Source organism: Nicotiana tabacum, chromosome 20 (genome assembly GCF_000715075.1).
Source record: "Nicotiana tabacum cultivar K326 chromosome 20, ASM71507v2, whole genome shotgun sequence".
NCBI lineage: Eukaryota > Viridiplantae > Streptophyta > Magnoliopsida > Solanales > Solanaceae > Nicotiana > Nicotiana tabacum.
In genome coordinates, this window is record NC_134099.1 from 107,525,273 (window position 1) to 107,597,361 (window position 72,089).

At 35.1% G+C, this 72,089-nt stretch overlaps 2 protein-coding genes and 1 long non-coding RNA gene across 4 annotated transcripts; 1 reads left to right on the plus strand and 2 right to left on the minus strand.

The window, feature by feature from the left end:
* Positions 1 to 17,694: 17,694 nt before the first annotated feature.
* LOC107815624 (uncharacterized) lies at positions 17,695 to 24,904 on the plus strand. 2 transcript variants are annotated; one of them, XM_016641239.2, is made up of 7 exons: positions 17,695 to 17,804; positions 17,920 to 18,007; positions 18,105 to 18,303; positions 19,744 to 19,830; positions 19,989 to 20,375; positions 23,091 to 23,244; positions 23,786 to 24,904. In XM_016641239.2, exons 2-7 carry the CDS (start codon positions 17,940 to 17,942, stop codon positions 24,517 to 24,519), a joined length of 1,629 nt encoding a protein of 542 aa, XP_016496725.1. In that variant the 5' UTR covers positions 17,695 to 17,804; positions 17,920 to 17,939; the 3' UTR covers positions 24,520 to 24,904. The 2 variants fall into 2 exon arrangements, with proteins under 2 accessions (XP_016496725.1, XP_075096857.1); XM_075240756.1 differs by having other exon boundaries at positions 17,708 to 18,007.
* A 499-nt stretch (positions 24,905 to 25,403) lies between these two features.
* Positions 25,404 to 29,184, minus strand: LOC107815623 (uncharacterized). Its single transcript, XM_016641237.2, has 3 exons — positions 29,013 to 29,184; positions 27,460 to 28,047; positions 25,404 to 25,960 (listed from the first exon to the last, which is right to left on the minus strand). The coding sequence occupies exons 2-3, from the start codon at positions 27,908 to 27,910 to the stop codon at positions 25,911 to 25,913; spliced, it is 501 nt and encodes a 166-aa protein (XP_016496723.1). The 5' UTR covers positions 27,911 to 28,047; positions 29,013 to 29,184; the 3' UTR covers positions 25,404 to 25,910.
* Positions 29,185 to 32,551: 3,367 nt separating this feature from the next.
* On the minus strand, positions 32,552 to 33,119 carry LOC107815622 (uncharacterized). Its single transcript, XR_001654773.2, has 2 exons — positions 33,005 to 33,119; positions 32,552 to 32,908 (listed from the first exon to the last, which is right to left on the minus strand). It is a non-coding gene; the product is annotated as an uncharacterized LOC107815622 (long non-coding RNA).
* Between the last annotated feature and the right edge of the window lie 38,970 nt (positions 33,120 to 72,089).

Genomic DNA, 72,089 nt, shown 5'->3' on the forward strand with positions numbered 1-72,089 from the left:
TAATACTATACCATGCTCGGACCCCTTCACGTTGGAAGCTTCGTCCGTGAATAGGGTCCAAACTCTCGATTTTGATTTTAATACCATCACTACTTCTTTGCGGCCAAAAGTAACAGTCCTGGACTGAAATCGACCACAAAGTCGACAAAACTTCTGACTTAATTGTAGTCCTGGGTTTATATTCTATGTCAAATTCACTCATTTCGACAGTCCACTTGACTAGCCTACCGAAAGTTCGGGTTTATGATGGATATTCCACAGGGGAAAAGTGGTCACCACATCTATCGGGTGACATTTGAAATAAGACCTTAGCTTTCAGGCGGTGACTATGAGGGCGAAGACCATCTTTTTCAGATGTGAGTAGCGAGTTTCTTCTCCCGTTAAAATTTTACTAACGTAATAAATAGGCGATTGCGTACCTTCGTCCTCATGGAATAAAATTGCACTTACCGCTACCTTTGAGACTGCTAAGTAGATCAACAATTTTTCGCCTTCCTCCGGTTTTGATAAAAATAGAGGACTTGACAAATACCTTTTCAAATCCCTCAAAGTCTGCTGACATTCTGGGGTCTATACAAAGTTGTTCTTCTTTTTGAGCAGTGATAAGAAATGATGGAATTTCTCTAAAGACCGGGAGATGACTCTGCTCAAAGTGGCCAATCTCCCCAGTAGCCTTTGAACCTCTTTTACGTTTGATAGCTGGTCTGGGATGTCTTCGATGGATTTGATCTTATCGGGGTTAACCTTGATCCCTTTTGTGAGACCGGGAATCCCAGGAACTCACCGGAGCTGACTTTGAACGCGCACTTCTCGGGGTTAAACTTCATTTATACTTCCTTAAGATGTCAAAAGTTTCTTGCAAGTGTTTAAGATGATCATCTGCGTTCAAAGAGTTAACAAGCATATCATCTATGTAAACCTCCATGGTTTTCCCTATTTTCTTTTCAAACATTTTTTTCACGAGCCGTTGATAAGTGGCTTTGGCGTTCTTTAGCCCGAAGGGCATAACATCGTAACAATATGTGCCGAAATTCGTAATAAATAAAGTTTTTTGCTAATCCTCCGGGTTCATCTTGATTTGGTTGTAACCGGAATAAGCACCGAGGAAACTCATCAAATCGTGTACGGCCGTTGCATTAATCATTTGATCAATGTTTGGTAATGGGAACAAGTCTTTCTGGCATCCCTTATTTAAGTTCTTATAGTCTACGCACATGCAAAGTTTATTCTTCTTCTTTCGAACTACTACTACATTAGCTAGCCAGTCAGGATATTTTACCTCTCGGATTAAACCGATATCGAGCAAGCGCGCTACACCTTCTTTGACATATTTATTCCTGGCATCGGCAATAAGACATTTTTTCTGTCTTACACTAGGGATGCTGGTGTTACATCTGGTACTTTTGTACATTGGATTTTTCGTAAGTTAATTGACATAAGCTTAAGGATAAGACTATTTTTGAGGTTATAAGTATTTATGCTATTTATAACAAGTGATAAGTATGTGTTGTGAAGGTCATAAGGTAAATGAGTTGAAAAAAATAATTTTCGTCGAAATTTGACATTTTGGGATAAGATACGGTCCAAACTATAATACCCCTTATTTATGGATTAGTGCTATACAATATACTACATGACCATGATAGTAAAGTATATTCTAGTATGTTAAAGGTGATTAGTATTTAAGTGAAACGCGATCTAGAAAGGAATTATATGTAACTAAGTAAATTGGAGATTATGGTAGGAAGAGGAGAGATAAGTCAAGATTATTGAATAATTATTATATGGGCATGACCTACATATCCATTCAGACTTACAGGTTGAGTCTTTTACTCCACGTTTCTTTCATGTCCTTTATATACTGATTTACATGCCTAACATACTCGGTACATTATTCGTACTGACATCCTTTTTTGTGGACGCTGCATTCATGCTTATAGATAATTAGTTTGACGTACCTTCATAGTAGACGAGGTTAGCATTCAACAAAGGATTGGTAAAACTCCACCTCATATGGAGTGCAACCTAGTCTATAAGTCATCGTATCAGAGTTCTGCTACAGATTTATGGGTAGGCCGGGTCCATGTCCTGACCATGTTTTGATGTCAAGTACTCTTACACGCTTTGTAGACACAGGTTCATTATGTACAGTATGTCATAGGCCTTGTCGACCCATATGTATTCATGTTTTAAGTACGATTGGTCGGTGATACAGTGTTTGCGCACTTATAGTTGTACATTATGAGTTATGGCTATGTTGTCCCATGATAGCTACAAAAAGAATGAGTTTAGCCAACTCGACCTATGTATGTTTTAGTTTTGGTCAAACGATCATGAGTTATGGAGTGGTTCGCTCGGGCCAGCACAGCACTAGGTTCCAGCCATGCCTCCCCAGATTTGGGGCTTGACAAAGCGGTATCAGAGTAGGTCATGTCCGCAGGAGTCTACAAAGTCGTGCCTAGTAGAGTCTCACTTATGGGTGTGTTGCACGCCACACTTATAATTGAGAGGCTATAGGGAATTTAGGGAATGTTACCCTTCTTTTGTTTCCAGATCGTGCCATATAACTGAGTCGTCAGAAGTCAGTATGAAACTTTCGCCAGATTTTGTATGCACCAGAGGTGCATGTATATTAGTAGAGCTTTAAGGCATAATTTCCACCTATGTGGAAGGGAGGTTATGAATGCGACAGAATATACGATGTGGATTGAAAGGTAAGTAAGGTAAAGGTGAAGAAGATACGAGATACTCAAGTACCAAAAGGTTGTGAATAGTCCAGACTTCAGATAGAGGTTGAGTTTTACTTTAGTTTACAGAGGAGACCCTAACAAAATTTTTTCAAATCTCAAAGGGTTAACACTCGAGGACGAATGTTTCTAAAGGGGGGAAGGATGTTACATCCGGTACTTTTGTACATTGGATTTTTCGTAAGTTAATTGACATAAGTTTAAGGATAAGACTATTTTTGAGGTTATAAGTATTTATGTCATTCATAACAAATGATAAGTATGTGTTGTGAAGGTCATAGGGTAAACGAGTTGAAATAAATGAGTTTTGTCAAAGTTTGGCATTTTGGGATAAGATACGGTCCAAGCTATAATATTCCGTATTTATGAATTAATGCTATACAATATATCACATGACCATAATAATAAAGTATATTCTAATATGTTAAAGGTGATTAGTATTTAAGTGAAACACGATCTAGAAAGGAATTATGTGTAACTAATTAAATTGGAGATTATAGTAGGAAGAGGAGAGATAAGTCAAGATTATTTAATAATTATTATATGGGCATGATTCACATGGGTTAGGAATAGGTGGCAGCCAAGGGATGAAGACATGAAGGCATAAGGTAGAGAGGACACTTATTTTGTCTATAATAGTTACATGTGTATTTAAAAGGTGTGTTGGCATCTTATTAAAAAGGATGACTTATGATTGACGCATGTATAGATAAAGTTACTATTTAATAAATTTAGATGAATTTCTTAACTTTTTATTTAAGTAAGATACTGGCTCAAAACGTGAATGGAGATACAGACCTCATTAATGTAATATTTCAAGGGATCAAGGCTATTCATGAGGTTATAGAGGATTTGTGATTATGTTATTGTAAGATCCCGTAAGTTTAACAACCTTGATACCGTTAGATACATTTTGATATGGTAATTATTTTGAGTGGAACATTTTTTAAAATATAATTTTATATAGTTATTAATATTACTACTTTCGAATATGCTTTAAATTATACACATAATATGAGAATAATTATGAGATTTTTTATGGTAAATATAGAAGTTATTTTCTCACAAGAAAATAAGGTTATATTTTTTACCATTTTAAGAATTAAGCGTATGAAAAATTGTACTCTTTAGACTAGATTAGCCAAATTAGAAGTTGATAAAATATATGTATTTTTATATGGATGTTTTAATAAAATAATAGTGTATGTATTGATTTTATATGGTATCATGATTTATTAATATTTTAATAGTAGTACTTTAGGAAAAGAATATGTGAATAATTACAAGGTGACAAGGATGTCCATGTGGCTACATAGCAAGGAGCAACAAGTGACTAATACAAATTATCATATTGGTGGCATCTTTATAGCCAATTTCTTAGCATAAAGTCATGGCTTTAATTATGTGGGCCCATGGACATAAATAGAACAATTCTTCACTTAAAATCTGATTTTTTAGTGATATGGAATTGAACAAAATGGGGCTGCTCTCTATAGAGCTTAGACAAACAAAAAACAAACAGAGGGGTTAGTCACAACAAGTATACATTTGTTTGGTTATTTCGAACTCATGGTGCTATCGTTAAGCCGGAAGTAGTTCGAGATTGAGGCGCAAAGGAGATTGTTCACAAATACAAGTAGGAAGTTGATGTTAAAGGTATGTTAAGGCTATCCATTCTTTCCTTTTGGCATGATCCATATGGTACAAACGAAACAAGCAAACACGCAACTTTAATAAATGACTCTATTCATAGAAGTACTAGGGGTTTCAAAAAATACGTAAACCGATGATATATTAATCTTATTACTTTCTGAGAGATCTTATGAACTTACTTCAATATGCATTGCATTCATTTATACATGTATATTGATCCATGACCAGATGACATTATATATGCTTATATTATATATATATGGGGTATGGGAAAAGGTTACGGTGCTATATACGCACCACCACCTGATCAGTTGGTATACGTTAATGATTTTATCCATAGAGGATGTGATGATATGATGGAATGCCCTCAAAGTCTTGATGATGTTATGTACGCATAGACCTATGCATTATATGACATTTATACGCATATGCATGACATTATAAATATTTCATGATTTACATAACTATCCAGACTTACAGGTTGAGTCTTTTACTCCATGTTTCTTTCATGTCCTTTATATACTGATTTACATGCCTAACATACTCGGTACATTATTCGTACTGACGTTCTTTTATTGTGGACACTGCATTCATGTCTACAGGTACAAATAATCAGTTTGACGAACCCTCATAGTAGATGAGGTTAGTATTCACTGAAGGATCGGTAAAACTCTACCTTATTCGGAGTGCAATCGAGTCTATAAGTCTTCGTGTTAGAGTTTTGGTACATATTTATGGGTAGGCCAGGTCCATATCCCAACTATGTTTTGATGTCAAATACTCTTAGAGGCTTTATAGACACAAATTCATTATGTACCGTATGTCAGAGGATTTGACGGCCCATATATATTTATGTTTTAAGTACGATGGTTTGTTGATACAGTGTTTTCCCACTTACAGTTGTACATTATGAGTTGTGACCATGTTGGACCATGATAGTTACAAAAGGAATGAGTTCAGCCAACTTGACCGATGTATGTTCTAGTTTTGGTCGAACGATCATGAGTTACAGAGTAATTTGCTCAGGCCAGCACGACACCCGGTGCCAGCCATGTCTCTCCAGGTTTGGGGCATGATAGTTGGGATCCAAGCTTAGCTTATGTACGGCCACTTCTGGTGGGGTACTTGTCATATCCACAGGCGACCACGCAAAATAATCAACATTAAATTTAAGAAATTCAATAAATCCAGACCTGAGTTTGGGGTGAAGTCCTATCCCCAAGTGGAACGTCCTCTCCAAGAACTTTTCAAATAATGTGACTCGCTCAAGTACTTCCGTTGTGGACTTTATTACGTCCGTCTCTTCTGGTACCTGGAAGTACCTTGGCACCTTGGTAGGGTTCCGACGATTCTCTCCCCTGGTTGATATTGCTTGACTCGGGAGCAGGAGCCGGTTCCTATAATTGATATGTCGTATGCTCTTTCCCTTTGACACTAGAGACTAAGATTGCGTTCATATCCCTTGTTGTCGGTTGGTCACCTCTTATTTGTTTAATTCCCTTGGGAGTTGGGAATTTCAACAACTGGTGATATGTTACTGGCACAACCTTCATCTCGTGCAACCATGGCCTACCTAAGATAATGTTGTAGCCCATATCACCGTCCACCACTTCGAAAAGGGTTGTCTTCATCACCCATTCAGCATTCGTGGGCAGCATAATCTCTTATCGGGTCGTCACACTTGCTAGGTTGAACCTGGCAAGGAGTTTTGTGGTTGGAGCAATGCTTCCGGTGAGCTTGACTTGCTCCAATACACTCTATTGTATGATGTTGGCCGAACTTCCTAGATCCACCAGAATATATTTAATTTTAAAATCTAAGACATTTAAAAGATTACCAATGCATCGTTATACAGTAGTAGCAATCCATCTGCGTCTTCCTCCGTGAAAGTAATGTTGTCTTCGGTGGCTTCCCGGAGTTTCTTGTTGTGGGTTACTAACAACTTCGTTTTTTTGCCGTCGAGAATATAACCTCGTTAATCTCATTCCACCCCAAAAATAGTGTTGATTGGCAGGCGCAAAGGATCTTCACCTGCTTTTGAAGGCTCTGTATTATCACGGTTAGGATTGCAGTTGTTTTTAGCCCGGTCACTTAAAAATTCCCTAAGATGGCCATTTTTCATCAATGTTGCCGCCTCTTCACACAAATGCCGGCAGTTCCCAGTCCGATGATCGTTTGTCCCATGGTATTCATACCGCAAGTTAGGATCCCTTTGGCTAGGATTGGATCTCATTGGCTTTGGGAACCGAGCTTCTTTAATGTTCCTCATAGTCGACACCAACTCCACTATGCTGACGTTAAAGTTGTATTAGGAAATCTTGGGGTAGGAAGAATCTCGAGAATTTGACATTTCCTTGTCCTATATCGACCTATTATTTCGGCCATAATGAGTTCTTCTATCAATAGTGAATCTATCCGCCAATCGAAAACCTCTGTCGCACCTTTTGGCCCGTTAATAGGACAAAAATCGACTCCTTGAAGAACGTCGATCTCTGTCAAAATCATCTTTCGATTTTTCCTTGTTCTTCTTGTGGTCCCTACCCTTGATCGACGCTGGGAAACCGAGCTGGTCATCTTAAATTCTTATCTTTGATTCTTATAGGTTGTGAATGTCCGCCCAAGTTGTTGCCTTGAACTCGAGCAGAATTTCTTTCAACTTTCTGGACGCATTAGAGCTTCTCGAATTCAGACCTTTAGTAAATGCTTCATCTGCCCATTCATTTGGTACGACCGGTAGCAACATCCTTTCCTTCTGGAATCTGGTTACAAACTCCCACAGCAACTTAGACTCTTGTTGTGCAATCGTGAAGATATCGGCATTTTGGGCCTGTACCTTTTTGGCCCCGGCATGGGCCTAGATGAAAGAGTCCGCGAGCATCTCAAAGGAGTTTATGGAATGCTCGGTAAAAGCGAATACCATTCCAGGGCTCCCTTCATTAGAGTCTTCTTGAATTTCTTCAGCAAAACTGACTCAATCTCGTGGGAAGGTAAATCGTTCCCCTTTATCGTCGTTGTATAGGTGGTGATATGTTGTTGAGGATCTGAAATCCCATCATACTTCGGCATGTGTGGCATTTTCAACTGCTTCGGGATCAATTCTAGTGTCACGCTTGGTTTGTCCGGCAATTGTGTGTACTTCTTTGAGTCCGGCCCTTTAGGCACTGGTGGTGCACCCAGAATTTGATCCATTTAGGCATTTACTTCCCTCATAAACTGCATGACTTCAATTTTAAAGATATCACTCTCGTTGTTGTGGCCCGACCCGCTCCCCCGACTCCATCGAAGCCAACCTCGCCTTCCGGGGCATTGTTGTCAACACTTTATGTTATTGATTTGGGAGAGCACTGGGAAGAACTGGACCTCGTCCATTCGCGTTATTGGAAGCACCAGACAAAGCTTGCTTAAGCTTCATCATGACCTTATCCTATCATGTGAGATGGCCTATAATGGCCTCCTATTGCTCTTGTAAGACCTTTACTGCTTTGACGACATACTTTTTTTCAGCATCATTAGGAGTCGCCTCTCGTATGTCGCGGATATCGACCGGCGTGGATCGGCGTTGTCTCATTCCCCTCGTTGTGGGTATCGTTGATAGAATCTTTATGCTGAGGCTGATTTCCTTGGGCCTCAACGTTGTGTGTGTCGTTAACACCATTATTTGTCATTTTTAATGATTTTTTCTAAGGACAAAGAATCAAACAAGTTAGTAATAGATGTAGGGATCAATACAATTACACAACTGTATATGCCCCACGGTTGGCGCCAAACTGTTTACCCGTAAAACGGTACAGTTGAATTTATACGTGATTTATAGATAAGTGAATCAATTTGATCCTAAAATAATAGATGAATTAGACAAAAGTGTAAGACTTAACCTTGAAATTAAAATAAAATAACATATATCTTAATCCCGGGCGCAAAGCTACCAAGGCAGTAGGAACGGTATAAATAAACAAGAAAGTAAAATATTCTTGAGCTTTTGATAGAATATAGTATATGCTTGTCAGAAAATTGGTGTCCCTTACACTGATAAGAGAGCTCATTATTTATCGCTGCACCTAGGGAACAAGGTCCTAGGATCAAGCTCATCTTTAATGACAATTATGAAGGCTATTGAAGAATGTGTAACAGCAGGCAGTGAATACCATATTCTTTGTAAAGGGGCAAATACTTAATGTTATAGAATATTCTTCATCAAATGCTACCAGGTGGCAGACATTCATTTCACCTTTATGAGTATCATTCTCTCTGGGAACAGACGAGGTTGTTGCCTCCGGATCCGGCTGCCTTCTGTCTTCGGCTCACGTGTCACTTTCTCATGTGATCATTTAATATAAACATATTTTACCCTATGCATTTTACTTGTTAAAACTTAAAAGATAGAGGGCTAAATTAGATACCAAACTAAACTTTAAACACCAAATATGCCATTCCCGTTTTCATTTATGAAAAATGATTTAAGTAGCATTAGCTTTCACATGGAATATAGAATATAAATACATCTAAACTTTCTTATCCTTTTAATTATTGCATTAGTAAAGACAACTTATCATTTTTAAAATAAAAATAGAATTCTCTTTGGTTATTACTACTAATTTTTGGTCCAATGAGAAACTGAAAATGTTACACTAGTGATAGTCAATGGTTATGTCATATGTTTGTTGATTGAGGTTGTCCCCTTTTAAGCTACTTTAATTCTCAAAAGTGATAGTCCTCGTACCTATAATTGCAGTTTGCCGAGTAGGAAAGACTTTTTTGGTGCGATTTTGCTGTGTCCATAGACAACATTACAAAAAACGTGCAGCCAAACAGTATCCTAATGATAACTTTCAATCATAATGTTATATTCCCAATTGAGGTCCTACGAGTAAATAGAATAGTCTAAGAACATTCGAATAACCAAAATGAAAATATAACTGTAAATGGATGTATTTTAGATATTAAGGCTCTCTTTGTCATTTAAATTTTTTAAGCGCAGGACAAAAATGAAGATTTTGCTATAGGAGTTGTCCAAACATACAGATGAGCTAACTACGTAAAAAGAGACGGATCCAGGATTTTACACGATGAGAGAACCAGTATTTCACTCAAACAATGTCCTTAAAGATTTTTGTATTCGGGTGCCAAGTGATTTAAATTGACCATTTTCAAGGTATATGACCCACGTCCAATCCACACTCAATAGTGAGGAAACGATCGTTGGAAGAATAGTACCCAACAAGAGTCGGGGTTGATTTCCACAGGGAGTTTAATATGGGTGTTAGAGGTATTCACTTGATGAGAGCAAATGAAAGAACTAAATTGCGCTTCCAAACAAATAATTTTTGTTTTCTACTTCTAATTTATCACTGACAATTATAAACTAATGAGAAGAAACTAGAAAGTGAATGATTGTTTTTGTTTTTATTACCAAATTGTTAAAAAGCCTAGGGATGTGACCTTCACCTAGGAGTTTGCCTAATGGGTTAAGTACGTTAACACTTGTTTTATTGATCGGGGTGTATTATAGCTCTCAACTCTAAGTTACCTACTCAATACCTCTCGGTCATAGAGTGACTTTGCCCAATTTGTCTCTCAAGACCAAATGGGTATCAAGCTAAATAGCTGATATGAGCCCAAGTCGGGTTTTCCCTATCTCTAGTTTAAACCCTTTAATTAGGCTAATCAAATCCTTAAGTAGCCCAATTTCTTGTTAGCCATGTTTTCCTAGACTAGGTCCATCTTTCTCGAGTAAAGACCAAGTCCAAAAGTCATGAATCAATGTTTGTAACCATTAATTCTAAAATTAAAGGTTAAACAAGGCTAAATAATCAACACTCAATCATAAACAAGCATTAAATTAGATACTCATAAGGTTTACACACTAGTAACGAGTCACAACCCTAGTAAAAGTCTAACTACTCATAGTAAAAAATGAAGAAAACAAATAAGAAATACTAATTAAACTCATAATGCAAGATTAAAATAATAAACTATGATGTTTAAATCCCAAAATGAACACAAATTTTCTAAAATAGAAAATTACAACGGCTACAACTACTTAAACTTCAAAACTTGGTCTAAAAATGTGATTCCCGTCTATTTATAGTGGCCCAAAATTCACTGACAAAAATGCCACTTGGGAGGTTCTGCGGCCGTACAATTCCATGCGCGGTCCGCACATTGCTTGGTCTTATAGAAACTTGAATTCTGCAGCCGCACAATTTGGTCTATGACTGCAAATCAGCTTCTGCGGACACATAATTCTTGTGTGGTCCGCACTTCATGAAAGGCTTCAAGTCTTGGTCATTTGGATACTTCCATTAGTTTTGGGAACATGAATCAATACTTTCGGATAAAAACAGAAGCAAAAAGGTTCTAATAAATGGTTAAAATCCACACTTATCAATATACATATACAAGATCTTTGTTGAAATTTATGGGGTCATATGACCCCTCAAGGTTATATCTAGGTCCACTGGGCATCAAAATTATCATCTATATAAAAGTTATTAACCATCTTGTTTATTAACCACAAAAAAATTTATTTTGCATCTATATTGACATTAGTTTCATTGTACTGGGTTATTTGGATCGAAAATGATGATATTTTAACACCCAAATAGTTACTACTTCTTTTACTCCATTTTATGTGACACTCTTACTATTTTTACTAGCCAGTTTCAAGATGAATGTCAACTTTTCATATTTAAAATAATTTAACTTAGCCTTTTATTTTTATCATTAATAATATATTTTTATAGTCACAAAAATATCATAACATATTTAAAATTACAAGTTCTAATAGTTTTGCTTTCCTTCTTAAACTCACGGACAATTAAACTACAAATCACATTACCATAGTATCACTTAGCAAATTTTGAAAAACTTTACTATGTGACTCATACAACTGACATTAGTTATGTGAGGTTTTGTTTTGTCTCACAATAAAGTGAACCCAATTATTACATATTTCTGTGAGAAGTTTTATTGTGTGCCTCATACAACTGACATTAGTTATGTAAGACTCCTTTTTGTATCACAAATTTGTGGACTCAATCTTACACTTTTGGATCCACAAAATTATGAAACAAAAAGATGCTTTATACAAGTAGTGTCAGTTGTATAAGACACAAAATAAATTTTTTCCCTTGTATCTACAAAACCTTGGATCCATGAGACAAAATAAAATCTGACACAACTAGTATCAGTTGTGTGAGGCACAAAATAAAGATTAATGAAATTGATTGAAAGGGATATAAAGACAAATGTGTAATAAAACAATAAAAGAAGAAGAATAATATTACATAGAAATAGAGAGAAAAAATTCTTATTTAATTTTGAAATAATTTACAGTAAGGTAAAACGCCTTTATTTATAGGAAAAATGATTTAGTCGCAAGGTAAAACTCTGTATATAGAAATTTACTCTGACTAGAATTGTATTGATAACATAATGTAAAAAGTGTTATAAAATAAAGACTATAAAGTAAAGACAAGTATAGAGAGAAACTGATATATTATTCGAATTCAAACTGATGTACATAATGAACTGAAATCTCTTCTATTTATAGAAGAAAGGAAGCTGTTGTGTAAGCTGCTACTATACCAGATATGGATAATCTTCTACTGAGAGCAATGTTTATTCATAACGAAGTACTGAAAGGATAAACTTATTATACCCGATATGGATAATCTTCTACCGGGAGTAATGTTTATCCATAACTGGGTACCGAAAGGATAAGCTTATTATACCCGGTATGGATAATCTTCTACCGGGGATAATATTTATCCATAATTGGGTACTGAAAGGATAAGCTTATTATACCCGATATGGATAATCTTCTACCGGGGGTAATATTTATCCATAACTGGGTACTGAAAGAATAAGTTTATTATATTCGGTATGGATAATCTTCTACCGGGGATAATATTTATCCATAACTGGGTACTGAAAGGATAAGTTTATTATACCCGATATGGATAATCTTCTACCGGGGGTAATGTTTATCCATAACTGGGTACTGAAAGTGATAAGCTTCTTCAGGAAGCTTATTTCCAATAGAGTACTTAAATAGATAAACATATTTACGGTGGAGTCTCATATGGATAAGCTTCTTCAGGAAGCTTATTTACAACGGAGTACTAAATGAACATCCATAATATAATATATTTATAACACTCCCCATTGGATGTTCATTAAAAGATAATGTGCCTCATTAAAACCTTACTAGGAAAAAACACGTGGGAAAAAATCCTAGTGAAGGAAAAAGAGTACACATATTTAGTAATACGCATTGCTGGATGCCTCATTAAAAACCTTATAAGGAAAACCCTGTGGGAAAAACTTTAGTAAGGAAAAAAGAGTACAACGCGCATTTTACTCCCCTTGAAGAAAACCTTATTTCAAATATTTGAGTCTCCGCATTCCAATCTTGTATACCATATTCTCAAAAATTGATGTTGGTAAAGATAATCTGCTGGATTGTCACTTGAACTAACTTGATGCACATCAATGTCACAATTTTCCTGAAGATCATGTATGTAGAATAATTCTGGTGAAATGTTCTTCATTCTATCTCCTTTTATAAATCCTCCCTTTAATAGTGCTATGCATGAAACATTGTCTCCGTATAATATTGTGGGTCTTTTATCACATTCCAACTCACATGTTTCTCGAATGAATCACTGATCTCAATCATATTCACTCCCTGCTTACCGGTTTGAAATCGAGCTTTATGGGTATCGGATAAATAACCTGCATCTGCATGACCAATACGATCTGCGCCACTTTGTTAGCATTAGCAAGATAAATAAGTGCACCATCTACACCGAGATAGAGTATTTCAGGACCAAGGAGCTCCTCATCCTCTTCTAGAGGTTGGAACAGATCCTTATTCATTTCAATTGATTGAATATTCATTGGTGTACTTAATGGGTACACTTTGTCCATGTAAAAGTATTTTTAAGACCCTCTTGGAGCTCTTCCGGAGTTCCAATAAGATTTATGTCACCAACATAAACAGCAAGTGTAACAAATTTTGATGACATTTTTTTTATAAAAATACATGGACAAATAACATAATTTATGTAACTTTCTTTCAGCAAATATTTACTGAGGCGATTATACCACACGCGCACAGGTTGCTTTAAACCGTACAAAGATTTTTATAATTTGATCGAGTACATTTCTCAAGACTTTGAATTATATGCTTCGGGCATTTTCAATCCTTCAAGGATCTTCATATAGATTTAGCCAAATAAGTCATATAGGTTAAGACTTGTATCTAAATGGAATGACATCTTCAAGTGTCTGGACTTCTAGTCCGATCCTCACAATCTTTTACAATATTGTGCACTATATTGTATTAAATATATCGTCGACGATCATTTTGTGTCAGTTCCGAAGCGACATAACTTGTGGAGATCTCATCACTTTCTTTATTTTCAGGTACCTGAACTTTTTCGGGAGTTTCATGAAATGTTATGTCGTGGGCTCTTCTAGAGCTTATTTCCTCCTCATTTTGATCATTATCTCCTACTATTTTTCAAGGATTGTTACCTTTGGAACCGATTGGTCTACCACGCTTCATGCGTACAGTAAACTCTATCCTTCAGGGACTTTAATTTTAATAGGAGCATTTGTAGCTGAAATATGATATTTAATTTTGGATCAGCAAATGCTTCTGGCATTCGACTTAAATTATCTTCTAAGTGAGGATCATGATAATTCGATTCATATAGCATATTTTTAAAATATTTATTCCATCCCCCAAATGTTAGAAAAACTAACATATATCCACAATCATCTTTGGGAAGCATATCTTTGTGTATTATGGTTAGGAAATTAATCATATACCACGCAACAAAAGATAGTAAAAATATTTGGTTCCTGATCCTAAACCAATTGTGAAGGGAGGACTTATCATATATTGTTGATCTGATGCATACAAGTGCTGCTATATGCAATTTAGAAAATCTTAGACCAACACATGAAGCTTTGTTCTCATAAGAAATGGTTTAGCCATTAATAGGAGGTATTCAATGCTAAACCAGCTTGGATATAAACCAACATTATCAAGATGAACTGTCTTGATTTCATAATCTGAAAATTATGCTCTTAATCGAGAAAAGCAATTCCAAATGCCAAATTGCAGGTTGACAATAATTACACATGTAACCATCTCATATATGCACCTATAAGTGGTTCACATGATAGGTGAACAGGCCCATATTCACCTTTTATATATTTCAGAATCAGGGGTCTTAGTCCCAACTTTAGCTGGTATAATCAATTCATTATGAGAACAAGCAACACATGAGAATTCCTGAAGAATCTTCTAGTTCTTTAGTATATGCTTATCTGAATTCTCAAATAGCTCATTTAAAAATGGCAAATGAAAACTTCAAGTTTATCATGTCATGTGCTATCTCTTAGTAAACTTCTGGTTTACTATGGCATAAACTTTTGCTTTAGTAAACTTCTGGTTTACTGTGATACATGATATAGTACAAATTAAAGAATAAGGCGGGTAACTTCTCACATACATATTATTTTACCCCCTATGATTGTGGAAACATGAAGATTATCAATCTTCCAATCATTTGTAGTCTCAATATGATAGCCATTTGTATTAGTAAACTTCAGGTTTACTACAACATATGTTTTGACCATAATCATATAATATGAATGACATATTTGTATATAAGCTCTTCGAGAGCCTTCATTTATTATCCACAATCTAATATTTATCTGGTACTACTGGTGTCATGTATTCTTTAGGCAAACATTTAGCTCTTCAGGAGTTGTTGATACATTTTGTACTATCAAATATTGCTCAGACACTGTTGGTGTCATGAGAGAAAATCACAATCAAATAAACAATGTAAAACAATTGTTTAAGCACACGAAAACTCCTCTTCATAATATTTTTCCACTTCAGGAGGCAATTTCAATTGTGTTACTTCTTCAGGAGCAAATTTAAAATACGAAATATTGAGTATATATTCTCTCAATTATATTAACTCTTCTGGAGGTGAATTGTAATGTATTCACATCAAGAGCGCGTTCATATTTACCCGACTTATTAGTATTATCACATTCACTTCAGGGAATGGATTAATATTATCAAAAGTTCTCATCCTTCAGGAAATCGAACATAATTATCTGAATGCGCATTAATCACATCAAATTGTGATGCCTCAACCTCTTTTAAAATATTTACTACTTCAGGAGCAAATCGAGGGGTGCATTTAATATAGAGAATATTTATGTAGCTTATCTTCAATTGTAACCATAGAAAGCCTAAATTATCACTTCTGGTGATCATAGGCATATACCACTTCTGGTAGTTAACAAAATATAATTACAATGAGATATACGAAATATAACCACTTCTTGTGGTTATATATTTCTTGCAAACTCTGCTAGAGTTTAAGTTGATCTAATAATGTTATCCATATTCTTCAAAATGACATAAACAAGATATATTATAGTAAACATCATTATCAAGTCATAATTTTTCTTTATGTACAACAATTACATAACCATACTATCTATTACAAATAACAAAAATTAAAATATTTACATTTCTACAGATTTACCACCGATTACATGACTTGTTTCTCTTTCTGGGAGTGCAAGGTAATCAGTTACATCCAAATGCATGAAGTCTAAATTATCTTCAGAAATAAAATTTGTTTCAGCATTTTTCTCTGTCTTCTTTAGGGAGGCTTGATAAAGCTCAACCAGGTGCTTTGATGTACGACAGGTACGTGACCAGTGCCCTTTTTCTCCACATCTATAGCATGCATTTTCTGTATTTGGTGCTTGCACCGCTTCATGCTTTTGTTCCTTCCTTTTTCACTGCTGGTGGTGAGGAGTGTTCTTTGGTGCATTATTATTACCATGATTAGAGTTTCTTTCCCGACCACGACCATGACCACGACTGGGCCACGACCTTTTCCACGTTTAGCCTGGTGGAAGTTCGTCTCATTCACTTCAGGGAATGGACAAGAACCAGTAGGCCGACTTCCATGATTTTTCATTAATAGCTCATTATGTTGCTCGGCTATAAGAAGATGTGAGATAAGTTCAGAATACTTTTAAATCCCATCTCTCGATATTGCTGCTGCAGGATCATATTCTAGGCATGAAAAGTGGTGAAAGTTTTCTCCAACATATCATGATCAGTAATATTATCACCACATAACTTCAATTGGGAAATAATTCTGAACATAACAGAATTATACTCACTGATAGATTTAAAATCTTGTAGCCTTAGATGAGTCCAATCATATCGTGCCTGTGGAAGAACGACCATCTTCAGGTGGTCATATCTATCTTTCAAATTATTCCACAGTATGACTGGATCTTTAACAGTAAGATATTCCATTTTCAGGCCCTCATCAAGGTGATGGCGTAGGAATATCATTGCTTTGGCACGGTCTTGGTTTGATGCCTAATTTTTGTCTTTGATGGTGTCTGCCAGACCCATCGTATCAAGATGAATTTCAGCATCAAGCACCCAAGACATGTAGCTTTTGCCCGATATATCCAGGGTTACAAATTCAAGTTTAGAAAGATTTGACATTATTTAGGAAAAGAAAGTTCTTACCTCAGATACTTTCAAAATATTTGCTCGAGATGGCAGAGTCTCGTGCTGATAACGTGTTATAAAATAAAGATTATAAAATAAAGACAAGTATAGAGAGAAACTGATATATTATTCGAATTCAAACTGATGTACGTAATGAACTGAAATCTCTTCTATTTATAGAAGTAAAGAAGCTGCTGTGTAAGCTGCTACTATACCAGATATGGATAATCTTCTACTGAGAGCAATGTTTATCCATAACGGAGTACTGAGATGATAAGCTTATTATACCCGATATGGATAATCTTCTACCGGGGGTAATGTTTATCCATAACTGGGTACTGAAAGGATAAGCTTATTATACCCGGTATGGATAATCTTCTACCGGGGATAATATTTATCCATAACTGGGTACTGAAAGGATAAGCTTATTATATGAGGTATGGATAATCTTCTACCGGGATAATATTTATCCATAATTGGGTACTGAAAGGATAAGTTTATTATACCCGATATGAATAATCTTCTACCGAATAATGTTTATCCATAACTGGGTAGTGAAAGTGATAAGCTTCTTCACGAAGTTTATTTCCAATAGAGTACTTAAATAGATAAACATATTTACGGTGAAGTCCCATATGGATAAGCATACTCAGGAATCTTATTTAGAACGAATTACTAAATGAACATCCATAATATAATATATTTATAACAAAAAGATACATTATTAGGCAATTTTTTTTTTTGCGTTTCCACCTTCCTCTGAAAAGTCACTGTGACACAGCTCTCTCTCCGTTACGAGTAACGCGTTGCTTCGACGCCCTTCAACGGTCAGTCAGAAAACGACGTCGTCGTATTCATCTTCATTGTTCTTCCTCTAGCTAGGGTTTTCTTTTGTCTCTTACTCACCTTTCTCCCTGTTCAATCGAATGTGATTTTAAATAGAGAATATCAAGGGATTGAGAATGTTCGAGAAATCGAAGAAACAAAAGTGTTTTGTGACTGAAGAAGATATATCCACTCTCTTACAAAGGTCTCTTTTTGGTTCTTCACACTTATTTTTAGAATTTTTTCTTGGCTTTCCGGGTATTGAAATTTTGGATATTTTTGCTTGGTGATTAATATTGAAGGTATAATGCAACAACAGTGCTGGGAGTGTTGGGTGAGGTGGCAGCACAAGTTGCAGCAGATGATAAAATCGACTGGAATGCATTGGTGAAGAAGTCTACAACTGGGATTACTAATGCAAGAGAATATCAAATGCTATGGCGCCATTTGGCTTATCGCCATGGTTTGCTTGATAAATTAGATGATGCTGCTCAACCTTTGGTATGTCAATCATCGGCAAATTGTTTGTCCTTCTGCGTGTGTGTATATATATCTATATCTATATGTATGTATGTGTTGTACTTTTGGGGGAAGCGGCAGAGCTAGGAATTCTGTCAAGGGGATTCAAAAAGATACAAGAATGTGACACCTGGGATTTGAACCTTCAAATGAAAACCCTTTGCCATTGCACTATAATCTTTCCCTACGCTAAGGGGATTCGACAATTATGTCATTTTTACCCTATTTGCGTATCATAATTTTCCAATGAAGGCGATTCAATTGAACCACCTTGCGCGTCCTAGCTCCACCCTGTGTGTACAGTGGGAGTGGGTTTGTTTTGTTTTGGGGGGGTGGGGGGTGGAGGGGGTTCTTCATTTGGAAGAAACAGTCCAAAGAAAGCAGACTTGATATAAGTGATATACATAGTTGAATCAGCTAGTTTGAGATTGAGCCGTAGTTGTAGTTTTGTATACTAATTTTTTCTTAGTGAAAGTAATATTTTATTGAGATAGTAGGAGAAAACTCCCTAATAAGAAGTATACCAAAAGTAGAGTACCTACATGAAAATATATGGTTCTTTACAAAAGACGCCCAATCATCTATAATTCTATACCGACAAGAGTAGTGGATGCTCCAAATTTAAGCAAAAACAAAAAGGCCCTAAGCTGTAGGAAGTAATGTTTTCCCTGTTAAGCTCTTTTGTTCCTTTCTCTCCAAAGTACCCACATTACTGCTAAAGGCGTCAAAGTTATGCATAATCTAAGTCAATATTGATAAATTTGGGAAATGTCTTGTGTGTTACAATGGAGATATGTTCCTCAGATGTTGCTAGTTTTTCAGTCTACAATGTGGAGTTGCGCTTTATCTTGTATGTTGCTGAACTTTGGATGGTGAGAATGGCTGAATAGAGCATTTCCAGCTTGCTATCTTTCCTTCCTTTCCTATCTCAATCGCCTGGCTTCTACGTGTTGTATTTTGATAAAAAAAATTATGCTGCTGTTTGCATATTTGTATTTGAGAATAAAGTGTACAGATATTAATTTTCAAGTTTTTCCCTTTCTCCAGATTGGGAATAAATATGGCCTATTTCATTAGGTGTTGGGGTTTAATAATGTGCACGTTGTGAATATATTGCTAAGCTTGTTGCTTACATATGTGGACATCTTCATTTATCTTGTGCCTGGCAGGATCTCTTTTTTTGGCGGAATGCTGAGTACTTAATAAGTGGCACCCAGAAAACAATTTTTCGGTCCCTAGTTTAGTGTTTTTTCTTTTCTTTTCTTTTTGTGATCTTTGTTTGAATTATTAAGTGGCAGTAATTTTGGGAGCATGTATTGATAGTGATGTATGGTAGTGAAATATCCACCTTATATCTTGAACCTTATGTTGGTGATTTATACTCTCATGACTTTTTGTCGATTTTGTACTTTTTGATGACAGGATGATGATAGTGATTTAGAATATGAGTTGGAAGCTTTCCCTACTGTAAGCAACGAAGCTTCAGCAGAAGCTGCAGCATGTGTGAAGGTAAGTCAAACAATCTGCCCATAGTAGTAATTTCCTCTAGCAAACACTGTATTTGTGAACAATTATTTGGCTGAACAGCTTGCATCTTTCATTGACACTCAATTTGTTTTTTTGGATAACCAATTGTGTGGTTTGGGGGGAATCTTGGCCTTTGACAGGTACTAATTGCTTCTGGTGTTCCAAATGATACCAATATGTTAAATGGTTCAACTGTTGAGGCTCCATTGACTATAAATATACCAAATGTCCAAACTTCTAGAACTGGTGTGGATAATTCATTGCATGGTACTTCTATTCACGGGACAAATATTACAGTCCCAGTTGCAGTGCAAAAACAACCATTTTCAACTGTGGCTGCTGCTGAGGGATTGGATACCCATGGACCAGCTTGTACCAACTTGCCTCCTCGGCGAAAGCGTAAACCATGGTCAGAAACAGAAGACATGGAACTCATTGCTGCGGTCCAAAAATGCGGTGAAGGAAACTGGGCAAACATATTGAAAGGGGACTTTAAGGGAGATAGAACAGCTTCACAACTCTCTCAGGTTTTCCTTTGTATATGATTAATATATCTATCTTTATCAAAATACTGACTAATATATCTGAATATATTCTCTAGTTTTAATTACTCTCTCTAGTTGGTAAATGCTTTTAGCCTTGTCCTTCATAAGGTTTAGCACAAACATGGTGCTATTTATCATCGTATTTAGGAATTTTCTTTCTGTTAACTTTGATAGGTAAAATAATAATATCGTAGTTGAATTGCATTCTTCGTTTTTGCTTTTGGTGTAAATCTGAATATATATATATATATATATATATATATATATATGACTAACATAGTCTTGATGTTCTACAATCCTTGTAAGAAGAGCAAGGAGGGTACATTTCATAGGTTTTTTCCTGATGGTAACACCTATTTTTGGATGTCAGCACAATCTTTGTGCTGGTGTTTTATATTAATATACAGAAAATGTTACCTTCTCCAAAAAAAAATGTTAGAGAAAGTAGTCTATCTTTATTGCTTAGATTAATCCTTGACTTGGAGTTAAAAGAATGTTAATTAATCGGGTCCTTTGGTTCACAGCTCACTAAATTGATCTCATCCAAAATTTTACCCCTTCTATTTGCTCCAAAGAGTAAAAACCAAGAAAATAGATCGTTCTCCAGCTCAGTTAATTGATTAGTTGTAGATTTTAGTAAAAAAGACACCTATATCCAGGATATTTTCATGAATCATCCCAGCTATATAACTAGAGTTTGCTTCATTCTGAACCCATTGATAGAGAGACAGAATAAAGATCTTATCAGATTGAGAAAATAGAGCTGTTTCTAGTGCTTCACACATGATAGGAAAAATAAAAAGAAATAAAATAAAATTAAAGTTGAGTAGAATAGCCCCTTCCATGTAAAATGGTAAGATGGTAGTAAGGAACATAGAAAAGTCTCATATGCGTGCTTTTCCTCAATCTTGAGCAGTTGGTGTGTTTACTCAATCTTGAATTAGGCAACAACCAACTCATGTCTTGCAATATCCAAAATTTAAAAGTTTGGGAATATATTGTTCCTCCACTCAGACTGAATTCCTTTATTCAAGCATTAGGTTCTGATTATTTAAAAAATGGCAGGGTATGATGCCATGTCCTTTTGGCAGTTGCACAATACATTTAGTAGTACAAGTAGCATGCCCAAGGTGCTTTCCTTCTAATGATGTTACCTATTTTAAGGAAGAGGGGATGCTGTACTTGACAAAATAACAGTCCAATTATTTAGGATCACTATTTATCGATAGACCCCGATTGTGATGGAGCAGTTATCCTCTATCTATGTGGTGTGAGGTTATGGACCAACTTTAAGAAATTTTTGTGTCAGTTCTATGGTATAAATTGAAAACTTTATACTTCTGATGTAGGATTGTTACATTCCTTAGAGGATAACATCTCCTCCCTTTAACCCCTCAATATCTAATGAAATTTCTTACTGAATGCCAGCTACTAGTTTGGACCAAATAATAATTCAATCATATAACATCACTGCTTCTCGGCAGACCCCGATTGTGATGGAGCAATTATCCTCTCATCCATGTGGTATTAGGTTATCAGCCAATTTCAAGAAATTTCTTTTTCAGTTTTGGGATATAAATGGAAAACTTTATACTTGTTCTGATGTAGCACTGTACATTCCTTAGAGATAACTTCTCCTCCGTTCTTCGCCACATTTAGGTAGTGCTTGCACCAAATCATGCGTCTCAACAAGAACTAACCAAGTAAATGACTTTCGTTTTGATAAATTTATATTAATTCTCATGCCCTTGTTTTCAAGAGGACAACACTAAACGATAATGTAGCAAGTAGAATTTTATATTAATTGTTAAAAGAACCCACTAAAAGAGAATGTTGTTATTAGGAACAGGAAATTATAACTTTAGTATAAGAAAGCTAGTCATCAAATCTGAAGTAAAAGCTAAAACTACATCTTTGCATCTGAATAAAAAATTTAATGTGGTTTCGCTTCCTAATTGACATGAATCATTTTACATAATTTCACTTAGTTGTAGGTTTTTCCAATTCTTTTATCTATATAATTGTTTTCTTGTGTGTATAATTATTTTTTCTTGCATTATACACACGTGCACGTGCATTCATGTACACACGTATCAACTTTTCATCATCCGCGGTGTTATTATCTAAAATGTGTGCTTTAATTGCTTTTACGCTTTAAGCGTTAATGGAATTTGGCGTTTTTGGCAGTTTTTCACCATTGACAAAACTGGTGAAACCTTTAGGTTGCAAGCTCCATCCTTCCAAAGTGTTAACAAGTTTTGGTATGCAATCATTTATTGACAATTTTGGTGACATAGATGTAAATGGTAGATGGATTAAACTTAATTAGTGGTGAAGTTACATCTAAATATTGTTTTTGTCTTCATTTAAAATAAATATTGTTTCTGTAACTTCAACCCAGCATTTTGGTTGTCCTAAAGAGAATCCTCCTAGTGATATCTATGTCAAACATATAGTTGGAGATAGACATGGATGTCCGTTGTTATCTAGTATGGTTAGGATGTCTGGGTTATTCCCAGGTTTCCCGGGTTCGAATCCCGGCAACGGAATGAGATTCAGAAGTGTGTATTGGTGTAGCTAGTGTGAATTAGACGTGAAAAAAGTAAATAAGAGAAGTTGTAAATATTTTGTGGACTGTTATCAACTGTCATTTTGCATTTTAAATTTACTATGAGATTATGAATTTTTTTTGTGCAGAGGTGGGCCATTATTAGAAAACGACAGGGAACCATGGTCGGGAATGGCTCGCAGCTTTCAGAGGCTCAGCTGGCAACTCGTCGGGCAATGTCACTGGCTCTTAATATGCCTATGGGAGATAACTTAAAAGCTGCTTGTCCCATCAGCGTTAGCGGTAATTCTCTCAACTCCTCTATGATGTAAATGTATCTGTTACCACACTCCTGATGGGAGAAGGAAAAGGTTGAGGTTTAGGGGGAGGATAGTTATTGATACTGTCTAGAACTCTGCATTGGGTGTGTCAGATGGCTGAGAGTATCCTCTGATAATCGGAATGTATGTTGTCGTTTACAGTATCTGTTGTCTGCAAAGGGTTAATTAATTATTCAATTGTTCAATGTTTTTTTTTTCCTGGAACTGCTCATTGCTCAACGTTCATTAGTTAAGAAGTTTCAGTTGTTCAAGAGTCTTTAGAAGGTCTGAGTCCTATATTCCAATTAATATTGTCTGCATGCAAAATACATATAAAAGATATTGCACATTGATCTAGGAAAAGCAAAAATTCCAGTGGATTAGGAGCAATTTCTCTTTTCAGCATGGCTGAGTTATTTGAATGGGTGGAGAAAACATGGGAACTCTTTCCTTCTTAACCTTGTATATCGTTAATGCCATTCTTGCATACAGCAGTTTTAACCCAGGTTATTGTGTTGTTTCAGTGGGGCAAAATTCAGGCGCTAGACCTAGTAACTGTTCACATTCTGTTGTTGCTGACTTTGCATCTGTTGGTGCACAATCCCAGCATCAGCAAGATCCATTGTCGTCAAAACCTCGGATAGTTCCAAAAAAGCCATTGCCAAAACCTAATACGAGCCCAGATTCAATGGTCAAAGTTGCTGCTGTGGCTGCAGGTGCCCGCGTTGCTACCCCTTCAAATGGTGCCTCATTGCTCAAGACAGTAGAGTCTAAATCTGCTGTCCAATTACCTGGAGGAGGTCCAGCAGTAAAATCTCATGTCCCAGTTAGTACAAATGGCTTGCCCAGTAATGTGCACTTTATTCGTACCGGCCTGGTGTCCCATTCCACAGTCCCATCAAATGCCTCACGGCCTGGAACTCAACAAGTGCTTGGCCACTCTTTGAAACGTGTATCACCGGCATTTCAACTTAGCCCAGCTGGTACTTCATCTAGACCAAATGCTTCAGCTGCACCTAATGCTCCAATATGTGCTCCAGTTGCTGAGCTTGACGATACTAAGCAAAAACTTCTACAAAAAAGTCAAACTACCGCTCTGTCTAGTGCACAAAGTGAGAAACAAGTAGGAGTTGTAGGTGCTTCTGGTGATAAAGCACTACCACCACAAGGCCAACAAGAGAAACTTCCTGCATCAAGCAACCCGTTGATAGAAAAAGTTGAAGATCAGACTTTATCATTCAGTGATGAAGTAAAGTAGCATAGACAAGAGGATCAAGATTCTGTTCCAGGCATTCAGGTTCAAGAAAAGTTAATAAATGATACAAGTAAGCCTAGTAAGGCACCAGCTAGAACTGAGAATGGGAGTGCTAATGGAGGTGATCTCAATAAGGCACCAACTAGAACTCAGAATGGGAGAGAATGAAATGGAGTGACTGGGTTGGACCAACTATGCATGTAAAGTTAGATTCATGTTAATTATTCTTATCTACCTTTTGGTAGTTTGGCTTTCTTCCTGCTTCTTTAATGTAAATGTGTAGGTTTCTCCTAGGTGTTGTCTATACTTGGGTAACAAATTACAGTTCCTTGATATTCCTTTGTCAATTATTGATTATCTCCATGCATTATTATTTCGTTATCATGATTATCTTTTTCGCAAATTGTGCAATCTTATATTAAAGAGACTATGGCACTAACTAATTTTCTTTTTTACTTGCGAAATTGGTTAGATTTAGTCATACGTACAACGTAGTTGAGCTGTTTAGACAACCACACTAACTTATTTATCTTATTTTGCTGCACTTCTCTTTGTTGTTTTCCTTTTTGAATTAAGAAGGTAAAAAGTAAAGTTAGCTCAACTGGTACAAGCTTCTTTTATTGAGATCCTTGTTCTCTTCTTTTAGTCTTGAAAAAAACGGGTAAAGGACAACATTTGCCAGTCATATTTTTGTAAGTACCACTTTTGAGTAACTGCAGCTCTTCTATCTTGCTCCCACTTAAATGCAAGGTTCAAACACTTCATATGATGCGTCATTACAAATGAACCAAAGCCCTGGACGCAACTACATAGTCTTGAATGTTTGAGCGCAAAGAGACAGAAAGTCCAAAGATTAGTAACATTAATCAGCAGAGGCATTATTCTTACTAATAACATTTGAACTTCCCATTTATTTCAGTCAGAAATAATGAAACTGCATATTCACAATGACATCATACTTGCTAATAACATCACATGTATCCAACTATTCTCAGGCAGAAAGAGATATTGACAACTGGATGAACCTATTCACAGATATATTTACATCAAAGAATATTACAAGCATAATCACAACTTAGCTTTCCCTTCCAATTGTCTTTCTTTAGCCATCATTCTTCTCTTCTCCTTCCAGCCAGTTTCAAATCACAAATTTAAACCAATCGGAGGAGGCAAGTAGAGATTTCTTCTTCTGAACTAAAAGCAGAGACACAAAGTACGGTATGATCATTGATGTACCTAACGAGTTCCTAGACGATCCCTTTTTACAGGTTTATTTTCATTTCACTCCTAAGTCGATATTTAAGCTTGTAATAGGTAACAAAAAACAGCTAAAGTTTGATCAATCTGGAGGGGCAGCAGCAAAGAAATCGAATCAACTCAGCTATTGCAGTATGTCAGCTGTACCGCAAAGATGAGAGCCACTGCTCCGTATACTTCTTATTCTCTGCATGTAAAAAACGAAATCAATAAGCATAATGTATGCAGAACACAAAATTAAGAACTAAGCCAGCAACTATACCACTATTTAATTCTTTAGACATTTGTTTTTGGTTTATCCCATGTCTAAATCAATGCATCATTCATTCAAAAAGTAAAAAATGTCAAGAATTGGAAGGAAACAAAAGAGTGGAAATCATAATGCTAGACCAGAAAATGGTTACATTTCAGAATAATAAAAATTTCAAATTGGCAGTCCTGTAATGGCTAATGAACAGAGTTGCACAAAAATGTGAAGTCTTCCGATGCCAAGAAAGTAAAGATATGTACATCCAGTGGCGGATCCAGAATTTTTAAGTCATGGGTACTGAACTATTATTTATCTGAAAAGTACTATTAAGACTGGGTGCTCAAGTAATATATTTGTAGGAATTACTAACTTTTTTATATCAATAATTTTCATGACTCCAAAAGTAATGGGTGCTTGAGCACCCATAACCATCAACATACATCCGCCACTGTGTACATCTCAACCAGTAAACAGAACCCCTGCTATCCTATAACTGGCTTGTTAATGATCACATAGACTCTACTAACTGAATATGGTACTAAATACTTCTCAACTGATCAAGCCATGTAGGACACAGGAAAAAATCTAACTTTTAATTTCAAAACAGAAGTAAAAAGGGGCAAAGATCGGAGTAGTGTAGCACACAAGATACGGTGCTAGATATGAGTCACACTAATGTATAACAGGTTATTAATGAGAAATTCATTCTGGAGGTGTGCTGCATTAATGAGTTAAGATTACTCATTAATAATCATCATCAACCCTACCACCAATCCTTGCCCTTCCCTCTGAAAACAACAAGGGGAGAAAAGAATCTTGAACTCATTCTAATTTCTCTAGATTAGAGGACCTATAGGAAATGAAAAATAAAAACCATTCAATAATATAAAGAAGGCCAACCAAAGCAACCTCATTCAGTCACCACATTACATGAAAGGAAGCTTTCAGCAATCTTAACATTCGGAGCTTGCACTAGATCTGCTAGTTATACTTTCAGCACATTAACAAAGCGGAAATGGAGCAAAAAGCAGGAAAGCTCAATTCATCAATTTCTAAGCATGAAACAAAATGTTGACTCTCGGTTCAAAATTTTGGTTATAGCAACGGGAAGTTGACAGAACCTTCAAAAGGTAAAAGTCCGTGTTTTATCTGGTTTTTGCCCAAGCAGCCACTAGTTTCAACATCAATGTATATGTTTCTCATAGAATTACTTAGTAAGCCATTAGCAGCTAGCAGCATATTATCAAGTGGAAAGAATTCTTTATCTCAGGAGTTTCATATACTTCAAATACGTGGTATCTGTCTGAGACGAATATAAATTTAACTATCTGAAACGAAAAATATATAATTGGTTCTGTTGCACCAAAGAGAAACTAACAAAAGCAGAAGTTGTATTTCCAAATAAAAACAGAATATCTCTGGAAACTGACTCTTACCAGAAGCATGTATATCCTTGAAGTTTCGAATGCCCTGCAGAAACTTGTCTTGTGCATTATCTTCCATGTTTGCGCGTCCACGTCCATAGCAAGGAACAAGCACAGCAAAACTATCATCTCTATTTTCATCACTGTGGAACTCCGGGCCATGTGGCTCCAACCATCCAATGGACCAGTCTGAATCATCAGACTCGGACCCTGATACACATCCACCGTCCGATGGCACAAGAACAATATCATACTCCCTATCAATCTTGCGCTCCTCTCGACTCTGCCATTTTCTCTTAACCCTTCCAGATGAGGAGGCAATATTCCGAGGGAACTTCAAAGTATCCAATTCCAACATCCCTGAATCAGGCGATGAATTTAAACAAGTCCCTTTCGAGATTTTTGGTTCTTGATGCTTTCCACTCCAAAGCCACCATGACAAAGGGGTAAATGCCAAGGCCATGTCTTACTGAATCAAGAAATTTCTTGAACCCAAAAAGAAATCAAATTCTGAGACTGTTGAGTTTTTGAACAAAACTGTTGGCAGATACAAAGAATCAGGATAATGACAATTGAAGGTACTAAATATGTTATTTGTTCCTGTTCCAAAGAAATTCAGGTAGTTAGAAGATGAATACAATGAAAATGATACAAACAGTGTTAACACAGCATGTTATACAATTGAATGACCAGCAACAAATTGATTTTTCTTTTTAAGTTCATCAATTTTCAATACAGCAAGAACAATAATAAAGACATGGAACACAAATAAAGTGACATTTTAGTCCACTCATTATGACTCATAATGTTGCCATCTTTGTGATAGAAGATGGTATATATCACCATTTTTTTTTAATTACTAAAAACATTCTAAGAAAATTAAAGCTCTTCCCTTTTTCCTCCTTTTCTTTTTCTACTTTCCCATAGCAATAAATCAGTCACTATAATCAGCTAGTAGCAAAGGTTTATAAGAAATTATAATATACCCCCTAGAAATAGGTCCTCATAGCAAATTAGAACCAGATATTTTGACCCTATTAATTAGCTCAATATTTTTTTTTTGAATTGAAATTTAGCTCAATTTTCAGGAATTGTACAAAGTGGTGTTTCACAAAAATAAGAATTAAAATTCCAATTTCAGCCAGTCAAACAAAAACCACCAAATATAAAGGAAGTACAAGGAAAAAAAATCAAGAGTCCCAGTAAAGATCATAGCTTTGCAATTAGCTGTGCTAAAACTACTCATAAATAAACAAACAAAAATCGTTAAAAGATTCAAACTTTGGATACTAATAAATCCAACCAAAAAGAAAGCGACTTTAATCAGAAACCCAGTAGAAAAAAATCATAGCTTTGCGATTAGGTAAAAATCTTCATAAATAAACAAAATAATATTTAAAAAAATGAAAGAAAGCCTTTTTGAGAGTTCCAATATGGGTATCTTATAAAGAACCTTAAATATTCCTTCTCTATCAAACTTCATAAGTCGATCAAAAGTTTCAGTTGCAGAAAAAGAAAAAAAGAATTCTGCATACATATTGAAATACTTAGACCAATATGTATACCTGCTAAGCCTGAATTTACATGTAATTCTAACAGGAGTCTTTTCTTCCTTTTTCTTTTTTTCCTGTTTTATAAGGAAAAGGGGTCTTTTTTCTTTTCAATTTGAAGAAAAAAAAATAGAAATAGGAATAGACAGTTTTCTTGAACGTTTGTGATAGTTTCCTTCAAGTATCCAACCACCAAACCTGAAGCTGAGTCTATATAAAACACAGCTTAAGTTCTGAATTTAGAAAGGGCAATTATTCTCTGGTTTAAGGTACAGGTGAAGATGGTGGAATTGATTTTTTGTTGATCAGGAATGAGGGTACAATTGTCTTTGTGGAATTATCCGAGGGTAGTTCTTGAATTTTAAAAAAAGTGTGTATTGATTGGATATGAATATGATTGGTGAGCAAGCAACTGAAGAAAGATAAGTCAAATTAAAAGAAAAGTGCTGCCAGGTCAGACGACATGCCACGGTGGCAGTGGGACCAGGAGCTAGGATAACGTTGCTTGTCAATTTCTTGTGTGTGTGGTTCAAGTAATTTGGCCACTAGTTAGCTAGTTGGACCGAACAGTAGGCCTCTAATGTCTTAGTTGTACCAAGAAAATAAAAATAATTCATCTGTTCTTAAAAAATAATGAACAAATTCGGAGTATAAAGATTAAATTTCCTAATTGTTTGTCTTTATTTGGACACAAATTTTTATTTTTTTCTAAAATCAAATTTATTTAATTAAAAGTCAAATAAAAGTATTACTTATAAGTTACAGATTTTAATAATAAACAGCATTTTATATACAAAAATTTTGGTAAGTGGCTCTAATGTTGCTGTAAATGGGAAAGGTAAATCTAGTTTAGTTAAGGACAACACGAGTTACTTGAGTACAAATCAAACTAGAAGCCTAGTTGTTGTTGGCCTACTTTTGAAAATGCCTCCATGTTTGCCTCTCATAAAGAAATGTATACAGTTGTTAGATTGGTTAAAGCATATAATGGACAAAGACAATTCTATCAAGACAGTTTGAGAATTAGTACAATTAGGTTTACATTTATGACTTTCTGTGTTACCTTTGATTACGGTTAACTTCCAAAAGACAATACAGCAATGATACGTAGGAGCTAGGTGTGCATTGGTTCTAATTTTGCAATTACCAAATCAAACCAACTGTGTCGAGTTATTAGATCTAAAGACCAAATCAAGTCAATAAAATTCGATCGAGTTTTTTAATCTCGGTTTTTCGGGTTATTCGAATTTTTTTCCGGTAAAATCTTCGTAGCACAAAACATATAACTTGTGCTCAAAATATTTCTTTAATCCTAGTAAGATACAACTATATAAGGTATTTTCCAAAAAATTAATACAAAAGATGTGTCATGCCATTATCCTAAAATATTCAACAATAAAGACAATAAAATTATGTAATATAAATATTGCTAATTAAAAAGCCATAATAAAAATAAACATAATCTAAGTACTAAGTCATGTCAAAATAAGTAGACTAATAAAAGAGTATTAATTACATGGCTAAACGCTAAAGAAAAAATAAAAATAGGTTATGCATTTTTGTCTAAATTATTGCAAAACAAAAAAATAGATATTCAATATATTGCCTTCTGTAGTATTGAATTGAATGTCTTTTGTTAGCATTAGTATTGATTTGATTTTGATTTGGGCTTTTGTTAGCATTATTTAAGTTACTAATATTAATATCTATAAAACTTATTAGAACATTCAAAAGTTGTAAGTCCAACCTTGAAATAATACCTTAAAAGATAAAATTCTGAAAAACTTAAGAAATATTTATAAATTACATCACAATAAGTATATTTATATATTAAATATATCTAAAATTTCTATATATGTAATGTCGTGTTGGTTTGGTTTCGATTTGACTTTCTTTAGTTAAAACCAAACCAAACTAATTATGATCGGATGTTTGTTCCAACGCCAAACAAAATCAAACCAAACTATAGACGGATTTTTTTTCTCGATTTGATTCAGATTATCGGATTCGTGCGGTTTGTCGGTTTCCTTTGTACATTCCTGATAGGAGCAGTGGCGGAGGTAGGATTACCACCAAGGGAGTCCAAAAAAGAAAAAAAAGTTAGAAAGGTCGTAACTAGTGGGAATAAAATCAATGACCTTACAAAGATTTTGAACCCTCTTAATTACTAAGTTATGCTTTTGGGTTGTGTTAGGGAGATTCAAAACATAATATATAGAGGTAAAAAATAAATTTTACCTTTATATACAATGTAATTTTCTAACAAAGAGGGTTCGAGTGAATACCCTTCCCCCCTAAATCCGCCCAGGAGAGCTTCGAACCATAAACTAATGCGTAAAAAACAAAAAGAATTAAACTACATATAGTACATGCATACTATGACGGCCGTTTTTTTTTTACTTTTTTTTGTGGTAAAAAAAATGCTTAATGCTTGGTAACATGCGCTACGCACACCAAGTATATTTAATGTTGTAAACAAAATATTGGTTGGTGCATTGGTTAATTGGCAAGTGCAATGGTGGCCATAACCTTTGTATCGGTGAGTTCGATTTTAGCCTTTCACAATATTATTTTTTATTCAGTTTTTTTTTCTTTTTCTTTTTCTTTTTTCATCTCTTATAATTTATGGAAGGCTACAATTGAACTCACGACACAAAGGCTATAGCCATCATTCGACTTCGCCACTTAACCAATGCACCAACCAGCACTTTGTTGCTCATATAAAATATTAAATATACTTGGCGTGCATAGCGCTAAATAAAGTTGTATTCCCAATTCTAAACCTCCTCCCTAAAAAACAAAAAAAAAGAGAAAATTGTATTGGCGGAAAAGAGGCATGACATGTGGACTATCATCAAAGTGACAAGGGCATGACACGTGGATCCACTACAACCAATTTGATTTATAGTAACAAATGTCTTTGTCACTAAAAGGCTTTATTTCGTCACTAAATATCTTTTCTGACCAAATTTTTTTCGTCAATTCTTCGTAGCCATAAATGGGTCACTAAAAGTTTACAAAGACGATTTAGTGGTTCGTCGCTAAATGACGTTACATTAGTGACAAATTTATTATTTTGTCCCCAAATATATTAAATCAGTGACGAATTTGTTTGTCAGAAAAACTTCAACTTTTTTGTAGTAGAAATAACTTTCGTCACTAAATAAATTCTTAATACCGACGAAACAAATTTATCACTAATTTTTATCTTGATTAGTGACAATTCTAATTGTCTCTAAAGTGGTATCTAATTTGTAGTTGAAAAATGTGATTTTGTCACTGAAGATATGCAAATTTTAAAGAAAAAGATTATCATTTGTACACAAAACGTTTTCGTCCCTAAATGTATGAAATTAAAGACAAATTTGTTTGTCTAGAAAATTGTAACGATTTGTGACCGAAAGGTATTTGGCGATGATTATATAGGTTTTGGTACTATTTGCCATTTTTTAGATAAATAGATTATTTTAATATTTAGAATTTATAAATAATAATGAATATTCTATAATTGAATATAATACATTTTTTGCAAATTTTAATGTTTATAGGACAAATTGTTAAAAACTGCAGAATCTTTATTTCTCATAGAGGATTAGTTACAATATTTGGGATTATGGGAATACAAAGATGAGGATTAAAAATATATACACAAAAATATGAGTAGAGGAGTAAAAACATGACATTTACCCTGTATATTACAAAGATTTCAGTCTCAAATCCCCAACTAACATAAAGAAACTGCATCTAACACTTAATACATTCACCATTTCTCAATTTAATATCTTTAGATTCTTGAACATCTTTTTTTACTGCATAGTTTCTTTTTCTGTTTGCCACGGATCTCTTCTTGCTTGGCTCTGTCTCTCGCCCATGTTTTGGCTTGAAAAGCCTCATATTGGTGAAGGCATGACCTTGTTTGTCAGAGAAAAAAGATAGTCAAAGACATGACATCAACAGAAAAACATAGAAGACTAACGAGTTTAAATAAAAAGAGAAGAAAGACAAACCTATAGATCTTTCGTGAAACCGTCAATGGTGGCAGAGTTTTGAAGAAACATAGTCACTTTTTTATTAGAGAGAAGTCGAGAGATGTGAAACTGTAAATCAGTCTACAGTTTTAATTTGTGGGAATGAGCATTTGATCCATGATGAGTATCTTTATGGATTGATTCTGTTTCATTTCCTTAAGTTTAGGGATATTAACAAGAAAATGAGCCGATTATCTCGTCCACTTTGTTATGCTAGTTATTCTTACTTATCTAGCATTTTTATTTATTTGACGAAAAAAATTTAAATTGGTAAAAGAATCAAAAGAGGACTACATAAAGTAAAAGATCAATTTTCAAATTCTATTCAAAATTATACGTTAAGGCCGAAATTTCTATATTTTGCAAGAAGCCTTAAAACAATACTTTTACGTAATTCCCTTTTAAAATTCTTTTGATTTAAGAAAATCAAACATTATGTTTTCTAAAAAAGATACAGCAAAAAAAAAAAAAGAAATCAAAAGTTCCTTAGTTTTTTTTTTGTTTTGAAATTCCTTAGTTTGTTTATTTGAACATAACATTATGAAAAATAGAAGAAAGTATCATTTATTTTCAAAGAATTTTCCTCTTTTCTTTTTCAACTAGTATTAGTACCCGCACGGATGCGCGGACATTAATCATGTCAAATATTTAAGTTATTTGAATTGTATGTAAATAATCTTAAAATTTACACTTTCTCAGTAAATATAGATAATCATTGGATATTAACTACATGAAAAAAATTAACCATTTCTTCTATTTTTCTTTTTTGATACAATTCTTGCCGATGTCATTGGATCCTAAAAATAGTTAGGAAGTAAAATAATAACTCATATTTATGGCAAAACAATCAAATGTTGAAACAATGAACGACTCTTTGGATAAGACTTAACTCTTTTACTACTACTTGAACTCTTATTTGGTGTGTTGATATCTCTTAAAAAATATTTCTTTCTTAAATTTCAGTTTCTAAAATATTATTTTTTAATAGTAATTATTTTTATAATAATGTAATTGAAAATATTATTCTTAATTCAAAACTCATGTTAGTTGGCTATCTAAAAATATAAAAAATTCTTTAGCTAGTGAATTATTTTTACTCCATTTTGATATTTGACATTAAGCATATTAAATATCTGAGTTCTTTGAATTATATGTAAATAACCTTAACATTTAAACTTTCTAAATAATTATGGATAATTGTCAGATATTAATTAAAAAATACTACATGAAAAAGGACTAATATTTTCTCCATTCTCGTAGTGATAATTTTATTTTTGCACTATTCTCATAGGTGTAATTGGAACCTAAAAATCGCCACAAAGTAAAATAATAACTCATACTTATGGCAAAGCACAAAGGTTAACACGATATAAACGATTCTTTAATTACGACGTGACTCTTATACTACGACTTGAACTCTTATTTGATATGATTTTATCTTTCAAAAACTATTTCTATTTTGAAATTTTAATTTCTAATTTTTTTTATATTTTAATAATGATTATCTTTATAATGATGCAAGTGAAGATGTTATCATTAATTTAAAATTAACTTTAATCGGCTATCTAAAAATTTAAATGATTCTTTGGCCGGATTTATTTCAATACGACTCCACCTTAAGTTTATCGATATTTCTAGCCCCAGAATTTAAATTTTTAATACCCTATATATACAAAAAATTTGTTCTTTGAATCATTAAATGTTAAATTAGTTGATTATTATTATAAAATATTGCATATATTGTCTTAAAATTGTCAAGTAGTTTATTTTTTGACACTATACTTGGCTTAACCTCAATGCAAACAACTCAAATTGCATTTCAATTCAAATTCGAATATCATATCAGTTTGTTAGTAATAGTGATTTTTTTAAAAACGACACATAATGTAAATTAAAAAAATATTCTAAGATATCCTTATCTTATAATCTATGTATTTGAGTTGAAACAAAAATATTTGAAATCGATGAGATTAACTTTCAAATATTTTATACTCAACAAAGATGAAACATAAGAAAAAATTTGCTGTCATTTTTTATTTCTAGTTTTAACCTTTTTTCAATATTTATTTTCTTTTATCTTATTTTTTATGTCATTATTTATTTTGTTACAAAAAATTAATTTATTTCACTATAAAAGGATGAGTTTTAATAAAAATTGTCGACATATGAACTTTAATTATATTTTCAGTCTTTGGTTGAAATTATTTCATATTTTTCTTTTGGCTTTATCTAATCAGCCGAATCACCCGACCACTTAAATAAAAAAATTGAATGATGTATAATTTATATATAATCCATATATAATATGTGTACAATCATGTGTTGTCGGTATATCATCTATTTATATTAGCTATAAAAAGTAAACAATAAATATGGCCGAATATTATATAAATATTCCATAAGATTTCGGTTTTTTTAGTTTATCCATGATATAACTTCTATTATAATAATTTTAAACTCTCTACTAATGTTCAGAAATATCTTATCTTTTTATTATCTTTGAATTAAAAAAAGTAAAGACATTTTTCAAAATAATTTGTTTACATTTTTAAAAAAATATTTCAAGTCATACCAATTTTTTCTTTATATATACTCTTTGTTACTTTTAAAAGTCGTTATAGAAACTATAAATTAGAAACCAATTTCTCTCTTGTTGAGTTTAAAAAAAAACCTTTCACATAATCTAATGATTCAAAACTAATATTTTTCAACGAAAAAAATATTATACCCTTACAATATTGGCTTGACTACAGCTAAATGAAGGGGTTTCAGCTTATACCCTTCAATTCCTTGAATGTGCTAAATTAAAATTAATGATAGCAGTTGTATAGTCAAAGTTTTGTTATTTGTTTTATGTTCATTTATGCAAATTGACTCTTCAAACAAATATTCTTCAAGAAGAAAAAAGAAACAACTTTTTTTCTTAATATTGACTAATTTTGTGATGTTTCTTTCTCCAACATGTATGTTTACTTTATTATATATATAAGTAAATTTTTATTTGGTTTTGTAAACTCTTTTTTGTTATTTAGATAAACATAGACGTGTACCCTATATATTACATTTATTTTAAAAGAATTTTATTTTATTCAAATCTAGCTACAGTGTTTCAAAGAACTATACTTATAGGATTTTAAATGTGAAAGAGTTTTATAGTTTTATGGAGTAGTCTTTGTTTTTTTCTAGAGACGAAGTAGTATTTAAATAATTAGAAAAAATAACAAAAGTTCCTAACATGATTGCATATGATCATTAACCTAATTAAGTATAATAACATGATAAAAAAGATAAATTTTATTTTTAATTTAAATTCGAATTTTAGAACTTTATCTATAAATTCAAAAAATTTAATTTCAAATATATATATATATATATATATATATATATATTATTTGTATTTAACTAAAATAGTTAAATACAGAATAAAGTTACCATATACTATTAACATTTATTAGCTTGCCACTTGGCTTAACCATAATGTCAATTATATATAGTAACTTTCTTGCTTTAATATATATATAGATTTAAAAATATATTTAGAAAATAATCTTAAAATTTTTTAATTATTAAACCTTAGGGTAAATTAGACTAAACACCTTTGTAATATGACTCAGTTGCAATTATGTTTCTTGTATTTTAAATCAAACACTTAAACTCCTTATTACTATGAAAATTTTATATAAATATAACGACTCAGTAACAAATATACATCACTCCCCCTTGTATTTCGATATCAAACATTTATACTTCATATACTATGAATATCCTAAAATTTTATGATCACTTAATTAAGATATACTCCCCTTATTCCCTATATTTTTGTAAAAATATTTAAACCCCTTGTATAATAAGAATCATGCATCAAGATAAATGATCTTCCAACTAAGTGAATTTATGATAATTTAGAGTGGAACAATAAATAAGCAAAATAAAATAAAAAATAAGAAATTTTTATATAATAAAATATTATAATTTAAAAAGTACGAATAGATTATGTGTTTATGAAGCACACAATGTTTTAAAGGATACATGTTTCAAACAATATTTATCATCTCTTTTGGTGATGAATAATAGTATCGTGAACAACAATAAATCTAGTGTAATTCTACAAGTGAAGTCTTGGGATGATAGTATTTACAAAAATCCTACTCCTACCTTGAGAAGATAGAGAGACTGTTTCTGATAGTCCCTCAGCTTCAGAAAAATAATAATACTGTGAATTACTTCTTAATTTTGTTAATTTTTTGAAAGCAAACAATATTAGAGTTGTATTATATAATTGTGATTTATTTTTATAATAACAAAATTCATTTTTAAACTTATATGAAACTTTGTTGCATCTCAAACAATAATAGTTTAATAATTAAATGAGTAATCTTTAGAGATATTTTTTTTATTTTAAAAAAAATGTTTCTTGATTCATTTACTAGTACATTTGCTTTTCAAGATCATATTTTTTAAAAATAAGGGTTGTTATGACTTTATAGTTGATTCATACATCATGGTATTTTATAAAAATTTGTCATATTTCATATATAACTTTTAGGATTTATGATATAAAAAACTGCCAATTCAAAATTTCTTTGTTTTTTAAATAATTTTGTTTTTATTTTTAAAAATAAAAAAATATTTATTCAGAAAATATTATTGAGAATAATAGAATAAAAATTCTATATCTTCTATTATATTATAAAAAGAAAGTAGCATACAAAAATTTAAACAAAGTAATATGCTAATAAAAGTTTCTATTAATAATGCAATAATACTAAATATTGGATAATATAATAAATAAAAATACCGAACATGCCTATTATTCCATGCCTATATAAGTCTCATTAATTTAATAGAGATTTTATTAATTAAAATTCAGACAATATTATTGAGAACATTAGAATAAAATTTAAAATAAAAAAATATTTCAAGAGTAATAAAATATATATCTTCTATAATATTACCCAAAAAAAGTAGTAGACAAAAATATTAAACAAAGTAATATGGAAATAAACATTTCTATTAATAATGAAATTATACTAAATATTGGATAATATAATAAAGAAAAATACATCACAAAAAGTTATTCGATGACTATATAAGTCCCTTTAATTTAATAGAAATTTTATTCACTAAAATTCAAAATAAAAAATATTTCAAGATTAATAAAACATATATATCTTCTCTTATATTATAAAAAGAAAGAGATCAGACAAAAATATTAAACAAAGTAATATGCTAATAAAAATTTCTATTAACAATGTACAATACTAAGCATTGGATAATAGAATAAAGAACATATAGAACAAAATATTTATTCAATAACTATATAAGTCCATTTGAACTAATTCAACACCATTCATTTAGAAAAATAATACAATAATATTCGTATTATAAATAAAAACTAAATAAATAAAATTAAAATATTTGAGAACAAAAATTAGTGTATAAAGAATAGAATAGATATAATGTGATTATAACCCCACTTTAAATTTATTTGACAAAATTAAGTAAATAAATAATGCTCAAAAATATTATTAATAAATTTATATGTCGAAATAATTTGAGAAACTCATACAGGATAAAATCAAACTAAATTTAAAGAGTAATATAAAATTATATTAAATATATTATATGAAACTGGTAATTTATTAAAAATTTATATGTGAATTTAATAATATTAAATAATTGAAAATACGATTAGATAATAAAGGAACAAAAAATATAAATTTGTTGGAAAATATAAAAATATAAGATTTATAATTAAAATTATGATGATAAAAGTCGTACATATACACATACCTAAAATCATAATTAAAAAATAGTCAAAAAAGAAGAATACTTTTAAAAATAAAATCAAGTGATATCGTAGAAACATGTATACTAATTAAATTTCTCGGGTAGGAAATTTTAGTTAATAAATTGAACTCATAATTTTATAATAAAAATATAAAATTCTATTAGCATATTATACATTAAAAGAATATATTATATATATAGCACAAATTAATAATTATTAAAAATATGTGTAGATTTTTAAAAAAATAAAAATAAAAGTCCTATCTCTTTATACTTTTGATGAATTCAAAATTATAATTTAGTAAAAAATAATATTATATTATATAATTTTTTAGTAAAATACAAAATGAGAAAACTAATTAAATATTACAGTAGAAAAGAATGTACGAAAAGAGGGGGTCAAGATAATTTTATGATATTTATATTTTGAATTAATTAATAAGAAAATATAAATAAATAACACTGAAGAAAATTATTGATAAATTTAGACAATTGAAGAATTTTGAACAGTATAACATAAGTTTTAAAAAAATATTTTAGAGTAAGAAAATCTATTTCTCTATTATATTAAAAAAAGTAGTATCAAAATAGTAAGCCATTTGACAAGTCAATAAAAAGTCATATTATTAAATATATAGTATTAAATACTTGCTAATTTAATAATAATAAAGAATAAATAAGGAGCAAATAATTTATTTCATTACTATATAATGTTTATCTTTTGAATTTGTATCGATTTATTATATTAAATAATTAAATAACAACTTATGTTTTTTAAAATAATATAATATATTATATCTTAATTTCATAAGATTAATATTCTGTTAAATTATTCGTATCGTGCGGGTTCTAACACTAATTAGTGATAAAAACTGAAGTCACAATAAATACAAATTTTTATGGCTAAAAATGTACCTATTAACTATACAGAGTCTATTTTGTCACTATTTTAACAACAAATTTTTTAGCGACGGAACTTTTCTCGATTACCAAACTTTAATTAAAGTTGAGACAAATAATTTTGTCACAAATTGCCTGCATATATTATCACTAACTTTGTATATTATTAGTGACAAAAGCTAAAGTCACAAATGAATATAAAATTTATGTCAAAAGTTTGTACGATTTAACTACAAATTTTATTTCGTTGCTATTTTAACAATGTATTTTTAGTGACGAAACTTTTAACTATTTTTTAAGACAAATGATGATTTGTCACAAATTATTTGCAGCATCAGTGACGAAATTAATTGTCACTGATAATTTATTTTTGTGGCTAATGTTTCTCAATAATTGGCGCCAACCCATATTTTTGGTGGAAAACCTTAGTAGACAAAATTTTTGCTATGAAGTTTGTGTTTCGTCACTAAAAGTATATGACTCATGGATTTAAGTACGAAATGTAATTTTTGTCACAAAAATGAATAATTAGTGACGAATTTTCTATTGTAGCTAATAATTTCGTGGTTAAAAATCACATTTGTTGTAGTGACCATAAAAAAAGTAACATGTGACATTCCTAATTAGACGAGTTAAAGAATTCAAGGAGGCATGGGAGGAACACCCCAGGGTTATTTTAGACCCAGGGTTATTTTGGAAAAAAAAACCCAGTTCTGACACTTGGGGAAGAAGAAATAGGAACAGAATGTATAAAGACTATTAAAAAAGGTAGATGAACGAATCTGGTATAAATAAGGAAGGAAAATCGACATTAATCCGGTTGTAGGAAATCATCAGTCATAAATGCTTTCGTTACAATTGTATATGGTAACGGGTAATCAAGGCAATTAATGCCATTAGCTAGCCCGAGTTAAGTATGGAAACCGTTGTAATTATGTACTCCTATATAAGGACTTAGTCCTCAATTGTAATTGCATCTGATTTTTATTGAAATATATGCAATTATTCTTTACTTTATTCATAAGGTTCTAATCGCAAATTTGAGAGTGATTATCAATCTATTTTTCTTTCCTTGTCAATTATATTCATTAATTGTTTTATTCTTCAAATTATTGGGAAAGTGAAGTAAATCTTGGTTATCAGTAACCCGATTTCTTCTTGATGTTGACTTCGACCAAGAAAGCTATTTTTGAGTTAAACAAAAATATTGAAATTTATGTCTTCATTCCTAAAACTGAAATCTCTTGGTGAAAAATCCTACTAGTAGTTATCTAGTGGGAAGGAATTCGATCATGATACACGTAATTAATCAAAACGGCAGACGAGAATGTAAACTAGGCCACCTATTTGACTTCATAAAATCTTTAATTTTCTTAGACAACATTGTACCTTTTTTCACATGTTTAAAAAGGGGAAGATGAGTTAATAAAAGAAAGAAGGTCGAAAGAGAGACTCTGTATTTATATTAATTAAACCTTTCACACCAAATCTTACCGTAATAGCCTACCATTGATATTCATTGTACCTCTGCCAGAATTCTATCTCACCCCCTACTCCTTCCTGGGAAACTACTTTGTGATTGGAATTGACTCTCGTATTACAAATAGCAAATTAAATTAAATAACAAGAAAATTAAAGAATATGATGCCAAACGTCATTCCAAATAAAAAGGGACGTGTTGCAAAATTATTTGCTGCTTGGTGGGGTTGAATATTTCATTTCAATTTCATCAGCTAGGATTAGGCCAAAAGCATGATAAGGACAAAAAGGCAAAAGGTTTTGAAAGATCCATTAAAATTGGACCCCCTATATTTTTTGCAAAAACTATTTTTTCTTTTTTTAGGCATTCGATATTCTAAATTCTTTGGCCCCATTAATTTGTGTCGGGTAGACCCATCGAGAGGAATTGAAGATTTTTATTTATAAAGTTTAAGTTCGAAATGATGAACTAAGGATTGATTTGATTAAGCTTAATTCGTATTGGAGATAATTAAGCGTCCATATAAAAGAAGGTTTCCATTTTTAAAGTTCTAATTACTTGAAATAATTTATTAAATATGAAGAAATTTCAAAGTATTTCAACTCATCCTTTGGTAGTTAAGAAGTAAACTTGTGCTTCAATCATTCGTAGCATATGGACTTACTGACATCTTCCTTAGTTTCCTTCCAAAGGGTGCACATGACAATTGTTGGTTTGAAGGTGACAAACCAACTAATTAAAATACTTAACCATTTTTTTAGCACCGCCTGCGGTAATTGATAGGAATTAGCATTATGACTTCTTTTTTTTTTTTAGCCTTTTGAAATTGTAGCCTATATTTATTTTAGAATTTCAAGGCAAGCAAGCTTCAGAGTTTTCCTATCAATCATAAAAAATATCGAGCAACATCATCTAAGAACATAGCTGGAGAGAATTCTCTATTGTACGCGCTTAGATGTTTGACAATTAATACTCTCTCTGATCCATTTTATTTGATTTTTTGTGGTTCATAATATTTTATTTGTTCCGATATCAAAAAGGAATTAATTTCTTTTTTCAAAGTTGCTCCTGTAATAAAGAGCTTAGAATTAAAAATATTTATTATGCTTCCTGTATGGGTCCAAATTTAAACAACCACGACCGTTGATGAGTACGACAAACGGCGAGACCCTCGTAGCTCGACATCTTGCAGGGGACGACCTACAAGCGAACAAGAGACTACGACTTTTGCAGCAGTGTAGGCCCATTAGGGGACATTAGGAATATTCTTTCAAATATTCCCTATGACTTGTCTTTTAGGGTTTAGAAGAAGCTTGTCCCTTATATATGAAGCGTAAAACAACCTTGTAAGCCCCTAAGCATTTTCCTAACTCATAACACTTGCTATAACACTTGCTTACATAAACAATTGATGTCATTATTGTTTAAGGGTTGGTCTTGACAAGATAAAGAAATCTTATCTCCTGTGTTCTCCTTATCTATCTTTTGTCCTAGAGGATTATTATACTTAGCTAATATTTATCCCTTCATTTTCTTTGATTGATTTATTCAAAAAGGTTCTGATATCTTTTGAGTCAAACAATTTGGCGTCGTCTGTGGGGATTTCTATAGCTGAGATCTTAGTTTCGTCTAGATCCTTGAAAGAAATAATCACCTCTCCTTAGCCTCGCAAAGGCCAACAATGGCAGGAAAGGGAGAAACAAGATTAAAGGCAATAGTAGGTGTCACGAACAACCTCCTGAATTCCCTCAATGAAGCCGGTAAGAAAGACAATGAAAATACAACGCCAAGTGCTATACCTGAGGGAGAGATCTCACTCCCTCACCCCCACCCGCACGAGGGCGTGACTGTCTCGCGCGAGAGGGAAACCTCAACATCCGCAGCAGGAGAAGCACCACCAGCTGTGAAAAGGCTATTAGAAGAGTGGTTGACAAACACCTTGAGCAATATACTCGACAAACCCGTTCAAAGGGATATCGAAGGCACAATACCCGCAGGAACCGCAACTGTCGCCGATGAGCCAGAAACTCCACAAACAGGTAACACTCATACCGTCATTGATGCAGGTAATGATGCACTTGAGACCATCTTAAAGAAAATGGAAGAGATGAAAAATGAGAACAAAACACTCCGCGATCTGATGAAAGAGCATCAGGAAAGGGTTGATAAAATATCGGGCGCTTCGAAGTTGCTACCAAAATGTGATGTGGACCGATTCGTCGAACAACCATACAGTGAAGGGGCGGCTCCCCACTCTATTCAGAAAACCTTCAAAATGCTGCCATATTTAAAAATATATGATGGCGCCACGGACCCGGATGATCACTTAATCCATTACGTTGCTGCAGTAAAAGGTAACGATCTATCGAAAGAACAGGTGCAATCGGTGCTGCTGAAAAAGTTCGGCGAAACTCTGATAGGGGGAGCGTTGACATGCTATTCCCAACTACCAGCACGATCGATATCAACGTTCGAAGAAATGGCAGATAAGTTTGTTACCGCTCACGCAGGAGCGAAAAAGGCAGAAGCCAGGGTAAATGACAACTTCGCCGTCAAGCGAGGGACTTCGGGATTTCCTAGCCCGATTCGACAGGGTAAGAATGACCCTACCAAACGTGTCAGAAGGGATGGCGGTAACAGCCTTCCAAAATGGGTTAAACAGAAACGGATCAAAAGCAACCAAAAAGCTGCTAAGCAGATTCATGATGTACCCCCACCATATGGGAAGAAATCCATAATGGCTATTGCGCCTAAGTAAAGGCAGATGAGGATGACCTAAACGGCCCGATACAGCGACTAACATCGGTCCAAACCGAAACAAGGAGAGATCGCCGCAACGATGGCCGAAGAGACCAACTACCCCGTTTCAATCGAGAAAGGTACCAGCCCTATATCCGAACATCCAACCCAGCTCCTCCACGACATGCAGACACCATGCCTCGACACACCGCACCATCCCAAAACGAAAGAGGTATGCCTCCACTGTTATCTGCTCATAACTTTTGTTTTTCTCCTTCAGAAATAGTGTATCACTGGAAAAGCTCGGCACAAAGGTGCAGTGGCCGCAAAAGATGAAGTCAGATCTGAGCAGCCGGAGATCGAACGTTCTATGTGAATTCCACCAGGAAAGGGGACACAAGACCGAAGACTGCATAGGTCTACGACAGGAAGTAGTAAGAATGCTAAATCGGGGACACCTGAAAGAATTACTGAGCGACCAAGGACGGGTTAACTTCGCTCGTGGACGCGATCAACCTTAGGGACCTCCAAAACCACCGTCACCAGCTCGTACCATACAAATTATCATTAGCGGCGGCGACGATACAGTAGTCAATCATGTTAAATTCACCACCACACACAAACTCAAACGGACAGTCGCCCATGGACGGTATGACGACCTCAAAGATAGTATCATCTTCGATAAGTCAGATACCAACGGTTTATCTTTCCCTCACTATGATGATTTGGTTATAACTTTACGCATTGCGGATACCGATGTAAAAAGAATAATGGTGGATGACGAAAGCGGTGCATGTATTATTCACCCAAGAGTCCTCATACAAATGAGGCTCGAGGATAAAATAGTACCGCATTGCATAACACTAATGGGTTTTAATAATGCAGTGGAACGAACCTCTAGAGTGATAGTGCTACCCGTTCTGGCAGGAGGAGTCACCCTAGAAATGATGTTCCACGTCATGAATCAAGAAACAACCTACAACACCATCATAGGACGTCCATGGATACACGCCATGAGAGCCGTCCCATCAAGTTTCTATAAAGTAATCAAATTTCCTACCCCATGGGGGATATTCAGCATCCGAGGCGAGTAGCGCACCGCCCAAGAATGCTACCGAATCGCCCAAGAGTTCACACACACCCAACAACTAAAGGGGGCAAGTGCGGAAGCATAATAATTAGCCATATCGGGAACTAAACCCGACATACAAATAGAGGCCATCAAAGACCCGGATGTCGTAGAAACTTGCAAGGCAACCATAGAAGACCTCGACCCCGTTCAAGTGGACAACACCGATAGCACGAAAAAGGCTTATATCGGACACAACCTCTCAGAACCAGGTAATTACCATAAGTTCTTAACTAACAATGCCGATTTGTTTGCCTTTTTCCATTCAGATATGCCAGGAATCCCAAGGGACATCGCCACACACAGGCTGAATGTCGACCCTCTTTACCCGCCAGTACGGCAAATGAGGAGAAAGTTCAATGCCACCATCAATGAGGCGGTCAGCGAAGAAGTTGATAAGTTACTCGCTAATAGTTCCATCCGAGAATCAAAATATCCCCAATGGGTTGCCAATGTGGTCATGGTAAAAAAGAAGAACGGGAAATGGCGGATGTGTGTCGACTTCACCGACCTGAACAAAGCATGCCTGAAAGATTCCTTTCCATTACCACATATCGACCAGCTCATCAACGCAACGGCGGGACACGAACTACTGAGCTTCTTAGATGCTTATTCTGGTTACAACCAAATTCTAATGGCTGAAGAAGACCAAGAAAAGACCATTTTCATCACTCACTGAGGAACGTACTACTATAAAGTCATGCCGTTCGGCCCCAAGAACATAGGGGCGACGTATCAAAGCTAACCAAGATGTTCAAATAACAACTCGGTAAGACCGTGAAGGTTTACATCGATGACATGCTAGTAAAGTCGAAAAAGAAATAGGATCACATTGGTCATCTGAAGGAAGCCTTCGAGATATTGAGGCAATATAGAATGAAACTGAATCCCGAAAAATGCGCCTTCGGCGTAACTTTAGGAAAGTTCCTTGGTTTTCTAGTATCACAAAGGGGTATTGAAGTCAACCCGGTTCAGATCAGAGCCATCGAAGGAATACCAAAGACATTAACCAGCAAGAAGTAGGTGCAGAAATTAATAGGACGAATAACCGCCATGTCAAGGTTTATTTCACGATCGTCGGACAGATGAAATTCTTCAATGTGCTAAGGAAAAACCACGGACTACAATGGAATTCAGAATGCGTCGATGCCTTGAGAAAGCTGAAAGCATACCTATCCTCGCTACCACTACTCGTCAATGCTGACCCGGGTAAATGCCTATTAGAGTACCTAGCAGTCTCCAAAGTCGTGGTAAGTGCAGTCTTGATCTGCGAAAACAAAGGTACGCAATCTCTGATTTACTACATCAGCAAAACCTTAATTGATGCCAAAACAAGGTACCCTCACCTTGAGAAACTAGCTCTGGTGTTAGTTGTAGCTTCACGAAAGCTTAGACCATATTTTCAATGTCACCCCATAAAAGTGGTGACAACCTTCCCACTCAGGGGCATCCTACACAAACCCGAACTATCGGGTAGGTTGGCTAAATGGGCCATAGAATTAAGCGAGCATGATATAACATACCAACCGTGAACTGCTATAAAGTCTCAGGTGCTCACTGATTTCATCGCCGATTTCAGCCCGAAAATATTGCCTGAAGTAGAGCAGGAGGCGCTCCACGCTTCCACACATTCCGACCTCTGGGTCCTCTACACCGATGATGCATATAATGTATCTGGATCTGGACTAGGACTCGACCTCCAAGTTCCTACGGGCAAAGTAATTTGCTAATCTATACGATGCCCCGAGATGACTAACAACGAGGCCGAGTATGAAGTTGTGATTGCAGGATTGAAATTAGCCCTCAAATATGGCTCTTGGCGACTCGTCCTCCATTGCGATTCTCAACTCATGGTGAACCAAGTCACTGGGACTTTCTAAATTAAAGAGCAGAGACTACAAAAGTACCAGTTAAAATTCACAAACTGCTGCCAGAATTCGACGAATGCCGCTTCGACCAAATACCCAAGGCACAGAATATCGAAGCAGATGGTCTCGCCAAGCTAGCGGCAGCCACCAGAAATATCAACAAGTAAAACATGGCCACTCTTCTCCATTCTGCAATAGACCAGGTCGAGGTACATTTTGTAAACCTAACTTGGGGCTGGCGCAGCCGTATCGTAACATATTTGCAGGATAGAACACTCCCACAAGATAAGAAAGAAGCCAAAATGTTTCGAATACAGGTAACCAGATACAGCCTCGTAATCTATGATCTTTACAAGAGAACATTCGGCGGCCCCCTAGCCAAGTGTCTTGGGCCAAATCAAACAAGGCGAGTACTAGAAGAAGTAAATGAGGGGCACTGCGGCACCCACATGGGAAATCGCGCCCTCGTCCGATGCCTCATCCGCGCCAGATACTACTGGCCTACCATGAGGAAAGAAGCCGCGGATTACATCAGGAAGTATGAACAATGTCAAAAGTACGCCCCTATGATACACCAAGTAGGAGAACTCCTGCATTCCGTCACTTCGCCATGACCATTCATAAAGTGGGGTATGAATATTGTCGGACCCCTCCCGGCAGGACGAGGTAAGGTACGCTTCCTTTTGGTTTTAACTCACTATTTTTCTAAATGGGTGGAAGCAAGTGCATACACTCAAATACCTGAGCAAGAAGTTATCGTGTTCATATGAAAAAAATATAATATGCCGCTTCGGCATCCCCAAAGAAATCAATTGTGACAACGGACCTCAGTTCGTCAGAAAGAAAATGACCAAGTTTTTCGAAAAATAGCACATCAAGCGAATACCCTCCACACCATACCATCTCGCTGGCAATGGCCAAGCCGAATCCTCCAATAAATTGATACTGAATATATTGAAAAAGAAGCTCGAGGACGCCAAAGGGCTATGGCCTGAACTACTACCAGAAGTACTATGGGCATACCGCACTACGCCAAATACTAGCACAAGCGAGACGTCATATTCACTAGTTTACGGGACTGACGCAGTTATACCTATCGAAGTCGGAGAACCTAGCTTGAGATACTCCAACGAAAGCGGACCAAACAATGATGAAATTAGGCTACAAGATCTGGACGAAGTCGAAGAACAAAGGGATATGGCCCACGTAAGAATGGTAGCCCAAAAGCAACAAGTAGAAAGGTACAATAACAAGAAGGCCAAAGTACGACCGCTCAAGGTCGGAGACTACATCCTCAAAGCTAAAACATAAGCAGCAAAAGACCCTAACGAGGGAAAACTGGGACGGACCATACAAAATCACGGTGGCAGCAAACAAAGGAGCATTCCAGTTAGAGACAATGGAAGGAAAACTACTCCAAAACAATTGGAATGTCGCCCATCTCAAATACTTCCACTTCTGAAAGGAGGAGCCACCTAAGTTGTACTCTTTTTCCCTCATCCGGGTTTTGTCCCAATCGGGTTTTCTCAGTGAGGTTTTTAATGAGGCGGCAAGGGGGACGTCTGGAGGTCCGAAGTAATGTTCATTACCCCTCCCACCGATGTGATCTCCAGGCCGAGTAATGAAGGGACTGGATATAGATAATCAAATCTCCATTGTATGTACAAAGTCGACATGTGTTTCCTACAAGAATATAATCAAATCTCCATTGTATGTACAAAGTCGACATGTGTTTCCTACAAGAATATAATCAAATCTCTATTGTATGTATAAAGTCCACATGTATTTCCTACGGGAATATGATCAAACCTCCAATGTGAGCGAACATCCCAATGGTCAAGGCCATCGACAAAAATATGAGTTCGACCTCATTCGAACTACAATGGAGATCCTACCTCGACGATAGTTCGAAGGTAACATCCCAATGGTTAAGGCCATCGACGAAAATATGAATTCGACCTCATCCGAACTACGATGGGATCCTACCTCGACGACAGTTCGAAGGTAACATACCAATGGCCAAGGCCATCGACGAAAATATGAGTTCGACCTCATTCGAACTACGATGGGATCCTACCTCGACGACAGTTCGAAGGTAACATCCCAATGGCCAAGGCCATCGACAAAAATATGAGTTCAACGTCATTCAAACTACGACGGGATCCTACCTCGATGACAGTTCGAAGGAAACATCCCAATGGCCAAGGCCATCGACGAAAATATGAGTTCGACCTCATTCGAACTACGACGGGATCCTACCTCAATGACAGTTCGAAGGTAACATACCAATAGCCAAGGCCATCGACGAAAATATGAGTTCGACCCTATTTGAACTACGACGGGATCCTACCTCGACGACAGTTCGAAGGTAACATACCAATAGACCAAGGTCATCGACGAAAATATAAGTTTGACTTCGCTCGAACTACGACGGGATCCCACTTCGACGATAGTTCGAAAGTTGCATCCCAAAGGCTAAAGCCACTGCCAAAAAGAAAGAGGGATCGACCTAACCCAAAGCAAAATCGGCTTAATAGTTCGACAAGTACCTTGGATACCATAGATATTACAAAGATCATTACTGAATCGGCAAAACAAATTCTACATTACCTCAAAATGTTACTTACACCTATCTTTACAACGGGCTCAAGCAAGCCCTTACAAAAGTCCCAAAGCAAAAAGTAAGTACAAACAAAAAGTTACACATCATCCCCGGTTGGATACGCATCTTCATACCAAGAGTCAGAAGTAAGAAGGTTCACATCATCAGAGTTGATGTCATCCCCATCAGGTGTAAGAGGGTCGTACCCGCATGCCTCACGAGCTGCACGAGCTTCGACATGCACGCCCTAAAGTTCTGCTTCAAATGCCCTCCCCTCAGCATGAAGATCCTTGTACATGTCAAGCTGGGCCTCAACATGGACCCACAACTCATATAAGCGATGAGGCACGACCAGATCGGCCGAGGCACGAGACGTAGAAGGTTGTGAGCGTCGACTCGGATCCTCCGCTCTCAGCGAAGCCACTTGCCCATTCAACATAGATAGCTCCGCCTCCAACTCCTTAACACGTACCTCAAGCCCCGCTACCTTAATCTTAGATGCCTCCTTCTCCTTGGTCATCTCCGACCTACAAACACGGAGGGTATTCTCCAAGGCTGTCGTTTCAAAAATAGTAGTCGCCAGCTTATCAGCACCGACACTCAGTTTGCCCTTAAGCCCCTCAATCTCCACTGCCTTCGTACCCAATTCAGTGGTCAAACTAGCCACCTTCTCTTGCAATTCGGCATTCTCGGCCATCACCCCCTGCTTAACTCAAGCTCATCCTCCTTCACCCTAAGGGAGGCCTCAAGTTCACTGTTGTGGGCAACAACCTTCATAAGCGCCTCATCTCGCTCCCTCAGCTCCTCGACCTTGCATGCCAGTTGGTCCTCTCTCTGTTTGAGTCCCTCGCGGATCAGGGTCCTGATTATAAATGTTGGCCATTGCACGATGCTTAGCGCGATACTATTGATATTTGGAAGATATCTTCCCGTAGATGGCCGTCCTCTTTCTTTCGCAGGTCTCCATGATAAGGTCTAGCACAAAAAGAAAGAAGTTAAGACAAAAACACAGGTCGACAATAACAATGCAAGCCCAACGATGAAAAGGAAAAGAAAGACACCTCCCCGCAAGGCCATGCCGGCGATGTTCTGAGGCAACTCCATGTTGCTCATCACTCTAAGCACCTCGCTCTCAGTGGCAACACATAGAGGGGCTAAAACAGACGCTACTTAGTCGCAGTTTGACAATAGGTTGTAGCCCCCCCGGACATTATGTGACGATCATACCCTTCCACTCTGACCTTCACGTGAGTATGGAGACCTACAAACTCGCAAACGTCCTCCGGGTCAACATTTGAATCTGAGCCTTTCGCCTTCGACACACCGGTCCCCTCCAACGTTGGATGATGTGCCACCCTCAGCAAAGCGCACAGAGCCGGCCCTTGGGTAAATCCCTTCCGTTTGGGGAGGCCTCCCGGCTAAGGTGGCGTCAGCCATAAATGTGGGTACAGGTGTTGTCTACGATGCCCTACTTCTACCGGCGTCCATGGCCACATCCTTCCCAAGCTCTATTCTCCTTCTTTTTTCTCAGTAACGACTCATCCCCGTTAAAGGATTCATCCAAGAGGTGAGGGGTCGGTACGGAAGAAGCCTCCTCCCTCACAACCATGTCCCGAGAGGGACCTTCCATTTGAATCGATTGAGGACAACCCCCTCGAACAGATTTAGTCAAAGTAAATTGCATTCCTACATCAGCGACCGCCTGTCGGAATGCAGGGACTGGTGCCCTCCGCCTGGAAGCTCCTCGACCTGTCGTCATGGAGAGTCGTATCAATAGACGATGATGTATAACCAACAAAGTGATATAGGGGAAAACGTTTACCAGATGAAACTCTCGGGCCATAACATTTTATGAAGGCGGACCAATCTCGGGTCTCCGCTGCATATGGCAACAGACGGGCTACCCAATCCCTTATACCCGCAATAGAGTGGGGCGGACGTCCCATAGCTGCAAACAAGAAGCAAACAAATCCTATAATGAATGAAGAGGAAGAGAAAGAGTAAAATAAGTGGCGACACTTACGAGTCTCGTTCCACCGCTCGGGGAACCTGGCGGGGTCAGAAAAAATGTGTTTGGTTTTGACAAAGAAGTACTTATGCCAAAACTTGCGACTTGCTCGGTCGTCGGTCCCAACCACCAGCCCTTTTGTTCCACGGTGCCTCAAATGTACTATAGTACCCCTGTGGAAGCTGGGCGAGAACAAGTGCAAGAGGTGGTGAATAGTAACCTCGCATTCCGCCAACTCCGCATACTTTGTCAACAACAGGAGTATCTTGAGCGTGTATGGCGATAGTTGTGACGCGCAAACTTGATAGAATCTATAAAACTCTTCCGCTAATGGAAGGATGGGGAAAGAATAACCAATCACGAAAGGATACTCGCAAAAAGCGTAGTACCCAGGTCTATGGACCTCCACGAAATCCCTTCCTGCTGGAACCATGTCAACATGAGCGGGGATTTCATACTTTGCACGGAGAGCTTCAATATGAACTTGTTCCGTTTCAGAGAGTATAGGGGTAGGAGTAGGACAAAGATCTTTGAGGAAGTCGCTTCGAGACATGGGGTGTCTCGGTAACAACTCCTCCACCGTAGGAAGGTTATCCCCTTCTTCCATCATCATATCCTCACTGTTTGAGGGGGGCGCTACGGACAACGGGGCGGCCTCAAAAAACCCCTCACGAGATCGATGTAATCTTGGCATGTTTTCGATGGAAAAGGTGTTAGAACAATAGAAAAGGTTGTGAGCGAAGAATGGGAGAAGAAGAAGCAGAAGGTTATTAGAACAAACTCGGGAGGGATGAGAAAGGGTAATCAGAAATGAAATGGCCAAGAGTTTTTTAAAAAACAAACCCTAAAAGGGTAATCAGAAATGAAATGGCTAAGAGTTTTTGAAAAAACAAACCCTCCACCTATTTATAGGATTGGGTGGGGCCAGAATCGAAGCGGAAGGTCGTAGAGTGGCACCGAAATCGAAGCGACATGCCATCAACACCTGTCTCGAAAACACGCATAATGATGACGCACGTGAAGATGACGTCATTTCCCAGTAAAATACACTACCTGGTGTCTTGTTAAGCACGCTGACCGCCCATTATTGGCCAAGCCGTAACGCCTCATAGGATCAAATTTCTCCATAAGAAGCGTGGTGTCCGCTTATCGAGGACACACCAAGTTGCAACCTCGACAAGCGGAGGGACTAACTGTATAGGTCCAAATTTGAACAACCACGACCGTTGATGAGTACGACAAACGGCGAGACCCTCGTAGCTCGACATCCTGCAGGGGACGACCTACAGGCGAACAAGAGACTACGACTTTTGCAGCAGTGCAAGCCCATTAGAGAATATTAGGAATATTCTTTCGAATATTTCCTATGACTTGTCTTTTAGGATTTAGAAGGGGTTTGTCCCTTATATATGAAGCGTAAAACAACCTTGTAATCCCCTGGGCATTTTCCTAACTCATAACACTTGCTATAATACGTGCTTACATAAACAATTGATGCCATTATTATTTAAGGATTGGTCTTGACAAGATAAAGAAATCTTATCTCCTGTGTTCTCCTTATCTATCTTTTGTTCTAGATAATTATTATACTTAGCTAAGATTTATCCCTTCATTTTCTTTGATTGATTTATTCAAAAAGGTTCCGATATCTTTTGAGTCAAACACTTCCAATGAACAAATTAAGATTAATATGATCAATTTTATTATTAATTAATGTTAAAAAGTGAATTCTTTAATATGTGTAAAAATAACAAAAAAAATCAATTAAACCGGCCGGGAGGGAGTATCATTTTGTTGACATCTAAGATCTTAGAACCGTAAATCACTCAAATATTACGAAGGGTATAATATTGGTTTCAGTGAATTAATTAGAAGTGGAAATCACTTCAATCAAATCTTAGAAATATTATTTAAAAATATAGGAGAGGTTGCGTTATAAACATAAATCCGGTACGTAAAACTTTCACTTTTTTTCTGTTTGTTTCTCCACTTTCTTCGAAATGTTTTTCATCACTTACAAATTATGGTCGTCGAGTCACTTCCGCAAAAGAGAGTAATTGTCTTCAACAATCTGCCTCATTTTCTCTCCATTTCTAAACTCACCCCTACTCGCCTAGCATTGCTTACCGATGTGCACGGCGAAGGTCGACAAGGAAGTCGAGCAACGGAATGCTTTTAAAATGTAACTAGTTACTACGGTAGACTTTAGTAAAAAAAAAAAAAGCCTAAACAACTGAAATAGTAATAGTGAGTATATGTTGACACTGTCCAGTGCCCCTAGTGAGTGGAGTAATACTCGGTTAAAATTTGGGAGTTCACGTGGTGGCAGATGGGTGGGTTGAATTGAATTTGGGCGGGTCAAGATGGGTTAGGTCAATAAATGAGTCATTGCCCAATCCAACCCGCCCAACTTGACCCATATTTAAAAATTATGCTCATTTTGCATAAAAAAAACATTTACCTTAAAATGTGTAATTGAAAAATATTTTGCGGGGGGAGGGTTAGGGGGTTGAGGTGGGTGGGTGGTGCAAAAAAATAAAACAAAAAATAGAAAATTAAAAATACAAAAAAAAAGTTAAATTTTTTAGGGGGTAGGGGAGAGGGGGGTAGTGTAGAAAAACAAAATAACATAAAATTGAAAATATATATATATATATATATATATAAATAAATTGGGGTCAACTAAGTAAATTTCTAGATAAGTTGAGTTGAGATCTTTTTGTTTTGTGTGAGTTTTATAGGTTGTATTTGGGCTGCTTAATGGATCAGAATGAGTTATAAAAAATAGGAATTTTTACCTCCTATAACAAAGGTTAACACCTTATTTATTTTAAATAAATACCATTTAAAAAAATTATATTCTATAGATACCTTTTAAGGTTTATAGCAAAATATTTAATTTTGGTTACCTCCTAGTCCTAAGCCACTAAATACGCTAATCAGTTATACTATTTTCTTTCTCTCTCTACTTTGATACATCACATTCTCTTCCCCCGTCGCATTAAAATTTCTCAATGTAAATAAAATCCCATACTTCCTCCTCACGCTTTGTTCCCTAACATACCAGATCCCCGCCACCATTTACGCCTAAATTGACCCACCTCCGCCGTCTACCACCACGGATTCCCTCCAATTATGTATTTATTCATCCTTCCCCTGACGTTCTCTTTTAGTATAAACAACAAGGTCTGGGAAGGTTTCATCGACGCTCCATTGATGCGATTCAATGACCAAGACTGTATGATCCTCCATAAAGAATGCTTATTAAGAATCTATGGGATCCTCCTAAAGAATGCTTATTCAATGACCAAGACTGTGTCGTCTCCGTTGACCGTCGTACCACCGCCGCGTCCCTCTCCGCCCTTACTGCCCATCTTTCTCGCTCCCTTTACATTGTAATTCAATGTGTCTCGTTGTATTTCATGTATTTCATTGTATTCACTATCTTTTTTCTCATTGTATTTCAATGTATCCCGTTGTATTCTATGTATTTCATTATATTCACTGTCTTGCTATATGCCATGAATGTATTCATAAGTTTTTTTTAATTAATATAATTTATGTATTCAGATATATTATTTAATTACTCTGAAGATTGCTATATTTTTTGAGTATTTTTCGATTGAGAATCTTTTTTATAACTGAAAATACAAAATTTGTGTGTTATAATTGAGTTTGTTGAGTTATATCAGGAGTTTATAATATTAATTGATTCACTTTCCATTTTAAAAAACATTGTAATCCTCCATTTCACGCCATGAATACAGTCGAATACACTCGAATACAACAACTGATTAGCTGGACTTCCCTGATTCACGCCTATTTTTGCTACTGTATTCATGAATACAATAGCTTAAATACATCAAATACATCTTATAACCACATAAAAGGTATCTATAATCCGTAATATAGCACATGATATCTATAGATGACTAATTACTACTAAAAGATAGTGCTTTATGAAAATTTCTCTAAAAGATAAAGGGCTAACTTGGGCTCAGCCCAAATTAACCCATGAACTAAAATGTTTGTAGCCCAACCCATTAATCTCTGGATAGGTTAGGCGGATTGAATGAAGTTGGGCTCAAATTGCCACCCCTATTCACTATACATGTCCTATGAGTTAATTTGATAATAATGAAGAGATGCTTTAATGAGTGGGCTATTTTATGCTTTCTTTATTTTATGTTCTTATTTTTTCTTTATAAACAATATTGATAATCAACAGTTAATAAGTGCTTTACATGTGCATGTTAGAGGAGACAAAATATGCATAGTTAAGCATACTCTACAGTTTACTGCAAGAGTTGATGGACTTGTACACATATTTTGTATTAAGAATAATTATATTTTGGTTGCCAACGTTAAAAGGTTGACCCAAATTAAAAGTGATATGCTAAGGTTTAAAGTTAAATGAGGCTATAATACATCTTCTAAAGTATGAGGTCTTATGTGTAGATGCCCGGATGTAACTTCTAATTTAATGATGAACTAAATTAGAATTACATAAACATGTGTAACTATAAATGAGATATGGTCCCTAAATCGGACATAGAGTTTCTTTTCAAATATTCCATCGTTAGAAAAGTAAGAGTCGCCTTCTGTGCAATTCCTACGTCTTAATATGAAGGACTACTAATTGCAAGACGAGGAGTTTCATTCGTTCTTCTGGATTTAAGTACACTTCCATATCTAGGTTTTATTCTCGATGACTTGACATGATAGGCTTTGGGTAAAAGATGAATAATTTCATCTTAAAGTATATTGGTTCTAACAATTGGTATCAGAGCCTGTACCACGTTAAATTATTGACAAATCCTCCTAAAAAAACATATTTGGAAAAAAGTATTACTATTATAAAGCTTTTGTTTGGTCGTTTGTTGATTGTGTGCTGCGTTTGCGGCTTATGAAGTTGAGGAAAAAAGATATCTTTCTTTAAAGTCAACCACCATAAAGAATTCTGTCTTTCTGTTTAATTGGTTCAACAACATAAAGGGTGTGTTTGATATGAAGGAAAATATTTTTCAGAAAATATTTTTCAATTTTTTAATGTTTGGTTGACCTAAATATTTTGAAAAATAGTTTACTCATGAACTCATTTTCCTCCAATTGGAGGAAAATATTTCCCTATCAAGAAAAGGAAAAATATTTTCCAAAACTCCTTCTCAACCTTCCCCATTTTATTCTCCATCCTATCAACCCACCCCACACCCCACCCCACCACTACCCTAAATAAAAATATTATTTATAGTACTTCTTTTAATATTATAGATAGATTTTATTTCATTTCAACAAATGAGTATTTTTTTTTTCGGAAAATATTTTTCACTCACCAACCAAACAAAGAAAAATAAGTGATAAAACCACTCATTTTTCCTGAAAATATTTTCTAGGAAAACATTTTCCTCGGTACCAAACACACCCAAAAATAGGTACTTATGGTGGCGGCGGCAGATGTGTGTTTCTAAACCACGGTTTTGATAAGGCTTTGAAATTGCTGCCATCAAACGGTAGATTTTTAGCTTACATAAATTAATTGTTTCGCCGCCAAACAATAGCCTATTTAATGGCTTTTAGGTTTATCACAGTACTTTTCTTTGAATTATTACTTAAATACAAAGAAACAACCAAATAAGGAAGAAGAAAATCATTGGCAAAGGACGCTACTTTCCAAGGTTGGATGTTTGGGTTAATACATCCATTAAACCTTATGTTACTAGAAAGGCTAAATATATCTTTTGTTTCTTTATTAGTTTTACATATAGTGAACATGACTTTAATGTTGTAAAATTCGGGTGCATATGCGTGATGCATGGTTACAGCCAGAAAAGTTGTGTTAAATTAAAATATTTTTCCCTTTTCTCTTGGAGCAATTATTGTTTTTTTATGTATTATTTTTTAGGGAAATATACTGGTAGTATATCTAGCACAAACTTCAGGCCCACTATTAATTTATTATGGCTTGAAAATTGTAAAAATTACACGGGCGCCCTATTTGGTCACTCCTATTTAACTTATACTAATTTTTTTAAAAAGTTTTAACTTGTTCCCACTTTTTAAACAACTCCAACCCCTTTCTCCTCCTCCTCCTCCTCCTCCTCCTCCTTCTTCTTCTTCTTTCTTCTGTTGCTGTTGGTGCTGCTATGAAACTTCAGTTCATGGGATAATTGCCATAAGTATGTTTATCAGATTATTTAAAAATAAATTATAAATAATTATGTAAGTTAGTAGACAATAATTTGTGAATATTTTCACGTAATTCTGTTCTTTTCACGTTTATTGTTTTCAAAATTTATGATTTAGATACTGTTGCCAATCTGATTATTTTATAGTAGTAATACACTATGAAAGAATAAGGTGATTATTTATCTAGTATGTTAGAAAGATTTTTCAAAAACTTCAGCTTATATAGTGCTGAAGTTTTTACAAATGAACTAAATAACTTCAGCATCTTCTGCTGAAGCTTTTGAAAATGCTTATCCAGGACAAAAAAACTTCAGCTTATTCAGTGCTGAAGTTTTTATAAATGAACTAAATAACTTCAGCATCTTCTGCTGAAGTTTTTGAAAAGCTTAATGACAAAACTAATGAATCCAGGACAAAAAAACTTCAGCTTATTTAGTGCAATTACGAACAAAAACTTCAGCAAATAGAGAGCAAAACTTCAGCTACTATGCTTAAGTTTAGCAATCACAAACAAAAACTGCAGCAAATAGAGAATAAAACTTCAGCTACTATGCTTAAGTTCATCAATTACACACAAAAACTTCAGCACACTTGGTTCAACACACTTGCTATTTCAGGTCTGTCTACTAGAATGCTGAAGTTTTGCGTGATTGCCTTTGCTACTTCAGCCCCGTATGCTAAAGTTACGCGAAAAAGTGGGTACACTTGTAATTTTTTTGCAAAGCAGGTACAAGTTAAAACGTGACCCAAAAAGCGGGTATAGATGCAAATGCCCCTTGAAAATTTATATGTTTCTTTTGGAGAATTTAAATTTAGATATGGGTAAGGTTGTATATATTTTGAGATAAATAAAGTTGAAGTTTAATGTTTCTAAAATGACCTCTCTCGTGAAGATTCATTTATTTTGAAATATAAAATATTGTGTATGTGTAACCTATGTGAATATTGATTGACCCAAAGGAAATTCAATGCTTAACAGATTGCATATGCATTCTTGTGGTAATAAACACGTGATGAGTATTTGGTTTTACGTGTAAATAATAAATCGACCAAAAGAAAAATTTACTATTCGACATGTTCTTTATTGTCAATGTTTGATTACTACAACAAGATACTACTTACAAGTTAATTTTTTGTTCAAAGATAAATATTAATGGTGTGACCCATACCTTGAGATGGGGTCTACCTTTATTCAAATTTATTTTTATTTTGGTTTTAAATAGTATGTGAGCCTATTTAGTTGTTTGTTGTTCTCTGATTCAGCTGAAATTACTCGAACAAATATTACTGCCAACATCAATTCAATTCCTATATTGAATAGCAATAACTTCAAGTCATGGCAAGAGAATCTCAATATAGTTCTCGGAGTCATGGATCTCGACCTTGCGTTAAGGGTTGATTCTCCACCACTACTGACAGATAGAGTACCTCTAATGAAAAGAGGAAGATGGAAAAGTGGGAGAGATCAAATCGCATGTGTATGATGATCATGAAGAGAGCCATTTCAGAAACATTCAGGGGCACTATGTACGATAAGATTAAGACGACTAAGGAATTTATGGCTGAAATTGAAAAAGTATTTGTCAAGAGTGAAAAGGCTGAGATTGGTACACTCTTGACAAGTCCGATTTTAATAAGGTATCAAGGCAAAGGTAACATCAAGGAGTACATTATGCAAATGTCTCATCTTGCTTCTAAGTTAAAAGCATTTAAGTGGACCTCTCTAAGGACTTGCTAGTGCATTTGATTTTGATATCCCTTCCACCACAGTTTAGCCAGTTTAAGGTGAGTTATAATTGTCAGAAAGAGACTTGGTCTCTAAATGAGGTTATCTCACATTGTGTTCAGGAAGAGGATAGACTGAAGCAGGAAAAGATAGAAAGTGCTCACTTAGCCGCTGTGCTTAAGGACAAAAGAAAGAACAAGAAAAAAAAGAATAAGAAAGTTGTAGATACAACAACACAAAAGGAACAACATCAGGAACCAACTACAGATAGTTGTTTATTTTGTAAAGCTGAAGGTCATAAGAAGAATGATTGTACCAACTATCACACATGACGTGCAAAGAAAGGTACACCTCTTAATTTTGTTTGTTCTAAGGTTAATTTTACTTCGGTACTAAGACACATATGGTGGATATATTCCGGTATAACAATTCAGATCACTGTGTTTATGCAAGGTTGTCTAAACTATTGAAAGCCTGATGATGATAAAAGATACATCTTCGATGGTGACGGCAAGTTGGTGAAATTCGAAGCAATTTGAACTTTTAGATTATTGTTAAGAACCGATTTTATTTGAATTTGAACGAGACTTATGTTGCACCATTTCTTTGATGGGATTTGATTTCTCTTTCTATATTAGACAAGTTTGGTTATTTTTATTTATTTGAAAATAAAAAAAATTAGTCTCTTTCATAATTCAAAATTGGTTGATCCCGATTCTTTATCAGGTTACAATAATTTATACTTACTTGATATGATTGCTTCGTTCAAGGAACCTTGCATATTAACATAACTGGTAATAAGGGTAAATTAACCACCCAGTAGACAACTTCTTTATGGTACGAGAGATTAGGTCGTATCTCTAAAGGAGAATTAAGAGACTTCTATCCAATTATATTTTCTATCGCCTTAATTTTCATAATATTTATTCCACTACTAAAGCTACTTTTTCCAATAATATGAGATTTTTTGAGGATGTTGAGTTTGCGGGCCCGGAGGGGGGGGGGGTGGAAGTTAAGAACTTTATCTTTGAAGAGGAACATAATTATATTCCTCTAGTTGCTATTGTCAATGCTCAAGAGCAAGTTTCTATACTTGACATTATTCAAGAAGCAAATTCGGATCAAAGATAATATTATTCAACCCGTCCTTCAAGAAGTAGTTCCCAAAGAACAAACTCTACAACCTCAAGAATAGATTTTAATATATAAAGAAAATCATCTATGAACTTAAGAAAGTGTCTCATTACTAGTATTATTGATTTCATCAAGTTACTGTCTCATTTGATTTCGAGATAAATCTTGTTAATTATTTTGTATAACACAAGTTTAGTGGGAGTAAGTATATTTTTTATTATCTGATGTATGATCAACTTTGTATGTGTCTGCATATCTCATTTAATTTAGGAATGTGGGGCAGATGTTTAAATAATTTATAAACTTATCTTTTGAAAGTAGTTTAAAGGTTCAAATGGTAATTACAGAGAACAAATATTTTATGCTCACATAAAAAAAGTCAAAAAATTAAAGATAATCAGGCATTCAAATATCGACTTCACTAGATGCTGATATAATATGACATACTTGGTTCATGAGCTATATAAGGAAGAGTGTTCAACTAACACTCATAGCTCTTTTCACCAAGACAGTTAATTTATAACATATTATGTAGCATCTGATTATGGAATATGACCGCAGAATTTTGCCACTGGATAAAGTTGAAAATACATTTGAGTTATTTTGTGACAATAAGTTAGCAATCTTGTATTCCAATAACAACAGGAGTTTGGTAAAAGTCAAAGTACATTGACATAAAGTTCCTGATTGTTAGAGAAAGAGTTCAGAGTGACTAGGTATCTATAGAGCATATTGGTACAAACTACATGGTTGTGGATCCACTTACTAAGGAACTACCACCCAAGGTTTTCATGAGCATATTGCTCATATGGGTGTCATGTAATTTAAGAAAATTCAGTTTTAGTGGGAGTTTGTAACCTCTTAAATGTTCTTTATGGATACAATTTGGTTTCAGGTAATGATTTTGGTTTAAGGATATTTGAGGTTATTTCTGCAGAAATAAAGTATCCAGTTTATTTGTAACTCTAACTTGTTTTTTCAGTTGGACCAGTTGAAAATAGGCATGCTTGGATCACATTGCATGTAATTTTCATGCTACACATCCATACTTTATCTATGTCATTTGGTTATGTTGGTATTTGTGATCAAGGAAGGTTTAGTTACGATAAATGTAATAAACATCGCCTTGGTCCAATATTGCATGATTGATGGACGAGATTGTTCGAAGGTACTTTGGTTTATGATAGCAAATATGTTTGAGCTCATAAGGTGACATACAATTATATATATATATATATATGTGTGTGTGTGTGTGTGTGTGTGTGTGTGTGTGTGTGTGGTCCAAGTGGGAGATTATTATAAGAGTTTATGGACTTGCACATATATTTTGTATTAAGAATAATTGTATGTTGGTTGCTATCGTTAAAAGGTTGACCAAAATTAAAAGTTATCTGAGGTTTAAAGTTAAATGGGTCTATAAGACACCTCCTAAAGTATAAGGTCTTATGTGTAGATACCCGGATGTAACTTCTAATTTAATGATGGGCTAAATTAGAATTACATAAATATGTGCAACTATAAATAGGTTATGGTCCCCAAATAAGTTTCTTTTCTAATATCACATCGTTAGGAAAGTAAGAGCCGCATTCTGTGCAATTCCTACGACCACTAACCGCAAGACGAGGAGTTTCATTCGTTCTTATGGATTCAGGTATGCTTCCACATCTAGTTTTATTCTCGATGATTTGACATGATAGGTTTTGGGTAAAAGATGAATGATTTCATCTTAAAGTATTTTGGTTCTAACATCTACATGTTAGAGGAGGTATTATGGAGTGAGAAAGTGAAATGAGGAATCTTTTCCGGAGAAAGAACACTACAACTTAATTGTTTGTATTATTTCATCCTAATTATTAGGGAGAAAGAAAGTGGTACTTAAATGTGCATGAATTCATTGATGTGTTGTAGGGGGATTGATAAGCGAGAATGAAAGAGATGTGATTCTAAAAGGTCTTGAAGAGATAGAGAAGAAAATCGAGGCAAGGGATCAGAGTTCTTATGGAGGAATGGTACCAAACAAAGGAACATTAGAAAAGTTCAAAGACATAACACGTAAATCATTATTACATGTAACGCCAGAGAAAGAACAATAATGAATAAAAGAGAAAGTTGAGGAATTTGTTGTGATATTTTTCTAGTCATTGAGACCAGAACTTGAAGTACCAACAATGGATTCTTTGAGTTTCGAAAAGGTTTCAAGATCAGAGTATGCATTAATGGACAAAAAGGAAACCTTTGTAAGTATTTGGAGGTCACCAGAAATTCGGAATGTTGATATTAATTGCTACTCAACTTGTTACAATCTCTGTTAAACGTAGCTCGAAATACTAAAATAAAAAAGATATATCATCTTATTGTTTTTGCCTCCATGTCTTTAGATCAATGGCAAAAATAGTACCACACTGGATATATGACACATCACGAGGTTGAGGTGGAATCCTGTTGTGAATCAGATCTCAAGTTTAAGTAAAGAGGAATAGAGAAACAATTCATTATAACATATTTAAATCATATATTTAAGTGGAGAGGAATAGACAGACCGTTCGTTATCCACATAACTAAATATTATATTTAAGATGCAAAAACACTACTTATTATGCTGAAGTCCACCATGTTCACAAATACCGTCACACGACCTAACACCTTACTTTTGCCACTGGTTCATGTTTTCTTACTCTTGTTTCTATCTTTATTCCTTTTTGGTATACTATATAAATGTAATGACCTGGTCAGTCATTTTGAGATTTATAGTCCCGTTCTCCCATTTCCTGCTTCTTTTGTATTCTTCAGCTGTATTTTGACTTATCAGATTAGTCGGTTTATGTCCGGAGTGGTATTGGAGTGAATTGAGACACTTAGTCTCTTATGAGAAGTGTTAAATTGGAAGAGTTGATCAGATATTGACTTATGTGTAAACGACCTCGAATATGAATTTTGATGGTTCTGTTACCTCCGTTAGGTAATTACTTAGGAGCGCGTTCAGAATGTGATTTGGAGGTCCGTATCAAAATTAGGCTTGAATTGGCGAAAGTTGAAATTTTGGCGATTTTGGTCGGGAGTGAAAATTTTGATATCAGGGTCGAATTGGATTTCTGGAAGTTGGAGTAGGTTCGTAGTGTCATTTCTGACTTGTGTGCAAAATTTGAGGTCATTCAGACGTGGTTTGGTAGGTTTCGACATCGTTTGTGGAATTCGGAAAATTAGAGGTTCTTAGGCTTGAATCCGAGTATAATTTGGTATTTTGATATTTTTTGGAGTGATTTGAAGGTTCGACTAAGTACGTACGATGTTATGGAACGTGTTGGTATGTTTGGTTGAGGTCCCATGGGCCTCGGGTTGATTTCGGGTGGTTAACAGAATAAGACTGAAGTTTGAAGGATTGCTAAAGTGGTCTGGTTTTGGTGTTTTCGCACCTGCAGTGGGGAGCCCGCAAGTGCGGACCACAGAAGCGAAGAGGTGCTTATAGGTGCGGGCAAGAGTGGTTTGGTCTGGAAGCGCAAGTGCGAGGGTTGGTACACATCTGTGTAAGCACAGATGTGGGAGGCGAAGCGCAAATGCGGAAAAGGCGAAGGAAGTAATGATCACAGAAGCGGGCGTGGCCCGCAAGTGCGCACCCGTAGGTGCATGTGATCAACCCCAGATGAGGACTCTGAGAACTTAAGTGGGTTCCACACCTGCAATGGATTTTTCGTAGGTGCGGTGTCGTAGAAGTGACATTTGGACCGCAGGTGCGGTATCACGAGACAGAATGTATAAATAGAGGACTTAGTGATTTTTCTTCATTTCCACCATTCAACCCGGACTTTGGAGCTTTTGAGGTGATTTTTGAAGGGAATTCAAGTATTTCACTGAGGTAAGTCCCTTGAGCCTAAGTACCCTTAGCTATGGTGTTTTCCCGTTGATTTCTCATCTAATTAGTGGGATTATGAAGTGAAAATTGGGGGTTAGTGCTTGGGATTTTGGAGAGTATAATTTGGAGATTTGAGGGACCTAGTGATGTTGGATTTTGATAAATTTCGTATGGTTAGACTGATGAGTAAACGGGCTTTCAGTTTTTATAACTTTTGTCGGTTTTCCAGACGTAGGCCTGGGGTCCGGGTTTGGGCCGATTTCAGATTTTGGCTATGATTTGGTATTTTTCTTATAGAATTGGTTCCTTTAGCCTATATTGATCGTATTGGATTGCTTGTGGCTAGATTCAGGATGTTTGGAGGTCGATTTGAGAGGCAAAGGCATCGCAGAGTAGGATTTTGGCTAGGTTTGAGGTAAGTAATGCTTTCAAACTTGGTTCTGAGGGTTCGAAACCTTGAACTACATGTTATGTGGTTAGTATTGAGGAGATGCACATACCAAGTGATGGGCATGCGGGCGTGCGGGCGTGCACCATGAGAATCGTGACCTGGTTCATTCTATGACACCGTTTAATGACTCCTTGTTGATATCCGTGTTTCCATTGTGTGATAAAGTAATTGAGCTGCAAAACATGCTAGATATCATATTATGGCTTCACACCGATACTGCTGGGACCCCTAGTGGTCGTTTCTTGCTGTCATTTCACTAAATTTACTGTTATTTTGTACTTAGTTATATTCATGCATTTCATATCATATTTCAGTCTCAATTGTCATTATTGGCATAACATATCAATGTTTTCGGGCTAGTTTCCATGACATTGTGAGCCCATGGGTGAGATTGGAGAGTGATGACTGTGTGAGGCCGAGAGCCTGATTATGAGTGATAGTTATGAGATCAGGCTGCATGCCGCAACAGTTATTGATTACTATAACGCTTGGACCGTAGGAGCCCCTCCAGAGTCTGCACACCTTCAGTAGGCGCGGATGATATTATTGATGGATGAATTTCTCTGGACATGGATTTGTCCGAAGTATTGATATCTGGAGATGGATTTCTCCACAGGGTTGGATTATCCTTTTTCCTCAGTACTGGGTGACTTATAGTCAATGATGAATATATTGATGGATTTCCCTGGGCCGGATGGGCATATACGGTACCGAGTGGTTGAGTATATATATATATATATATATATATATATATATATATATATATATATATATATATATATATATATATATATATATATATATATATATATATATGTATGTATATATATGTATATAGGATATGCCTCAAGGTTGGATTGCCCTTTTCCCTTGATACTAAGTGACTTACAGTCAGTGTTGTATATGTTCCAAGATGGATTTCCTTGGGCCGAACGACCATATTCAGTACCGAGTGGTTGAGCACTTGAGAGTGGGAGTACATTGTGCATTTCACACAGTCGGTGCATTGGCATGTATAGGCAGTTGAGTTATATATCTTAAACTGTTCAGATCTGTATTTACCTTATTACTTTGAGCTGTCTATTTAACTGAAAGCATGACTACGTTTCTGTACGTTGTTTCTATTATATTTATTGAGGTTGAGTTTGTCACTACCTTTCAGTCAGTAGTTTGGACTCGTTACTTACTGAGTTGGAGTACCCACGTTACTCCCTGCACCTTGTGTGCAGATCCAGGCACTTTTGGACCCAGTGGCGGTTGTTGATTGAGGCTTCAGGCTTAGGAGATTATTGAGGTATCTGCACGACATTCGCAGGCCCTAGATCTCCTTCTTATTCTCTAGTGTTATTTTAATTGCTTCTTTAGACATTGTAATAGACTATGTATTTCCCTAGACGCTCATGCACTCTGTGACACTCTGGTTTTGGACTGGATTGTATCGTGTTTTAAAATTTCTTACGTTCAAGTAGTTTTCTTTAAATGTTAAAAGCATCTGTTAATGTTTTCAAACTTATTATTGTTGAGTTGGTTTTGTTGAGTTGAAGCTGACCTAATTCCACGATATGCGCCATCACGACGGTCGAGTTTGGGTCGTGACAATAAATTCTCTCTGAATTTTTCTAACATGATTATTCACATGTTTAAATGTTTTGGGTGGTTTAATACTTTTGATAAGTAAGAGAATTACTTGCCAAGCCACCAGAAAACTTAGCCGAAAATTGGATGCCGGTTTCTTCTCTTTGTTTCTACGTCTCAGATACCTTTTTAATCACCAAAACTCTTGAAACCCTTTTAATCAAAATCTCTCAAACTCTTTTCTAACCACTCCCCAAAAGTTCCTTTCTCTTGACTTTTCGGCAGCTCCTTTTTTCATTTTCTGGCGTGTGCTCTTCTGGTAATTTTGATGTTAGATATACTTTTGATAAGTGTAGAGATTATTAATAGCCTTTTTGGCTAAACTTTTAAAATCAACATATTTTGATAAATATTTTTTTTTTCAAAAATACTTTTTAAAAAGGTACTTTTTAGTGAGAAGCAATTTGAGAGTTGTCCTAGGATATCAGAAGAAGAAAATGAGCTTTTATAAAGCAACTATGGATTTCTTTATCAAATGTAGGGATGTTTTAAAGCATGATATTATGGAGACTTTCCATAATTTCTAGTCTCAAGAAATGTTTGAAAGGAGTTTTAATGCAACATACACTGCCTTGATTCCTAAGAAGATTGGATATAAGGAATTAAGGGACTTTAGGCCTATAAGTTTGATAAACAACTTTTATAAACCGCTTTCAAATGTTCTAACAGAGAGATCTAAAAGGTTGATAGATAAAAAGGTAGATGCACAACAAATGACTTTTATCAAAGGAAGACAAATAATGGATGCTGTTCTAATAGCTGATGAAGCAGTAGATTCAAGAACCAAACAAAAATGCCAGGAATTATCTGTAAATTAAATAGTGGAAAAGCATATGATCATGTCAATTAGAGATTCTTGCTGAAATTATTAGAACTAATAGGTTTTGGGAAGAATTGGATCAACTGGGTGAGTTTTTGTATCTCTTCCATTAAATTTATTAGAAATAAATTTCAATGATAAAAAATAACATATTACTATGGTGCATGATCATGAGAGATGAAAAGAGGGATTCAAGAAAATCTATCATTGAGGTATGAAAGAAGTCAAGAAAGGAAGGAGTAAAAGAATCAAGGCAAAGATCTATCAATAGAAGCAAGTCAGGAAGATTAATTATTGAAGTGATATGACAACCAGGATGATTAATACAATGAAGGAAGGATTAAGATTTCCCGCTGTCCTGATTGTTGAAGATATGCATCGAAAAAGGAAGGCTATTAACCCCATGAATCAAGGAACAACTTAATGACAACTTATGACAAATCTCTCTTCAAAAAAAGAAACGACCGGTAGTCATGGATCGTTTATGGAAGTTCTGTACTTATTCTTGGAATAAACAATTCCGAGGATCAATTCCCTTGAGACTGCAAAACCTTCAATAGTCTGCCAAATATTTGCCAAGCCAAAAAGCTCAAGTATAAAATGAAGTATGTCAAGGGAGAAGCACATACTTTAAACGAACCACTATCACTCTTTTTGTTCTACTCCAAATAAGAATTGTAGTTTACTCTAGATCTACTGTGTAACTAGTGAGAGAAGAAAGAGAGAAAAATATTGGTGAGACATTATATCAAGAAGCGAGAAGTAACATAGTGACTAAGCTGTTGGTGTAAAGCTACATAAATTCTCTTGTATTGAGAAACTTCAAATACTGAAAGAGAACACCCTTGCAACCCAAGGGGACTAGACATAGATTCATATTGAATTCAAACCAATATAAAAATCTTGGCGTCATTAATTCTTGCATTTTATATTTTCTCTACTTATATTTCATTATTACATTCAGTCGACTAATTAGTAAACTAGTCAACTACTTAGGGAATAAAAAAAAGAAAAATTAACAATTCACCCCTTCATGTACTTTCAAGTGGTATTAGAGCAGGTCTTACACTTTTATCTTTTGTTTAATAGCTAATGAGAAAAGATCATGTCAAACCAAGTGACTATTGGAGCACTCTTTCAAGAAGGGATATCGCAAGTAAGGCCACCATACTTCAATGGACAACATTTCTCCCACTGAAAAGTATGCATAGTACGCATCAAAATGTATGCAAAATCCTATGATGTCAAAGTATGACGTATTATCAAAAAGGAAAATTATCCACTACCAACAATAACTCAACTGCCCGTTGATCTTGAAGATATAGGCGAATACACAGACAAGTAAATGGCTGTTGTTCAAGTTAATACTAAGGAAAGAAACTTGCTTTATAATGCTATGGGAAGAGTATGAGAAAATTTCAAACTGTGATATCGCCAAAGAAATGTGAGACAAAATGGAAGTTACCTATGAACCAAGAAACTCGGATAAACCTGTAGGTTCACGATTATGAACTCTTCCAGATGAAAGAAGGAGAATCCATTGAGGATATATTTGCAAGATTCAGCAAAATCATTGACGATCTAAAAGCCTTTGGTAAACCTTACTCAAGTGGTGATCAATTTCGAAAAATTCTGAGAAGTTTGCCTACCACATGATAGAAAAAAGTTGTTACACTCGAATTTCAAGATCTAGACAAACTTTGATATCATGAAATAAGAGGAAATCTCATAGCGTTTGAGAAAACCCATCTCAAGAAAATGCATCTGGAAGAAAAGAAGAAAACAATTGCTTTCAAAACTACAACTGAAGGACCTGAAAATGATATTGATGATGATCTAAAAGCTCTTGAAGAAGAAATTGCCATTATGTCGAGAAACATGAATAGATTGATGAGAAGATACATAAACATAAAAACGGGAAGGATGTCATCCAAATGAACCAGGGAATACAATGAATAAGAAAAAAATGATAGAAAATGCTTTGAATGTGAAAGATGTGGCCATATTCAAGCTGGATGCCCAGATCTTAAAATAAAAGTCTCCAGAGGGTTCAATAAAAATAAATCCTTTGGAAACTGGAGTGATGAAAACAACTCTGAACATGAGGAAATAGCAAACATGTGCTTCATGACCAATTTAGAAAGTGATATGAACAAATATTCTGGTTGCTGGACTAATGAAGATACATCAGATGATGAAAGCAAAGAAGACACTGAAAACTATTTTATGGTATGAGGTTAAACAAGCAAGGTAAGACCCTATAGCTGTGATATATTTAATGAATTGCAGGATATTCTTGACCTTACCCTAAAGAAGTCTCAAAAAATATTAAATGAATTAAAAAGACTCAATATGCAAAAGAAGGACTGGGAGCTTATACTTCAAGTTTTGTGAAAGCGAAAGAGATGTGCTTCAAGATGAGGTTCAGGAATTGCAAATTCAACTTAATGGCATATGCAAATCTACCAATCACAGTTCTGTCAAGTCTTACCAGGCGACTTACAAGTCAACTGGAAAAGGACATGTTAGAACTGAGTCCACAAGTACTAATACAAGTGGAAGATCAAAAACTGGATCAAGCCCTATGTGTCATTACTGTAACAAAGCTGGACATAAATATTCCTTTTTTAGATTTTCTAAATCTAATATTTTAGAATGAATTTAAAAACCCAAAACAATCCTAATTCCAGTAGAACTAACCAACAAGGATCCAAGCAAGCTTGGGTACCTAAAAGAAGGTGATAATTCTATTTTTGCAGGAACACCACATGAAGAGTCGCAAAGAAAAAGGATATTTAGACAGTGCATGTTTCAGTCATATGACTGGTGACAAAAATCTATTCAAAGAAGTTACAAAATAAATGAAGGAAATGTCAAATTTTGTGATTATTCAAAAGGAAAAATAATTGGCACCGTCACAGTACCATTCAACAATAATTGTGATATTACAGAAGTATACCTTGTAGATACTATAATCGCTTGAGTATAAGTCCGCTATGTGATTCGGCGTACAAAGACAAATTCAAGAAAATATGATGTGCCATTAAAGATGAGTCAGCTAAAATCATTCTTCTAGGAAAAATGTATGGAAATATTTATATTCTTTATGGTACTAAAAATCTAGATAGCAATATCTATTTGGCATCCATATCTGATGATCCATGAATGTGGCATAAAAAACTTGGTCATGCAAGCATGCATCTAATTAAAAAACTCTCCAAGTATGATTTTGTTATTGGTCTTCCCAAACTCTTTTTTTGAAATCATATATGTGATGCATGTAATATTAGTAAACAAACTAGAAAATCTTTCAAAACCAAGGACATTGTATCTACTACAATGTTTTTACAATTGCTTTATATGGACTTATTTGGACCCACTAGAACTATCAGTATTAGAGGTAAATGATATGCTTTATTTATTATTGATGACTACTCACGTTTTACATGGGTGATTTTCTTATCTCATAAAGGTGAAGCCTTGAAAATTTTTGGGAGTTTTTGTAAAATAATTGAAAGGGAAAAAAGGTATCTCATCACAACCATCCAAAGTGACCATGGAGGAGAATTTGAAAGTAGAGCCTTTGAAGAATTCTGCAATGATCAAGGATATACTCACAATTACTCAGCTCTAAGGTCACCCCAACATAATGGGGTAGTTGAGCAAAAAAATCTAACTATACAAGATATGGCCAGAACAATGATATTAATACATTAATTGTCAAATTATTTTTGGGCAGAAGCAGTAAGCACAACATTTCATGTTCTCAACAGATGTCTTATAAGAATCATTTTGAGGAAAACTCCATATGAATTATAGAAAGTCAAATCACCCAATATAGGCTACTTTCATCTGTTTGAAAGTAAGTGCTTCATCCACAATAATGGTAAGGACAATCTTGGAAAATTTGATCCAAGGAGTGACGAAGGTATTTTTCTCGGTTACTCTGTTAATAGTAGATCTTTCAGAGTTTATATCAAATGTCCTTTATCTGTAGAAGAATCAGTGCATGTTATATTCGATGAAAATAACACTACAGCTGAGAAAGAAATCATTGTACGTGATGAAGATATCAACCAAGAAGTGCCACAAGCAAGCAAGTTACAAAAGTCGACTAAAAGTACAAACACAATCACATAGTCGACTAGTGAACCTGTTGGTAATAAAACTAAACCACAAAAGGAGTCAACTACTCCTACAATTGGAACGTGACCAAATGAATGGAGAGGCGAACTAGAATATCCTCAAAAGTTTATCATAGAGGATTCCATCCAAGGAATGAAAACCAGAGGAGATCTTAAGTAAAAGGCAAATATTGCACTTATCTCTCAAATCGAACCAAAGAAAGTTGAGGAAGCCTTAAAAGATTCCAACTGGGTACAAGCCATGCAGGATGAACTCGATCAATTTGACAAGAATCAAGTCTAGAAATGTTACTTAAGCCACCAAATGCTGCCATTGTTGGAACCAAATGGGGTTTCAGAAACAATTAAAGGAGGATGGAAAAGTAGTCAGAAACAAAGCCTGATTAGTAGCTCAAGGCTATTCAAAATAGGAAGGAGTTGACTATGATGAAACCTTTGCTCTGGTAGCATGGTTAAAGTCAATACGAATTCTTCTTGCATATGCATCCTTTAAAGGCCTTAAACATTTTTAGATGGATGTCAAAATTGCTTTCTCAAATGGCTTTATTGATGAGGAGGTGTATGTAAAATAACCTCCTGGTGTTGAAGGCTCACAATTTCC

What these genes read in the sequence shown, in the direction of transcription:
- LOC107815624 (XM_016641239.2), top strand. Translation starts at nt 17,940, where the DNA reads ATGTTCGAGAAATCGAAGAAACAAAAGTGTTTTGTGACTGAAGAAGAT. An exon ending in ATATCCACTCTCTTACAAAG is followed by an intron (nt 18,008 to 18,104) that starts GTCTCTTTTTGG and finishes TTAATATTGAAG; the next exon opens with GTATAATGCAACAACAGTGC. An exon ending in CAGCTTCACAACTCTCTCAG is followed by an intron (nt 20,376 to 23,090) that starts GTTTTCCTTTGT and finishes TTTTTTGTGCAG; the next exon opens with AGGTGGGCCATTATTAGAAA.
- LOC107815623 (XM_016641237.2), bottom strand. Translation starts at nt 27,910, where the DNA reads ATGGCCTTGGCATTTACCCCTTTGTCATGGTGGCTTTGGAGTGGAAAG. An exon ending in CAAGGATATACATGCTTCTG is followed by an intron (nt 25,961 to 27,459) that starts GTAAGAGTCAGT and finishes TTTTACATGCAG; the next exon opens with AGAATAAGAAGTATACGGAG.